At 43.4% G+C, this 60,808-nt stretch overlaps 5 protein-coding genes and 2 long non-coding RNA genes across 10 annotated transcripts; 4 read left to right on the plus strand and 3 right to left on the minus strand.

Moving 5' to 3' along the window:
* The first annotated feature begins 2,487 nt into the window (after window positions 1-2,487).
* On the plus strand, window positions 2,488-26,605 carry dennd4a (DENN/MADD domain containing 4A). Of its 2 annotated transcripts, XM_052061388.1 has the most exons (30): window positions 2,488-2,729; window positions 6,628-6,959; window positions 7,884-8,130; window positions 8,221-8,290; window positions 8,391-8,560; window positions 9,654-9,892; window positions 9,965-10,031; window positions 10,118-10,176; window positions 10,540-10,684; window positions 10,784-10,959; window positions 11,225-11,325; window positions 12,026-12,244; window positions 12,465-12,610; window positions 12,832-12,849; window positions 14,107-14,240; window positions 15,554-15,686; window positions 15,767-15,973; window positions 16,089-16,217; window positions 16,301-16,439; window positions 18,018-18,140; window positions 18,696-18,776; window positions 20,115-20,872; window positions 20,950-21,163; window positions 22,100-22,191; window positions 22,263-22,438; window positions 22,516-22,846; window positions 23,526-23,643; window positions 23,886-24,048; window positions 24,132-24,196; window positions 25,139-26,605. In XM_052061388.1, exons 2-30 carry the CDS (start codon window positions 6,649-6,651, stop codon window positions 25,273-25,275), a joined length of 4,968 nt encoding a protein of 1,655 aa, XP_051917348.1. In that variant the 5' UTR covers window positions 2,488-2,729; window positions 6,628-6,648; the 3' UTR covers window positions 25,276-26,605. The 2 variants fall into 2 exon arrangements, with proteins under 2 accessions (XP_051917348.1, XP_051917349.1); XM_052061389.1 differs by lacking the exon at window positions 12,832-12,849.
* Window positions 26,095-34,407, minus strand: slc24a1 (solute carrier family 24 member 1). Its single transcript, XM_052061394.1, has 9 exons — window positions 33,463-34,407; window positions 31,947-32,012; window positions 31,663-31,771; window positions 30,081-30,161; window positions 29,596-29,684; window positions 29,283-29,531; window positions 29,106-29,195; window positions 28,266-28,432; window positions 26,095-28,045 (listed from the first exon to the last, which is right to left on the minus strand). Exons 1-9 carry the CDS (start codon window positions 34,405-34,407, stop codon window positions 27,796-27,798), a joined length of 2,046 nt encoding a protein of 681 aa, XP_051917354.1. The 3' UTR covers window positions 26,095-27,795.
* Window positions 28,439-30,719, plus strand: LOC127597977 (uncharacterized). Its single transcript, XR_007961821.1, has 3 exons — window positions 28,439-29,019; window positions 29,098-29,169; window positions 29,266-30,719. It is a non-coding gene; the product is annotated as an uncharacterized LOC127597977 (long non-coding RNA).
* A 2-nt stretch (window positions 34,408-34,409) lies between the features above and the next one.
* LOC127597975 (uncharacterized) lies at window positions 34,410-35,687 on the minus strand. The gene is made up of 3 exons (XR_007961818.1): window positions 35,543-35,687; window positions 34,658-34,741; window positions 34,410-34,560 (listed from the first exon to the last, which is right to left on the minus strand). It is a non-coding gene; the product is annotated as an uncharacterized LOC127597975 (long non-coding RNA).
* A 1,308-nt stretch (window positions 35,688-36,995) lies between these two features.
* ints14 (integrator complex subunit 14) lies at window positions 36,996-44,134 on the plus strand. Its single transcript, XM_052061401.1, has 11 exons — window positions 36,996-37,829; window positions 37,898-38,005; window positions 38,083-38,238; window positions 38,926-39,044; window positions 39,126-39,268; window positions 39,497-39,589; window positions 40,676-40,820; window positions 41,324-41,457; window positions 41,701-41,819; window positions 42,953-43,018; window positions 43,107-44,134. The coding sequence occupies exons 1-11, from the start codon at window positions 37,608-37,610 to the stop codon at window positions 43,338-43,340; spliced, it is 1,539 nt and encodes a 512-aa protein (XP_051917361.1). The 5' UTR covers window positions 36,996-37,607; the 3' UTR covers window positions 43,341-44,134.
* Window positions 44,135-45,807: 1,673 nt separating this feature from the next.
* hacd3 (3-hydroxyacyl-CoA dehydratase 3) lies at window positions 45,808-51,347 on the minus strand. Its single transcript, XM_052061403.1, has 11 exons — window positions 51,139-51,347; window positions 50,839-50,881; window positions 50,635-50,717; window positions 50,401-50,565; window positions 49,778-49,823; window positions 49,570-49,680; window positions 49,366-49,493; window positions 49,177-49,289; window positions 46,447-46,553; window positions 46,241-46,372; window positions 45,808-46,164 (listed from the first exon to the last, which is right to left on the minus strand). Exons 1-11 carry the CDS (start codon window positions 51,214-51,216, stop codon window positions 46,088-46,090), a joined length of 1,083 nt encoding a protein of 360 aa, XP_051917363.1. The 5' UTR covers window positions 51,217-51,347; the 3' UTR covers window positions 45,808-46,087.
* A 50-nt stretch (window positions 51,348-51,397) lies between these two features.
* ppcdc (phosphopantothenoylcysteine decarboxylase) lies at window positions 51,398-58,444 on the plus strand. Of its 3 annotated transcripts, none has more exons than XM_052061404.1 (5): window positions 51,398-51,686; window positions 51,923-52,033; window positions 56,303-56,431; window positions 56,528-56,696; window positions 57,350-58,444. In XM_052061404.1, the coding sequence occupies exons 1-5, from the start codon at window positions 51,543-51,545 to the stop codon at window positions 57,436-57,438; spliced, it is 642 nt and encodes a 213-aa protein (XP_051917364.1). In that variant the 5' UTR covers window positions 51,398-51,542; the 3' UTR covers window positions 57,439-58,444. The 3 variants fall into 3 exon arrangements, with proteins under 3 accessions (XP_051917364.1, XP_051917365.1, XP_051917366.1); XM_052061405.1 differs by having other exon boundaries at window positions 51,938-52,033; XM_052061406.1 differs by lacking the exon at window positions 51,923-52,033.
* Window positions 58,445-60,808: the final 2,364 nt, after the last annotated feature.

Raw genomic sequence — 60,808 nt, forward strand, 5'->3', positions numbered from 1 at the left:
CATTGATTGAAAACGAAATAAAATATTGGGAAGAAACTGTTTCATGATTTCCACTCTGTTTATGTAATTGTCTTTTCTGTACGTTTTTTTTAAAATCAGGTACAATATCATAGACAGATTTACAGACTACAAAATACATCGCAAAATGCGATGTATATGCTTCAAGAGCATTTCCATTCATTTCAAATGGGAAAGATGATTTGGGATAGAAGTATTTTGAGTTAAGAAAATGGTCACAGAACAAATTAATCTAGCATATTAAATTATGAATGTACTTAACATTTACGAGTACAAAGGCAGTTCGGTATAAATCACCATCTATTGCAAGAGTGTTTTTAATCACTAGACTTTCTAATTCACTCAATAGAACAAAGTGCAGTCGAAACTAAAGGTGAATGGAGTATTAATTAAATCCTGCAGTCATTATCCGTTGTCCCGTTTATTAGGTTTCAACTCTTCGTTGTATTCGGTGATGTTTATTTGGCAAATCCCATAATTAAAACAATTTCCCTTAAACCACTCCCAGAAATTGCTCATTGAATTAGCGACAAATATTGTAACTGCGCATATTGGCCGCAAAGTGACAATCAAGCAGTCACCGACAAACAATTCAGTGCATTTCCCCAAATCAAAAATAGAAATGGTCAACATATACCAGTCTACATGCAGTGAAAGTATTAGTTTCCACCCCAGTAGTACTATTACAACAAATTGCTAATTTGTGTGATCTTAATGCTATCATAACTACGTATTTAAGTATTGTCGTCATTAGTAAAAAAAATATATATATATATATGGCTACCGTTAGCATACCTGTCAACTTTTCGATGCGCCTACCTGTATAAACTACCAAAACAATCCTTATAAAGAACAAAAAATCCTTATAACATACCAAAGCATTTTATATGTCAAAATAGCGTCAGAAAAAAAACCCCACGAAACTTTCAATGATATTTATTGTAGATCTCCACAATACAATGTCTGGTTTATGTCTAATCATCATTCTACTTAGTGGCATTACTGTGTTCATAGTTGTATTCCTGCGTTACTTTTTTCACCAACTCCAAATGATTTGGAGTTGGTGAAAAAACAACGGAAATTTTCAGAATCCGTGTGATTTGTGCGATACGGTCATATACATAAAATTCACCACAAAATCCGTATGAACTATGGCTAAAACGTATGAGTTGACAGGTATGCGTTAGGGAAGGTGGAACATAAATCTGTAATTGCACCATCAATCCAAAAGATGGCGCCCCAATAAAGAAAGCTGCAATCATACTGTGAAATATCCTGCAAAGTTAAGTTATCCGGCCTTTTGACAGTTTGTGATTATGCAGTGATACTACATGAAGACATTACACGTACAGGAAGAGGACAAAAAGAGTTTTGTGGGGTGAGATGTGGAAGACCTCTGAGAGAGGGTCTGCCTCACGACCTCTATTTAGGTCCATACCAAAGGTGTTTTGCAAGTTTGAGGTCAAGACTCTCAACTTCTTCCCACCAAATAAGTGGTAGAGCCGAATCCCAATTTTCCGATGAACAGGAAGATCTAAAGAGCTATTGCCTGTACGTGTAGTAAATTTGAAAAATAACCGATCAGGTAAAATTCGTTATTCTTCAAACAAACATGAAATAGAATAGCAAATTACTGTATATACCCCCGCCCCCCACAAAAAAATTGGTGGGGGGGCGCGAATGAAAGGATGATGTTTGCGTATGCATGATTTTATAGTGTCAAGAATAACTACAGAATGCAAGGTATTTTCATTCATCTTTGTGTACTGTGGGCATATGTAGTCCTTTGAGACTTTAAATTTGACTTGACTGTAGGAACTCCCAGTGAAAGAAAAATTGAAATGCCGTAAAAATACTTGAATTGCTGAGATTTCGAATGTGAGATCTGAAGTTGGAATGCTTTGAATTTAATCGGTAAAGAAATGTGGGCGGAAGTAAATATGTAAATGTTTACTTCCGCCCACAATGTTCACACATTAACATACATTTACATTGGGGAATGATAATTTGGAGCGTGTGATAGATATTTCGTGAATGAGCTGAGTAATTGAAGTTGAAATGGTTTGAATCATTTAATATCTCTTCAGTATGCGGATTTAATAGAGAAACATTCAGAATATGAGAACTCTTGTAATTTGGAATGTAGCTCTCAGAATGCTCCAAATTACCTTAACTATTTTAATTTGGAACACTGTAGGAAAAATAGGGGGACGTTTTGACTTTCTGAGTTTTTGTGTGGAATTGTTTGAATCAATTGAGAAATGTGAAAAGCAAAAGGCGTCCAAAATATATATGCCGGATATGCTTTGAGGGTTGAGTAGAATATCGTGTGAATCACAATAATAACCTCTTTTCGATGGGTTTTCTATTAGTTTTTGATTATTGTATCAACATCCGCGCTTTCGTCACATTTGGACGCAATAACACTTCCTGGTTGCCTAAAACATCACGCGTGACGTCATTTAGTTTGTAATAAATCACGTGTCACGCTTAGGTCTGGATAAAGCGCCGCTCACAAATACGTACACGGAGACCAGGCGTTCATTCACCGACTGTGAAACACAGATTTTTTTTTTCTCACGATTTTCACTTTCACGTTTGGACATTTGGAGAAGGGAAGAGCGAAATAAAGAAGAGAGCATCATTTGGCGTCGACAGACATTACAGGGGAGGATTTCTAGACCCGTTATCGCGCCCACTGGTCTTGAGACGTGAGTACATTACGAACATGCATTGATTAGTTGAAGCCAACATGACTGGCTCTGTTTTGACGGTGATATTTTTGTGTTCAAGCGGGGTTTTTGTTTGTTTGTTGGGTGCCTGCGTAACAATGCCGATTATAAGAACAACGATGGAATCGAAGATGTTAATAAAGGCCCGTGTTATTGTACCATTGTGCGCACATCAGTGTTACGGTATGTTATCGTTGTTCACTTGAGAACCGAGCACCCTTTGGTCCTGATGGAGGCAAGGGAGGGCTCGTTCCATCTCATCCAGTGTAGAGACGCTGCCTAAAATGGACTCTTGCGTGTGGAAACCAGCCCCGTGCGCTGTTTTGCTTGCCTCCTCCTTAACATCTGAGGTTTTTAATCCAAGTCGTTTTGTCTATAATTCCGTTCAGAGCGGTTTTACTATTCACCTGGTTGTGTGCGCAGTTAAGGGTCATAAAACATAAGGAGGAGGTGGATGATGATGATGATGATGACGACGAAGAGGATATGGGTTGTGTTGGTGGTTTAAGAACAGATGCCTAGTGAGATGCGATGCTTTCCTCCCCCTCCTCCGTCTCTCCTCTCTTGGTGCCAACGGCCCCTTTAGTCCCAAGCAGTCCTCCCAACACATCACAACAACACTGGGATGCCGGGCGTGAAAGGCTTTAGAATGCCATAATCAGATCATATTGGCATTATGGGTACAGGAGTTCTTGTTGTGTTCACAGGACATAATTATCGCTTCTTTTTCTGATTTTCCTGCTTTTTTGAATGGATGAGAGAGAGAGAGAAAATTCCTTTTATGTAATCAAGAAAAGGTTCAATGACAAACCAATCCATAATCTGTACCAAAATAACAAATCTGAGTTATACACTCACTGCCCTGCACAATGATATGACATGAGCAAATAAAGTGCTGAATAAATCAAATAATCCATCCATCTTTTCTGTAATAAATGATGGGATACTACAAAATAATTTAGAGCCTTCACTACACTGAGGTGATAATTGAGAATTATGCAAATTATGACACTACATAACCTTTGGAGTGTGTTGGACCTTTATTGCAGCTGTACCTAATGTCCTGTTGTGAGTTTTGGTTTCCTTTGCGGACAGAGTTGAACTTTTGGGAACAAGATGTTTCAAGTGGTATTACTAACTCTGATTCTTTGACATGACTCCTTGTCAAAAACAATAACGGAAGTGATTCAGGAAGTTGGCTTCTTTAGGGAAATCCGCTCCATTGCAAGAAAAATTGCTGAATGAAAAATGAGGACTGAGTTGTTTGTTCTGGCGATGCATGCACATGGCAAGAAAACTGACTTTGCTTAATTCTACAAAACAGATGAGCGCAGACTGGTAATGGTATCAGCTAGGCTAAATTGCATAAACCCACTCATTTACGTCCACACTTAAAAATGTACGTTCCCTCCCTCGGATACTTTATGCAGACTTTATTTTGGCTAATGTTCCCATCAAGCTATGTTAGGGTTTGTTTTTAGAGTTCTAGGGGTTGCTATCGCCGACCATAAAGTCCGTGTCATTCAATTTTGTTGAGCAAATGGACACTCAGAAGGATGTCATGCCAGTTGGAACCGGATCTATAAAATGTAACGTACATGTTATATAATCGGTGTAATTAGTTGTGTGGCGACAATGCCCATTCGGAGGGAGTGCTTGACTTTGTGTGTAATTTGTTCGTCAGAGTTTGAACGCAAGTGGACTCCTAAGACATCATAGGTTATACTTCAACAGCCTTTGTGCGAGGCATGCTGTTGATGCAGCAACCTCCTAAGTTAATTTTTTGACTGGCTTTCCTCTCCCCCCCCACCCCCCAGGCCGTCACTCTCTCAACATCTTCCTTCTAAATCAAGTTTCTCGCAGTCTTCCATTTAATCCTGCTGCGTTAATGCATGGCAGAGTGGTTGCCGAGTGGTGAGATAAGATAAGATAAGATATCCTTTATTCGTCCCACACTGGGGAAATTTACAGCCTCCAGCAGCAAGAATGTATGTTAAATGAAGAAAGGAGAAAGAGAAAAAAACAACAACAAACATCTTTCAATTAAATACAATATGAACACAAATGCATAAATCGCAGTACTATTTACAATTTTCCTTCACATCATTTAATTATTATTATAATTATGATTGCATGTCAGGGTTTCACTCTTGGCTGTGGCCTTCCCCGTTCTGAGTTTCAATGTTTTCACTGCATATTCTGGCTACCTTCCACATTCCCAAAACGTTCATGTTAGATTTATTGAAGACTCTAAAGTGTCCTTATGTTCAAATGCTTGTTTGTCTTTACGCAGCATGCCTTGTGATTGAGCTGTCGACCGGCCCAAGGGTGCACAAGAATGAACGGGAGGATCATTCCCACATGATTGAAACCAGTCATAACCACTTGCAAAATTACTTTTCTTGTTACCATCGCAAACCCTATAAGACTTTATTTTCTCAAGGTGCACAAAAACACGGAGCAAAATGCAAATGAATGGCAAGGACGCCGTATTTCTTGCTTGCCGAGTCACGACGGTCCCCCCGCTGAGACTCAACACTGTCGAGAACAAATGAGCCACCTGCAATAACAGAGAACATTTCAACGTTATGTCATAAGTAGTCCTCTAAATTTGCCAGACGTTGGCGTCACTGTCTCTCCTACTCGTATACAATTTGTGTCAGTCAGTACAGCATTTCCCACCCTTCGTTGAGCTGAGGGACATATTTTCCATCCGAAAAATCACACGGCAGCACCAAACAAAAATGTCACCTAAAGTCATGAAATGGTCCATACGCTCGCAATACACATGTGCTCAGTGCGAAATCTGGGCTTGTTTAGTTCAACCAAAAGCTATGACAGTATTCTGTTGTAAGTATGCCAACAGGTGGCTTCCACGGGTTAGTTGAACCTTCTGCTGTCAGGTGGAACAGCATTGAATCGTTCTGCCTACCACTGCCAATTCAACGAAATGTGATCATTTACCGCAGCGCACCCAATTGACGATCTCTCGCGGCGATAGGGAATCATTCAATCGGAAGGTATGATCATGATTGTTAAGAACGTATTCGACCGTGTGCTGACCGTGAATCATCGCATCTTGAAGCAAATGTGACCAAATATCGCGTGCAACTTGGCTGAACCCAGAAGAGCTTGTTTATTGAGTAGCAACTCATTTTTAGTCTAAACAGCAACATGACGTTGGCAATGGAATGTTGAACTGCATCCACGCTTGATTAGTTGTAAAGTGCAAGGCAAAGATGTCCGGACGCTCACACCGAACAGTTTGGACGATATCAGCTCATCAGTCCACTCGCGAGGGTGATGAAAGTGCCGAGAGAAATAAAACAGGCACTTAGCGCCGCAGGCTGCCAAAGCTTCATGCTTTGTGATAACCTAACAGGCTCCCTCTCATTCACACAACACGGTCGACCGTGTCCAAATGTTTCCTCCTTAAAAGCTCCCCAAAATATAGTGTATCTGTCTTATCTGCCTGAAGTTATGTTGCATTGCCTTATCCGTTTTGTATTCTGTACAAAAGCACATGTTTGGTATTTCACGGAATGGAGTAAGGTCAGTCGTCTCAAGGTTTTCCCATATTAAAATATTGAGAGATTTTGCAGACAAGAGTGAAAGTGTTTCCAGATGCTCTCATTATAGTTGTGCCCCCCCCCTACCCCGCCCAAGTAAGCTTTGAATTTGTTATATAGGTGACGTCTGTTCTAAATTTCTCATACTGCCGCAGCAACCATGTTTAATGCATCCATTGAACTTCGACATTATGCTCAGCGACACACTAAAATGTGATTTAACTTTCCTGGTGCTTTTATGCTGCGCTCAGCCAAGTGATTAAAATTCATAAAGGCTCTCTTCCTTCCCTCTCTTCTCCGCATTCCAGACCTCACTTTGGGAATGGGAAATGATGGAGGATAAAGCGCCCCGTGTCGCCGACTACTTTGTGGTTGCAGGCCTCACTGATTCCTCCAAGCTTTTGGAGGAGGAGCTGCATTTTGATGACACCGCACCGAAATCCGTCAAGCCCAAAGCGCCCATCACAGATGTGGCCATAGTGATCCGCTCCCTGGGCGAAGAGGTACCCCCTGGCTTCACCTGTGTCGAAAGCACCCCCTCGGGCCTGTCTGCGGAGCTCAATGGAGCCAGCCTCAGGGGGCCGCAGATTTTCCTGTGCTTCAAGCGAGGCAGAGATAAGCCTCCGCTGACAGATCTTGGGTAAGCGCTAATCCTCAGTCACTGACCCTTTACTCACCAGCGTCACTAATCACCGCTGTCTTGGGTCCTATTAATCTGCTCTTAAACACTTCTGAAATGCGCTCCATGGACAAATGGACATGCAGGAAGTGAAATGGACGAAAATATCGGTTTCTCTTTGCGGGACGAGCGCAAGTTCCGTGCGGTGAGCAGCATAAATCTACGCAGACGCCATTAAAAAGAGAAAAAAAAGGCCAGTTTGCGCCGTTGTGGGTGTGACCACAGCCAACTTGATTTGCTGCCAATCAAAGCGGCTCCTCTAATTCCCTGTAAATGTGGCGCTCTGACATCTCTGTGCGGAAATGGCCGCTGTGATTCAATAGATGGCCGGAGCATTGTCAGTGATCTTGGCCGGTGTGCCAACAGACAACGTGAGCCAGTTACCTTCATTCAGGACAGAATGAGCTGGTGATAAACATGTCAATGGATCTCATGTACCTATCCCCACCCCCAATCATTCAAGATTCATTCAAATATTCGGAATTTGCAGAAGCTTGCCTTAAGATGATTAATTGCACAGAAACCTCAGTATGACAGTGACAAATGCTTTCAACACAAAAGGGCATGGCAGGTGAGTCTTGGAGATTCCATAGTTGTTACGCCAGCAAATTCACATGTTGACCTCAAAACCCACATCCCGCATTCTTAAATTATACAAAGGCCCTTGAACTAATTAAAAGCAAATGAAGAATTCCTGGTTAACTTGATAGTCAAGATTTTGGTAATAGGCTAGCCCGACCGCTTATTTAAGAGGACTGTCCCAATCCTTTGTCCATGGAGTGCAAACTATACAGGATACATGGCAGTAAATTGGCTCTACAGTTTTTTTGTTTTTTGTTTTTTGTTGATTTGGCACCATCACACCAACAATAATTCATTCATCAGGGTTTTGTTTGAGTGGAAAGAAAAGCTGAAGCCCGGGTGTCACATCGTCCAGACCACACCCTCAGGTCGTCCGGCCAACATCAGCAGCTCATCCTCTCAACGCATCTACATCACTTACCGCCGCGCTCCTAAAAGCCAGCCCCACACCTCGCTGGCCGTCACCGATGTCTGCGTCATCGTGCCCGGCAAGGGGGAGACGCCCCCTCACACCTTCTGTAAGGTGGACAAGAACCTCAACAGCAGCATGGTGGGCAAAGACGACTTGGAAATGGATTAGACACACACACAAAAAAACAATCACAATTTTATTGACCAGTGGTGTCTTGTCATCTTGTAGTGGGGATCATCTGTCTACTTGTGTTACAAGAAGTCTCTTGCAAAAGCCAACACGATTGCGTGCAAAGCAGGTAAAGTGAAGCCACCTTGCTTTGAAAATGTGGAAACGTATTCAATTCCAATACCGATGCACTAAAGGTCTCAATGTTAAATCGTATGCATTTGTTTCAGGTCTGCTGTGCAGGTACCCCGAAGAGGACTATGAGTCCTTTCCATTGCCTGAGTCAGTGCCTATGTTCTGTCTGCCAATGGGGGCGACGATCGAGTGCTGGCCCGTGCACACCAAACACGCCCTTCCTGTTTTTTCCACATTTGTTCTAACGGGAGCGTCGGGAGAAAAGGTAAAGCATTACATGACTTGAGACTGACATGACTTTAAAGGGGACTTGGATGTCATGAAGCATTACAGCAATGGCTATTTGAACACAAATTGTACATCAAGACATGTAAATGGGAGGACAAAAATAGTCACAGGGATGCTTTTTATATTCTCTTTAAAAAATGGCTTATATTGATGTCGTTTACGCAGTCATTGACAGTACTTGTGACAGTCCTCCTCGTTGGATCTCTAAAATGTCTGCCCACTCAAGTTTGAAATGGAAAAAAACACGTGCTGTGTTTCCGCCCCATTGTTACATAGCCATGTAACGTATGACCATGCCCACACAGAAGGTCTCCACACGTGACTTGGCAGCTCGGCGACAGAGCTGCATTGAGTTTTGTTGGATGCGCAAATTGGCATTAGCTGATGGCATTAGCTTGTGATAAGTGGCTCGGGTCAGCACTGGCTCACTTGCAAGATTCAGTGCTCTCAACAGCCTAATTTCACCAAGACAAAAATAAAGTCTTTATTCTGTAATTCCTGATCGAGGACATTTTTTTTATATCACAGACATGTTATTTGACACCCGGGAACTGTTTTAAATTGTGAGAAACTGCCCAATGTCTCCTTTAATCACACATCCAACACTTGCCGTATCCCGCGGGGATGAGTTTGTTTGTGAACTGTAATACAGTTTCCAAGAAAAACACCCCATACTGGCGATGTCTCAGAGAAATTTGACTGGATTCCAAATGGTCGAAAGGTTGTTTGCATTACTAAAAGACTGTTTTGACTTGGTGCGCAGTGCGGCAAAAAACGGGAATTTGCAGCTCATCTTGTCAATAATGGATACCTCATTGCTAGACGCCTCAATGCTCACAGCTCGTCTGGTACTATCACACTGCGGGGACCCCGCAGGTACTTCATGCCTGCAATCATTTCTAATTTATTTGTGAGGTAGAACAAAAGAGCTGGTGTCATAGCAGTTGTTTGAAGTGATCCTTGAAAAGTTTTTTGTTGAGCAGTCGACCTACTTTGGTGTCGTGCGAACATGAGCTTTTGTGGCTTTGTGAAGCATGGCTGTAAATATGGTGGCCGATTTTGATTTGCAGGTGTACGGAGCAGCGATCCAGTTCTATGAGCCTTACTCGTTGGAGAACCTGTCCGAGCACCAACTGTCGCAGCTCGGCCTTCTCAGCTCTGATCTGGGACCGGGCGGGACCTGGAGTGTTTACAGCAACAAGAGCATCTGTCTCCTCTCCCACTGGCCCTTCTTCCAGTCCTTCAGGAGCTTCCTCACATTCCTCTATCGATACTCCATCTCGGGACCGCACGCGCTGCCCATTGAAAAGTGAGCCATGTTTGCACGTTTATCGTGTGAGAAAATGTGTTTCTTGTTTCTAATGCTGATTTATGTGTATAGGCACATCTCGCACTTCATGCAAAATGTGCCGTTCCCGTCCACCCAGAGGCCGCGTATCCTTGTACAGGTATGACTGAGCGTGAATATTGAGTTGAAATTGGATTTCAAGATGATCGAACATGACGTTCACTGTCCGTTCACTGTTTCCCGAAGCTCTCGCCACATGACAGCCTGATTCTGAGCCAGCCCGTGTCCTCCCCACTGCCTCTCAGGTGCGCCAAATACTCACGACAACTGACTACAGTAATCCCTCGTTTATCACGGTTAATGTGGCCCAAAACCACCCGCGATAAACGGAATCCGCAAAGTAACGACCAAATAACATATATATTTTTTAAAAATTGCCCCATGTGGGCCTTTGCGCTTGAGCAGAGTGCGCACACACTAGCACGCATAGTAAACAACACTTAGACACTGATTTTTGCGGACTTAAAAAAAAATATAATAATAATACATTTATAATGTTTGAAAAAATCCGCGATACGCCGAAGCCGCGATAAACGAACTGCGAAATAACGAGGGATCACTGTATATCTTTGTGCGCCCGCTGTTCTAATTTTCTTTTTCCCCTACAGTGGCGGAAGCCTCTCCACGTTACTCCTAAATCTGGGCCCGAAAAATGCCGCCACACTGCTCGTGTTGGCGGTCACAGAGCACAAGATCCTTGTTCACTCCCTGCGGCCCGCCGTCCTCACCAGTGTTACCGAGGCACTTGTGTCTGTAAGGCTTTGTCTTTTCTCGTGCCGAGCAAACCTTGATGCTTATGTAATAATCAATGCTTGATGTCAATCGTGTTCGATGAAAATGTCTTCCTTTCAGATGATATTCCCCTTCCATTGGCCATGCCCATACATCCCTCTGTGCCCACTGGCACTGGCGGGTGTACTCAGTGCCCCATGTCCCTTCATTGTGGGTGTGGATTCCCGATACTTTGACCTGTATGTGCCCCCGGCCGACATCAGCTGTATCGATTTGGATACCAACACCATTTCCCAGTGAGTGACTGCAGTAATGACTTTTCTAGTTTTAAATGATGAACGTTTCATTCCAAGGTTATCAGTGAAAACTTCCCTTACGTAATAGCCGAAATGTAAAATATCTGGATGCTAAATCACCTTAATGCATCTGCTGATCTTCAAAGGTTGTCTCTCCTTGTGTGATTAAATTGTCAGTCCTGATACGAAAGTGTCTGCCTCCCTCTTAAGTTCTTTTGGCAACTTGTCCTACCGGCGTAATGGAAACCATGCTATGTGCTTGCAGGAAAGAAGACAAGAAGGCTTTGACTTGGAAAATGTTGCCTGGGAGAGCCTGCAAACATCTTTTGAATTCACTGAATAAGCTCCATCAGCAGCTCACGGAGGGTGAGTCAAGGCTATCTGGTTTCATGAATAATTTAGTTGCTGAGTCAGCTTGTCCAGTGATTTTTACAGGAAGTCACCCAATATTTAATACTGCCATCTCAAACAACGGATAATTTGTGAGCCTCCTTTGAGGATACTTTGAGTGTGCCCACTCCTGTTATCCCTGCCCTATTAATTACATCCCGCAACTCCCACACGAACTTTTGTGTCTTACTTAACTTGAACACCTCGCACGTCTCTTTTGCAATGTCTGCAAAATTGGCTGTGAAAAGGGGAAATACTTTCTACTCCGAGTAAGATGCAGTGGTTGAATCTTCCAAATATTGTTGTCAAGTTGTTATGGATAAGATTCTAGTAAAAAAAATAATTTAGAAAAGACATTTTGAAGACATAGCAGTCACCGATTGACGAATGTTTGTTTTCCCCTTGCGCATTCCCTTTTCCAAACAGATTTTTCTTCCCCACATCTGTGAATGAAAACATCTGGCAAGTCACATTACATAAACAGTCGCTTTAACCCTATCAGGGATAGCGGTTACTGTAGCGGACAGCTTTTTATGTTATTAGGTTACACGGTGCGCAAAAGGGTTATGAACTTCATCTCATCTGGAGTACACACGTAAAATTAAGAGTACCGTAGTAACAATGTTCAGGTAAAAAGACTGTGGCATCACAAAAATGAACTGTTGTTTCCTGTCAGGGGGTTACTCAAGCCACGAAGATGTGCAGATGGAGCACGCGGTGGCTGACGGCGAGCTCAACGGTGGGAAGAGTCTCCAAACTCTGGAGCTGGAGATCCAGGAAGCCTTCTTGCGCTTTATGGCAGCCATCCTCCGAGGTTACCGCACGTACTTGCAGCCCATAACGCAGGCCCCCTCGGAGAAGACCACTGATGTCAGCTCCCTTTTTGACATTCAAGGTTTGTATCGATGACATTTTCATTTGGCTTTGGCTTCAGTGAATGAAAGAAATGTCCGTACACGGTGAGACAATGAGATCTCTTCAGCTTGTTGCAACACCACTTTGGGAAAAAAAAAGACTTGTTTCATCATGATGAATGAGGGCCAGTTGAATAAATCGCTTTATGTAATACGTGTCCTTACAAAGTATCACCCTTTTTTTTCGTTTTTCTTTTTTAGGCTTCTTGAAAAGCAGAGACCGCTCCCATCAGAGGTTCTACTCACTCATGACCAAGACCCAAATGTTCAGCCGCTTCATTGAGGAATGCTCCTTTGTCAGTGACAAAGATGCAAGTCTGGCTTTCTTTGACGAGTGCGCTGATAAGGTGACGGTTGCAACCGATCTTCTTCATCTCAGAAATAATGAATCCTTTGGATGAGAAGGAACAAATAGCCCTCTATTGTAATACATCATCTGGCGCCACACCCATACGCTGCGTTCTTTTCTTTGAGCAATCTGTATTTCTTCTTGTGTAACATGGTTTTATTCCCTCCCCCCCACCCCCTTTCTCTTTGCTGCTTTGTCATTGTCGTCACTGCTTGGTAGCTCTCCGCAGTTGCCAAGGTAAACACACAAGAGCTTTTGTTGTGAAAACACATCAGTGAGTTAAAGCTATACCGCACTAATAGCTTCATGTGTGGTCTCCTCTGTTGACCTGAAAGTGTGTGTGTGTGTGTGTATGTGTGTGCGTGCGTGTGCGCGCGTGCGCGCAATCAAGAGTGCAAAACAATTTGTGCATTAGCTGCTTGTTTGTGTCAGCAATCTGCATTATTGACCGAGCACCATTAGAGTCAATCTCAACCATTAGGTTGAGATTCTCACTGAGATCCTTCCTGAGTCACTTTCGAAAGATGATAGAGAAGAATGCATGATTTTAAAAAATGCAGTTTGTTTATTTTCTATTTACCGTGCATGATGAGTTCCTTAACCCTTTCGGGCACAGCGGTTACTACAGTGGACAGCTTATCATGTTATCAGGTTGCAGGGTGCATGAAAGGGTTAATCATGGAAAACAATCATCACCAATTCTGATTACCGTTTTTTTTTAAATTGGTCATCTTTGCCATCAAATGAATAAATGTTGCAGTCATCTTTATATACACGAATCGACTAATTATTGTGGAAGAATATTTGTCTCATATATTATATCATGTGTCTGAGCACTAAAACCTGGGCCACATATTTTTTGAAATGGAGAAACAAAACATCCTCATTTCTTGGGGTGGGGGGGGGGGGCGATTGCACTTGCAAAAGTTGTCCATGAGGAAGTCACACGTATGTCCTGCGTGGGCCACTCTATGAATGGTCACTGTGGTTAGTATTGAGAAATGGAAGCATTGATTCATTCATCGTCAACCGCTCTCTTGCCGAAGGCTGACGACGCAAACCCGGTTGAGAAAGAGCTCCGGGGTGTAAGAGGAAGGCCACCGAGCGGAAGAAATAAAAGAGCAGAAATGAAACAAGGCTCCGAGCGGGTCAAAGAAAGTCGCCATTCTGAATCATCCGCTCGATGGAGTGTAAAAAAAGCATTTAACACAGTACCACCCGGGAGCTACTCAGCTGCCGTCATATTCATGTTTTGGTGAAGCCCAACTTCGGGATTAGTTGCTAAGATACCCAAATACATCAAGTGGCTGCAATTTTATGAACACCCATGCACTACACAAAGGCAGTTTACAGATACAAAAGGAGCGGGGAGTTCGAATCTAATCTTGAGGGCCCATACCATTTATGTCAAGAGCACAATAAATCCTCTGCGAGCACACATGGCTGTAGATGCGTGTTTGGTCATGCTTTTGCATCTTATCTGTTACAAAACAGATTGACAGTGAAAAGCCAGATGACGCCAGACTCATCGAACTGGACGATTCCCATCGCAGCGAGCACACTGTTTACATCAACCCGCCAGAGCTGCCTCTGCTGGCAGAAGGAGAGGAGCATCCTCTGTGCTACAGGTATTATTTTACACGTGATCAACCGTGTTCTCATTGTGGTTGGAGTTTGCTGTTGTTTTGCCGTTTTCACATCTCAGACACTCTATGCATATGAAATCACTGTCTAGTAAATGCTAGAAGCTGTGGTCTGCGTTCAGAAGCCCTGACTTGGAGCCATTTTATTTCGTCACGCGGAAAACAGGTTTTGTTGAATTTGCTTGATTTTATTTTGGCAAGTGGTTGCACAAACTAAAATAATGTGGGTCCAGATATTTTTAATATGGCTCTACATCTACTTTAAAAAAAAAAACATACCGTGATCCAGATGGTTTTATTTTATGCAGTCACTTGACGCAAAAGAATTGAGTGCATTTAACACACCATTTTTTTCAGTGCAGAAGCTTGAAGTTATTTTCTGAAAAGGTGCGATAACAATGGCATTAACATTAAAAGTGTCTGTCTGAGATGAGAAATTCGTTTCAGAAATAACCTCTATTCGTCAAACTCATTTCACATTGTGGGCCACATACGACCTCGGTAGATGTCAAGTGGGCCGGACCATTAAAATGATACCATACTCCGCTATAATTAACCAAAATATGTCTTTCCTTTGTTTTGCTCTAAGGAAGCACAAGAACATTTGGAAAACGTTGAAATGTAATGAACACATCTTTTCCAAAACATTTCATGAAGCACCTTAGATTTCCTTCGACAAATGTGCAATTTACTTTAATCATTCACATATATGCATTGCAACTGATGCCACTGATTGTACAAAGGCACAACATTTTATGTAATTGGTATCGAAAAATACAGTAATGCACTTTAAGATGAGATTTATAAAGAAAGTAATTTTTCAACCATTTACACATGTGCATATAAATTCTAAACACACCTTACAAACTAAGGAGAGGGCTATTGAATGTGTAAAGAATAAAGTATTCACATGTCCTTGATAGTGTCTGCTGCCTTGGGTCTGTCTCAGTTCTCTGTCCTCTTCTCTGATCAAATCAATGTTGTCTTCGACTGTGATCAAAACAGTGTGTCCCCTAGTGGATACTCCATAAATTGCACCTTATTAAAATATTAATTCCGTGTCTTTTCTGCGTTTTTTTACTTTTAAATTATCCCGCGAGCCTGATGGAACCTCCTTGAGGGCCGGTTCAGGCCCGTGGGCAGTATGTTTGACACCACTGTGTTATTGTAAAGTACCTCTATTGTCCTTATTTTGAGTAAAGTGTCAGTGCTCGAGCTTTCACGTTCGACAGGGCCAAAGTACAATATTGCGCTCTGTACCGATTCCATTGACATGACGTGCCACTGTATTTCTCCAGCTACTCGGGGTTCCCGGTGCTAAACTCTGAACTTCTCCAACCACCCGAGGGACCGAATCCTCCATCAGCAGGCACGGCTTCACGCCACTGCAGCCCGGCCAGCCCTACAGCCATCTTTAGACGCTCCAAACAGGTCCGTTACTTTTGAAGCCAATCATGAAAACAGAATTAAAGGCAAGTTCTCCTCTTTCAATAATTGTTTTTCTATTTCAGGAGATCAAATCCGCTCAAAGGATGGCACAAACGTATTCGTCTGTGCCTCAGATGTGGTCCAAGTGTTTGCTGCGTCACTGCTACGGACTCTGGTTCATCTGCCTGCCTGGTTTTGTCAATACGTCTCCCTCCAAAGTGCGGGCACTGCGCACAGCATACGATGTGCTGCGGAGGATGCAGGACAAGAAGCTTCAGGCGCCAGATGAGGTACCAAACACCCACACTCTTCTCTGCAGACAGCGTAATTGTTGAACATTTTTAAAGGGTTGGGCTTTGAGTTCATATTTAGTAAAAAAAGTGATTTTTTTTTATTTTGTCGAAGGTGTGTTACCGTGTATTGCTGCAACTGTGTGGTCAGTACAGCCAGCCAGTTCTGGCAGTGAAGGTGTTGTTCGAGATGAAAAAGGCTGGAATTCAGCCCAATGCTATCACCTATGGCTACTACAACAAGGTGCGTGAGTCCGAGAGCTGGTTCGATCACGCCTCGCAAAGTTGATTTTGGGGCTTATAGTGCTCATGACATTGTTGTTGCAGGCGGTGTTGGAGAGCACGTGGCCGTCCACCACCAGAGGAGGCTTCTTTTTGTGGGGGAAGCTGAGAAATGTGATCCTAGGTGTCGGCCAGTTCAAGCAAGCAGGGAAGAAACACCCGCACCGAGAAACTCAATTGTCAGGTAGGATTTGGCTTTGGAAGTTTGAACATTTGTACGTAAAGTTCAAGAGGTGGCATATCTGTTCAGCATGGCCTAAAAAATGTTATTGGAGACAACATTGTGCACACCTGCGCTTATTGTTAGAGATGTATACATTTAATTTTCTTTATTATGGTGGCACCGTAGCATAAATATCGCACTGAAACATATTGTGAGGTTGAAAGAAAATTTGAAAACGGCAAGTATTCCAGCTCAGCTTCGTTCTTTGAGATTATTGTCCTCTATAGTCCTGCTATTTACGCCGACAGAAAGCGATGGCTATCAAGTACATGTTTGTGTGTGATTATTGCTCTATCTTGTGAGATGTGAACTTCAGTATTCAATCGGGGCTACGTCACTACAAAGTGCAATATGAAAACCTGATGGTGGTCCGGTGTACCTAATGTTACGGTCAGCAGGTTAGCGGCACTAAATCCTTTAGTTACGAACTTCTTGTGACTTATGGCATGCTCAGAGCTTTCAAAATGAAAACTGATTTTATTTACATTCTGCAGTATAGTTCACTATTGCTCAATAACAGCAATCGAAGCAATCAGACTCCCCACTCAGTTGCAAGGCAGCTTTGATAAATGATGTTATGAAGCGTCTGACTTCCCATCATTCCTGTTTGCTAATGAAAAAGAAAGAGCTCATTGATCATGCGGGACCAATGTGCTGTTCTGATCTTACAACTTGCTTGAGTTTAATACATGTTGTTCCCAACCAATAAGTCCATCTCTAATTCCTTCAGCAGTCCGGTGAGCCATGTATTTTTTATGATCGCACATTGTGAGAGACCCACTAAAAACAATCCGCACACCATAAATCAGTCACTGGTTCATGGGAGTACAAAGTGGTAAATCTTCTGCGGAACAACAATAATCTCTCCCACCACAACACCAATAATGTTGAATTGTTTAGAGAGACTTGGTGATTTACTTCAAGACTTGTTTTTATGGGCGGTAATTCGTGGTCCGGTTCAATAAAAGTTTAGCGCGGGGACATTGTTTAGTCCCCAATTCAAATGAATAGAATGGTGACATCATTAGGACCGGGCGTCTCAATCTGAATTTAATGAAATATTTAAATAAGTTAAACTGCGGCACCTTAACCAGAATTGAAATTTGAGAATGGCAGCTTTTCCCTAATATGGAGTGATGGTTATTTATTACAGCCAAAAAAAAAAGGACCCCTTAATCCAACCTCAGATATAATGAAGAGTTAATGATAAATCAGTCTAAAACAAAATTGTGACATTTTGCCAAAGTTGAATTGTGTATCCTTCCGTTGAAGGAGCTCTTTTCCCCAAATGTGATAGAAGGCAAACTTAAAAAAAAAAACAGTCATGCGTTATCTTTTGTTGAGTCCATTCAGACCAACAGGCTTTTTGAACAGGAGGAAGTTTAAGTCAGGTCATGGTAAATTATGGCCACTTTTCTCTGAATAGTTCATATGGATGCAGAGCATTTTAATTTGTTTTTATGGGCAAGAATCATTTCTTGCAGTTTAAGCGATGAGCACCGATTGACGCTTGGCTTTTTGCGTGTCGTGTCCCTCCAGACGGCAGTGATCTCGACACAGTCAGTCATGGCAGTTTGGACAGCGCGAACGATTCTGCTGAGCGCACCTCCATCGATACCGATTTTAATAAGATGGACTCTAGCGATGATGGATTTAGCACAGGTAGGCAGACCCTCTTTGTCTACTGCCTGACTGTTCTCACTGCAGTGGGGGTTTTTTTTCTTTTCCGAGGATAGAACACGATTGATTTGAGAATGAGCTGCAAGATGAAAAGACATGTTGATCTGCCGGAAGTTAGTGAATACAAATTCACTAACTTCCTTTTTTTATGTACCACCACAGCATACTTTGTCCTTACCTTGCAAAAAAAAAATATATATATATATATATATATATATATATATATATATATATATATATATATAATATATATATATATATATATTTTTTTTTTTTTTTTTTTTTTTTACAGTACCTTCTCTTCCTATTCCAGAAATTGTGATCAAATCTCAAGCACAAAATGACCTATGATGATGAAGAAGTAGCACATGAGTCATGAACCCCCAGTCCCTTCATTCTTGCAGATTTTACATTCATGGCGTTGTCCCCATTGCTTGAAAAAAAAAAAATACAGAAACCGCTCAGAAGCGTAAATACAGCAGCGCAACAGTGTGCCTAAAACTGATATTCAAAATAAGCATGTAAACTCCATTTCAGGTGGCCAGTCAGACCAAGGCTATGATTCCTTATCCAAGGAGGAGATGTGCTCCAGAGAGGGTGAAAACATTCCACTGCACAGTGAGTTATGGATGAACTGCTATTTATTTATTTATTTTTTTAATCTCACACTCACTGACCATTACATCTGAATTCATCACGAAAAAAAAAACAATTGTTCCGGTGTGGGTGTATTGCAAAAATCTTCTTTATGAAAAACCGCACCGTGTTGATGAATGACTGTCGTGTTATGTAATCAAATCGTTGTTTGTGATTGGATTTGTCTTGCATCGCTGCTACAAATATCATTAGGGGTCAGCTGCGGCATTTGTCGCGTGCTTTGTCATCCTGATATTCATGCGCCGACTTACAACATGCATTTTAGTCCTCCACTTGTTTGAACGGTTCTATCACTGCACTTTTGTTGTGATTGTTATGTAATCATACATCCGATCATATCATGCTGTGAATCAGAGCTAAGCGGTTAATTGAATTCCAACCGACATCACAAAAGCATTTTTCAAAACGCAAAGGCTATAATTTACGGGGGGCGGGAAACTGCTTATTTCAGTCGCTCAGCAGGCTAAATACTCTGTGTGTGTGTGTGTGTGTGTATAGTTCAGGATTGTTAAACTATTTTTTTTGTTGCGGGCCACTATTATGTTTCCCGAGGCGGGCCGTTATGACTGTGAGCCCAAATAAATGCATGATCACCTTATTTTAAATGATCACTTACTGCATGCACAAATTGATGGGGCGATAATTTTGAAATCTTAGGCCAATAAATAACGTCACACTTACTTTTAAGGAGGAAAAAAAATCTCATTGTTGTCAAAGGTGAAGAGGATTTGCAGGAAACATGAAGTCGACCCACTGTTTGCCTTGATGGCCCACAAAAAAATAAAATGCTGCCTGAACTGGGCCACGGGCCTTGAGTTTGACACCTGTAATGTTTCAAGTTCAAAGTTCAGTCTACAAGTTTACATTTCATTGTTTCACAATGTATCAAAAGCTGATGTGGTCAAAGCCACACATTTGTTTGCAACATTGACGTCCTTATATTTACGCCACTCTTTTTCAATTTTCATGAAGTTGATGTCGTGAACGCTTAAAAGACTGCAAGTCAGTGTGTACAGCTGTAATGAAGTAGATAAATGCTTTCGATATTCTTGGGGATCATTTGCTTTTATTTTAGCAGAGGCGTAGCCGATTAGAACAAAATATTTATATAAATAAAATATGGTATTGTTTGTTGTGTTATATATGATTTTATGTTTGTGAAAACAAATGCATGGGAAGAGGACCTTTAAAAAAATTGCATATTAAATCACTGTCACAATATTGAGGGGAAAAAATGTTTTTCAAAATAGTCGAGTAGAATATCTCAACGAGAACGTAACAGAAGTGTTTCTGTTCCAGGCAATGCTGGCAGCCTAGTTTCCAGTCCGTCATTAAGCGACACCATGCTTGGTGGATCTCTTACTCAAGCAGAGCGGCCAAAGTCCCTGGACTTGCCGGTCGGGTCGGGAGCTCCAAAACTCGCCGTCCCTCATCTCGCCTCCAACAAGCAGCACCACTTTGCTGCCGACAAACTGAGTGGGCTTGAGGAGGCCACCGAGCCTGAACAGAACTCGAACAGAAGAAGCATCGCCTGTAGCGGCAGGACATCCAGCCGTTCTGACATTGAGGCAGGCTTTGATCCTTTGTCTCGGATGGCCACAGCGCGAGAATGCGGCCAAGGCAGCGTTACCACGCCCACTGCCCGCCGTGAGCTGGCCGAGGAGATCGAAATGTACATGAACAATACCAACAGCCCGCTGAGGAGTTGCAGTCCCAACACGGACCCGCGCAAGCCATCGAGTCCTTCCTCACAGCCCAACCGAACCCACACGCTGCTCCGCTCCAACACCCACCTCCTGTTACCTGTCAAATCTCGGGAGCGGCTCCGGACGTCGCCGTCGCTCCCTCTCGGCGTTGGTAACAAGAGCAGAGAGAGGCCTTCGTCCTTGGTGTTACCCTCGTCCCCGACTCCCTCCGCCTCCTCGTTTTCCGTGGATTCCCTCTTCACCCCCAGCCTGGACAGCTTCAAAAGCAGCGTCCTCTTAGCGGGCAAGGGCGTCGCCGAAAAGGCCAGCCGCCTCTACTCCCGCCTGTCCTCACAAACCTCATTAACACAGGTCAGCGCCGCCGAAAAGCGCATCACTCCTCGCAATTGTTTTCACCCTGACCACATTTTGTCTCATTACGCCGGCAGGACTCAAACTGTGATCGTATCAGCGTGTCTTCGCTCACCTCGGGAGACGCCGACTGCTCCTCACTTATGGATAACGACTCCTGTCTCGACACGGACGCCTTCGTGTCCCCGCAGCACGGCGCCACGGCCCGACTGAGGAGGAGCCCCGTGGCGGGTCACGCCCACATGAGCCCCAGCACCCCCGACAGGGTCTTCCGACACAACTCATTCTCTGGTTAGTTTCACCTCCGGTAAACCAGTCTGGAGAAATCATCCCCTCAATGTCAAAAGCTCTGCTGCAAAATATTTTAGTCACGCATGATTGTAGTATTGTGCGTGCGCGCTTGCTCCAAGCACACCACTGACTGACTCAAATTGGTCATTTTCTCTTAAAGTGCGCCTGCTGGTGTGCTGTGGGAAATTTGGGCAGCAGGCTTGAAAGCTATGAGTAAGCATGTGGGCTCTTCTTAAGTAACACGCATATGCTCACATGAGGCACACGCACACAAACACATACAAAAAAAAAATGCTGGGTTATTTTCCCAACCCACGCTCAGACTAGCTGTGGATTCAGAACAGATTGGGGTACCGGTACTTTTATCCGAGGTTGGGTTCATTTCTTTGACGCGGAAGGTTTAAATTGGGCGCGCTCAAGAGCAGAAGCTGTTCTTGCAGGTTTGTGTACTAAGTTGAAGTGAATTTAACGTCACATTTTTGGTAAGCATTGTTGGTAGCTGATAAACACTGCTGACCTTGCACATAAATTGGCATCAAATCCCATCCCAGTCAGGGTGGACGGGTTTGTTTTCAGGAAGGCTGTCTGGTTTCAAAACTGTGCTGAATATAGCAACTGACTTACCTGTGGTGACCCCCAAACAGGGAAAGTGGTTTCTCCATAGAAAAGGTTGGAAATAAAATGAGCATTATTTTTAACCACAGCTGTACTGATAACTTGCAATGCCATTTCCCCCTTTTTGGATTATGTTCTTGACCCAACGTGCTGGCAATTCCATTCATTTATCTCTTTCATGCACCCTGTAACCTGATAACAGAACAGCTGACCACTGTAGTAACCACTGTCCCTGAAAGGGTTTATTTAAAGAAAAATGTTTTGACATGTTTACTGGATAGAATTTGTCGAGCTCCATCTAACTTGCGTATACATTCACAGGTGGTTTGACAGTTCCTTCTAGAAGTCCTCACACTCCAGATTCTTCACCCGACATAAACCGTTTCAGGCCTTCGCCCTCTTATACCGTTGAGGTGAGTTCATTGACATATATTCCATCTTGCCAAGTGGTCTCATGCCCGGTCCTGATACCTCTTGGATGCAGGTGATGATGTCCAGCTGCTCGCTTTGCAAGACCTGCGACTCTCTGGTGTACGATGAGGAAATCATGGCAGGATGGACAGCTAATGACTCCAACCTCAACAGCACGTGTCCCTTCTGCGGCTCAGCCTTCCTGCCTTTCCTCAATGTGGAGGTCAAAGATCTGAGGCCTCCCTGCGGGTAAGTTCTTTAATTCAAACACACATTTCCGTTTCGCCTGTGGCCTGTTTAAGCTGATCCACCGTGTCTTCTCTCAGATCTCCCCTGGAGTCGATTCCGCTGACCAAAGAAGGCACATCTGAGTCACTCAACCCCGCAGCCAAAATGTCGGAGGAGGACGGTACTATGCCAAGGAATCCTGGGACGTTAGAACCAGTGACGGTGCCGTATCTGAGCCCTCTGGTTCTTTGGAAGGAACTGGAGAGCCTCCTTGTGAACGAAGGCGAGGAGGCCATCTACTCCCCAGGGGTTGTGGACCACCACCCCATTGTCTTCTGGAACCTCGTGTGGTTCTTTAGGAGGCTGGAGGTGCCCAGTAATCTGCCAACGCTTATCCTGGCCTCGCAACACTGTCGCTATGGCGATCGAGTAAGTGAAACATTTGCTGTTTGTGGAATAAAAAGTTGATATATTCCTAATTGCGCAAAGTAGGGCCTGACCGATAGATTTTTTTTTTTTAAGACGATGCCAACTCTGAAATTTGGCAGAAAAAAATTCCACTAACTTACTCATCGGCCAAATGTGTTGTTATTTGAACAATTACATGATGGACAAAATGTCTTATTTTTTGGTCCTTGAACACATATAGCAAAGATAATCCGGCAGCCCATTAATCGCTCAAGTCCCAATTCAAATAATCATTACCGCATTTGCCGCACTATAAGGCGCTTCGGAGTATGAGGCGCACCTTCAATGAATGGCCTCTTTAAAAACTGTGTTCATATATAAGGCGCACCACATTATAAGGCGCATAAAATAGAAGCTACAACAGGGGCTGAGGTTGCATTATGCATCCACTGAATGGAGCCACACTAAAGGGAATACAATACAATACAGCTTTATTTATGTAGCGCTTTCACAAGCGCTGCAGCTGTAACAAAGCACTGTACAGAACATTTAAAATACTACGTCCAAGAAGTCTTAATATCGATCCACGTATAAGGCGCATCGGATTATGGCACGCTGTCGGCTTTTGAGAAAATGGAATGCTTTATAATGCGGACAATACGGTATGTGGAATACTGACGACTTTTCATGGCATCTGCAGACTCTTTCTAGTGTTTCTTCTGAGGACAGCAAGCAGGTTCTGGTGAGGATCATGTGGGACAACCTCAAGTTGCACCAAGACAAAGTCCACCCTTGTTATGTCCTCTGGAACGCACATTGTAAGTTGTGGGGACCATTTATTTTCATTTACTGTATTACATAAGATTCAATGAGCCCCTGAGATTCTGTTAGTGATACTCACAAGTCAATGACATCATGCATGAAAGTAATGGCGCAGTTGCGCATAATTGAATTTTGCGCTGCCTGTCCTTATCAGCGCTTTACTTGGAGTCGCAGATTTGCAGTTATAGAGACAAATGAGCCTTTGATTAGGTGGAATCTGATCTCCGTTTGGTTGCAGGCGCCAACTCTCTGGTTCGCTCGGGCCTGTGCGAGGAAGGCCAGCTCTTCACAGTGGAGCTCCTACAGAGTCTGGTGAGGAGCATCAAGAAGAGTGATATCTATCATCCCATGAGCCAAATCATCCAGCTGCTGGGGCCCGAGCTGGGTTTTAAAAGACAGAGGTGAGGAGGTGCAAATTGACTTTGCAATCGGGCACCTGTGTGAAATCAACTCAAGTGGGGTGTTGTGTGTGTCTCCCACATAGGAGCTTGTACAGAGATTTATTATTCCTCACTCTGGTGTCTTTGGGCAAGAACAACATCAATATCAGTAAGTTCCAAAATATCACCTGACAGCGATGTGAGACGACTTGCCATTCTTCTATGCGTTGATCCGTAAATTACTGGACTTTTAGCAGTCGTGTAGAAATAATGAAAACCAAGGACAAATGAACACAATATGGCTACCAAGATCAAACATACAACTGTTTTTTGTACACAAAAGAAAATGACCGTGTTGTGTCTATCAAGGGAGCTAATCCAAGATTCAAGATGACTAGCTTTCTGCCTTTGACTTTGTGTGGCTTTTTTCCATCTTGGGATCCAAAACTGCCGTTTCCCTCGACTAACCTTGCAACCTAATGCTACGTAAAACAGCTTTGCTAATCAATCATTATGACGTAGTGATGACTGCCTCAATGTCATGTAAAAAACGTGACGTCCTGACATGAAATAACCTGGATGTCACTGACATGTCATGAAGTTTTTGAGATTTTCTTTCTTTCTCTTTCAAGAAATTCCGTTTGAAGTACAACGCAAAGGCTGAAATCAAACGTAATCATGGAGGCTCGAGTAGCTTTATTGCTCATTGGTTTTACTTTTGCTTGATTATTTGTGTTCAGAAGGATTAATATTTTTACTCTATTTCATCAGGCTACAATCCGCTTGCTACTTTTATTTGATTATCTCTTATGATTAGTTGCTTGTCAGAGACTTCTGTCTGAACCCTCAATCCAGCTCAAATTGAGTCGGGCAGTCCCATGACTGCCCACAAGTTCACCACAGCATGTTATTTTAAAAGATTTTTTTTGTGCTAATTTTGTTGTATAGATTTTTTTTGCTGGGCAATATATGAATTTGCACATTTAAGTATGGTTTTGTCTTCGACATTCGTGCGCTGATTTAAAAAAAGGATAGATAGGTCGATAGATAGCTCATTTGCTTTGAGGTGAAAGAAAGTGAATAATCTTCAGTAACTCTTGTTTCCTTGCAGATGCATTTGACCGTGAGTACAAGTTGGCTTATGACCGCCTCACCCCGAGTCAGGTCAAACTGACACACAACTGTGACCGCCCCCCTGGAGCAGGGGTCATGGAGTGCAGGAAGACCTTTGGGGAGCCCACTCTGTGAACCAGATGTCATATGCGCACACACATGCACACACACACACACACACACACACACACACACACACTCACAAGAAAAACACCCGCATGTGTTTTGGTCTTCTGACTCAGGACCAGCTCACCTGAGCTCTTTTTAAGAAGCACAATGGGATTATGATTCTTAAATGCAAAAGCAACTGCCATGATGACATCTCTTCACTGTTGAGCGCTGGGACGTGCGGAGCAGTGAGTCTTGACTAAATATTGAGGAAATTCCATTGTATTTTACCAGTCAATTATTTGTACAGTTGTTACACTTTTTTATGACTTTTTTGTGTTTTAAAAGTATGTCAAAGATCATGTTTTGACTTTGTGGTCCTGGCGACCCGTGTTGAGACTGTTGTTGAGTGTAAAGAACAAATTGCTTTTTGACAGTAGGTTTTTGTTGTTGTTGTTGATTTTTAAAGCACTTTGACAAGATGAACTCTGCATTGGCCTGTCAACCAAAGAATTGATGGCTTGGACTGGGCCACATAACAAAATGTATTTTTTTTTTTAATGTCTTAACACATACAGCTTTACCAAAAGCAAAATAACATTCCTTCCCATCCTCCCCAAGTCCACACTTTAATGCCTGAAGACACTAAATGACATGGTAATCAACAAATAAATAAATAAATAATTTTTAGAACCAATTCTAAGAAGGGAGCAGTAAATTAATTTATATGCACAATGTTTATTCGTGTATTGTTTTTTTTTTCTACAGTGTACCAAAATAACCCAGATGGAAAATACTAATGTGATTTATTGACAGTTTTTAAAGCAATATATTTTTAAAGTGATATTTGTTGTGTAAGTTTGTTGTATGGGACCACTAAGTATACATTCCCTCAGTACAGTACAATCAAAGAGTGGGTTAACGGGAAAATGACTGAATACTTCAGTTGGATTCATTACAACGTTATGTTGATCTTGTCACAGTAAATGAAGAAACGCGTGTACAGAATTGGATGTAGTGAAGTTAAAACAGGTTCACGGTTTGAAACGACAGCTGTGCCCTGCCATGACCTCACATCATTTCTTCGAGTCACTGTGCCCCTAAAGACGCTGACAAAGCAACTTCTCTTTGTACTGTGATGTCCTTGCTTGGAATCAGACCCGTTTCATCGTGTGTGCATTAGCCTTATCCAAACAGAAAACTCACCACTTGATGTCTATATCGTGTGTCACGGTTAACTACTGTATGTTTGTTATTCACCATTTGTAAGGTGGACAACTAATTTATATGAAACTGCGTTCAAAAGAAGTGAATCTGTTATTTGCGTTTATTTCGTAATAAAAGCGCACCAACATTATTGAATATGTGATTCTTTAAATTGCTGATGGGCGTAAAGTGATTTAAACTGTGATGAAGCAAAATGGTCTACAATGAAATGTAAACAAAAACGGTCATACTTGTATAAGGGGCCATCTGAAACAACTGAAACATTATTCTCTCACAACTGGAACGCTCTCACACCTATTTTAGTTTATGTTAACTGTTTTGTTACAGCTGCTGCTGTTGTGAAAGCGCTATATAAATCAGCATGTATTGTATTGTATTAATGGGAAACTAGGTCACACCCATGCTACTTAAAAATTATTCACTCAGACACACTACGGAAATGATCTCACACTATTGAAATTAACTGACACTACTGAACCATTTAGATTCTTGCATACAGACATCACTGAGGCCTTCTCAATTCATTATAATTATCGCACATCATCGTAAAATGTTCATACAAAAAAATCTTCACACGCAACAGAAATGCTCTCACACATAAAAACGCTCACACTCTAAATCACACATCTGAAATGCTCTCACAGGTCACGCTAAACGCTCACGTCAATAACATGCATCATATATAAATGCTCACGCTTTAAACTAACAGGCACTCAAATGTCTCAACCACTCTCACACATTATATTAAAACAGTTCTGAAATATTCTCAAATACATTCTGAAATACTCTCACATTATATTCCAACGCTCATAAAATATGCTCAAATACGCAAATACTCTCACACCCAACTGAAATACTATCACGCATCATAACAAAATCTTGCACACAAACAGCTGAAGCACTCATACTCAAATCCTCTCACATGTGGAAATGCCATCATGTAAAATAGTAAAATAAGTGTCGAAGTAGAGTGTGTGTGTGGGGGGGGGGGTGTCTGGGAGAGAGTCATCTTCCTGGATTCATGTCAGTGGTGTGTGTGAGAGCATTTTAGTAGTCAGCGTGATAGGTAGTATTTTTAATTAACTAATTATGTTCCTGATGGCGCCTTGTAATGAGATTACATTTACCGGTAGTTGAAAACAAGTCTTTTCAGTTTTACTGAAAAGCTTGAGGTTAGAACTGAAATCCTCTCACGCATATCACTGAAATGCTTTCAAATAATATACTCAACTGAGAGTGAATCCTGCATGAATTCTCAATGTTCTGCAATACTTGCAACATACTGAGGACGCTGAGAGACCGCATGGTGTTGTGTAAGCTTCAGACGGAGACGGGACAGACGATGATGCGATCTTCCAACATGACGCTGAGCACCAGGAAGATAAAGTAGAGCAGGAACATGGTGAAGCCCAGAGTCTTGTTCATCTTCCACTTGCACGACGCGATGGAGATGATGACAAAGAGCAGCATGAGGAAGAGCAAGACAATGGCGCAAAAGAGCCCGTTGCTGCTGACGGCCACGGGGACCAAACCGTGGATGAACGAGTAGATCAGCCACGGCAGTGGCAGACTGAAACATAGACAGCGAGAGAAACAGTGAAGAATTAAGTGGCTGTTGTGTCATTGTGCTTCTTCGATGTGGTTTGAATGAATGAGCCATCGATAGGCGATATGTAAAATGGCGTTGGGAGTCTGTATCAATTGATCACTTTGCCTGGCTGTTAGTGAGCAAATTAGTACGTTAAAAAGAAGAAGAAGAAAAAGGAAGAGCCCAGAAGGTTAAAACTCACCCCACAGTGATATCAAAGATATTGCTGCCCACCGAGCTGGACACGGCCATGTCTCCAAGTCCTTTCCGGGCCACAATCACGCTGGTGATGAGGTCAGGGATGGACGTGCCAGCGGCCAGGATAGTCAGGCCCATTATCTCCTCAGAGATTCCGATTGTCTCCCCCACCTGTATGGTTAAAACAGAGTTCGTCTACAAGTATTGTATTGCTGATTTGTTGCACTTTATTTCGGGGTCAGCCTTCAAGTGTCTCCAGTTGGTCCAAAACGCTGCTGCTTGCCTCCTAGCTGGAGCTTGTATACGGAAGCACATAACTCCACTTCTGGCCTACCTTGACTGGCTCCCTGTATGTACACTTTACAGTAGATTATTTTTTTGGTCTTGAAATCGTTAATTCACAGGTGTCAAACGCAAGGCCCGGGGGCCAGATATGGCCCACCACATCATTTAATCTGGCCCGAGAAAGCAAATCAAACATGTCAACTTCTATGATGATTGCTAAAATCTGTACCAAAATTTCTAATTCTCATATGTAATAAATAAGCGAGATATTGTAAGATGTTCTTGTTACCAAAACCCTCATTACAGTAGTTGACTTCTTTGTATGGTTTCACAGTCATTATGGCCCTCCAAGGGAAACTGTCACTAAATGTGGCCTGCGACAAAAATGAATTTGACACCCCTCCTTGAATTGGTCTCACCCCACCTTCCCTCTCTGAGCCTGTCTACCTCTACACACCTCCCCAGTGCCTCAGGTCAGCGAACCAGCGGATGTTTACATGTGATCATCAACGTTTGGTTGTAAAATTTGAACTTGTCCTAAGTGTCCGCAGTCGCTAACCTGATGAGCCCACCACACCATAAGATAAGAGAAGATGGCGATCCACAAAATGGAGCCCAGGAAGGTGAGCACAAAAAATTTCCTGGAATTCTGTCAGAAAAAGCAAAAGTCACATTTTACGTTGAGCTTGTCGTCAGTTTACGTCTTGTTTTGATTGCAGTATTCGACTGCGGTGACCTGTTTGCGGACATCAGGGATGGTGAGCCACAAAGGAAAGACGATGGGCAGCAAGAAGAGGTAAGTGACTTGTTTCCGCCGCGTGTCGGGCCATTCTAAAGACAGAGGCTCCTCCTCGTTCTCCTCATCTTCGCCGGAGTCATTGTCGCTGTCATCTTCATCACTGTCATCTTCATCACTGTCCTCCTCGCCGCTGCTTGACTCGTCTGACCCGTCTCCCCCTGAGGGCTGGTCTTCCTGCATGTTCACCTTACATAGAAAGGTATCAAAGATTGACTTCTGGGCTTTTTGACATGCTTGATGGTGAGTGTACCTTGTCATCGTCAGGTGGCTCCTTCTTCTCAGTTTCGCCTGTCGTAGCGGCTTGGTCCTCTTCGGCCTGCTCCTTCCCACTGTCTCCATCTAACAAGTACCTCATACGTTTCTACTGCTCAGCTCTTTGTGAGAGGCAGTGTGATACATTGAAAAGAGTATGATTCACGTCCTATTAATCTTGCATTATTCCACCGTGTAGTCCGCAAGGCACCAATTATATCTCCTTATTTATTTGAAAGGGACGGCACAATTTAACCCTTTCACGCACCCTCTAACCTGATAACATCAGCTGTCCACTGTCGTAACCGCTGTCCCTGAAAGGGTTAAAATCATGACCATGATACCCAACAGGTGAGCTTCAAACTGACATATCAATGTTGAATTTAACGAAGGTTTGGGAGGTGCTCGTCCTCTTGCTGACTTACATTGAAAGTGCCCTTGAGCAAAGCTGCGTGTACAATAGAATGTGTATTTGCGAGTTACCTTCACTCTTTGCTGCAACGTCACCTTCAGCCTTCCGTCTCACCACATTATTCAGATTCTCAGCCTTGTCCTTGAATTTGCCTGCAAGCGTTCACACCAGCACAAAGAAACAGCCGACAGCGTTCATCGGTGTATCGACATTGTCGAACAGTCAATTGCAGAGTGATGGAGGAACAGTAGGCCGTTCAACACAACTCAACAACTTTCAAAATAAAGGAGGGCATAGACAAGACCAGGGGTGGGTAAAAACTAAGACCCACGGGCCTTTTTAATCCGGCCCGCCAAAGATTGGTGCACAATTAAGGTTTGATTGCATTCATTTCCTTTGGACTTGTAATGACAGGTATTTCAACACCAGGTGGCGCAGTTACTTCAAGTTGCAGAGCACAGGGAGGGAGGGGAAGACGAAGAAGGAGGGAGAGAGTAATGACCATAGAAGGGAAAGTGATATGTATCTGATTAAACGAAGCGGGTAACAAAGTACGAAACATTCAGGAGACGCCTGGAGTCGGAAAGACTCAAATCTACGAGACTTTGAAAAACAAGGAAGCGATTCTTACTCAGTCCGATTCTGGCAATTTCCACGCTCAGAGTGAATTGCTTGTGGCTCGAGTAAATGAACATTTCCTAGAATGGTTTTTGATTGTTATCATGTTAAAAACTTTCCGCAAACTGGACCGCTAATAAGAGTCGGAGAGCAGTCAAATGTGTAGAGCATGAACAACAGGGGGCTCAGTACACATCCTTGAGGAGAACCGATGCTGAGTGTGATGGTGGAGGAGAATGTTACATTATTACTGGCATACAAAAACATTGTGCTATCGTCTTTATTTTCTATTTCTATTTCTAATTTTTGGCCCGGCCCTCCACAATATTTTCTGCTTCTCATTTAGCCCCCCCGGGAAAAAAATTGCCCACCCCTGGACAAGACGATGACTTTCTCAAAGTACTTGTTGTATTATCAAATGGACTTGCACTGTGTACTGGCCACAACATTATTTCACGGTGCAGTTGTACCTAAAACTGCACCGTGAAATAAGAGGAAACTTCACATCATTAATTAGCTTTGTTGTTCTCATCCTGTCATAAGATGGTCACATATACATGACACAAAATAGAGTATGAAGATCGCCACTCAAAGATGTAAATATAAATAAAAGTGAAAAGAAAAAAACAGATAGGGCTCATTTTCATAACTAACTTAAAGCCGCGCGGCACATGCGTATCTCTGTGATGTTGCTCATTTCACAGAGTAGCGCGGGATGGTGGATCTGCAAGAGGGAGCACTGCGCCACTCTGAAAGTGGTCAAAACCAATTTCAATCATGGCCAATCAAAGCAGCTCAGTTTATTCCCATTAAATATGGCGCAGTAGAGTCTCACATGGAATAAGCACATCTGCACCATGCAATGCCAATAATACCAAAGTGACTAACACATTAAGAAAATATATTACATTCTTATCCGCTGTTTTGCATTTCTCTATTCGACATCCAGTACTTCTCAATTAAGTAAACCAAGAATGGCCAAACATAATGATGATGACAGTGCAGTTGATGTGTGTTTGTCATCGGGGAGCTCACCTTCTCCCAGGGGGTCTAATGTGTGTATCATGAGTTGGAAAATGGTGTTCCTCATGGTGCTGTTGTGCAAAGACGCTGAACTTCCACCGCGTTGAAGGGATGGCTTCAACTAGGGCGAAACAATACGAATGGTGCTGCTGGTGAAACGCGAGCAAAAATGCATCGTATCAGCTGCAAGACATTTGTTGTTGCCATGGCAGCGCCATGCAAATGAACAGCACGGAGGTCAATTAAGTATGAAGAGAAATGAGTGAAAATGATCAAAAACTGTTTTTCGCTTTTACCTTTAACCGATTCCTGTCGTCTGGTGGAGGAGGACCGTTATCTTGACTACCCCCATTGGCTTTGGTCTGTGCATAATGAATTTTTAAGCAAAAAAAAAAAAATCTAACAAAAGCATACATTTCATTCAGTTGGTGCTTTTGTATCAGTCCTTGTATATTCATTCATTCATTCATTCATCTTCCGTACCGCTTGATCCTCACTAGGGTCGCGGGGGGTGCTGGAGCCTATCCCAGCTGTCTCCGGGCAGTAGGCGGGGGACACCCTGAATCGGTTGCCAGCCAATCGCAGGGCACACAGAGACAAACAACCATCCACGCTCACACTCACACCTAGGGACAATTCAGAGTGTTCAATCAGCCTGCCATGCATATTTTTGGAATGTGGGAGGAAACCGGAGCACCCGGAGAAAACCCACGCAGGCCCGGGGAGAACATGCAAACTCCACACAGGGAGGCCGGAGCTGGAATCGAACCCGGTACCTCTGCACTGTGAAGCCGACGTGCTAACCACTGGACTACCGGGCCGCCCGTCCTTGTATATAGCATTGTCATTTTTTTGTTTTGCGCATGGGAGTTGAAACGTTTCGGGCATGATGAACATTTTTACAGTTGATGTGCATAAACAATTTCCCAGCAGATTGGAACTGTGAATGTGAATCTGCATTTTGTCACGTGAGTGTGTGAGCTTGAATAAAGACACTTGATGTGGGCGCCACTCTGGGCGCAGCTCAGCATTCCCTTGAGGGATTATGTCACTCAGTTTTGCTTTCAGGCATTTCAGTGTGTCACTTCACTCTTATGACACATTCATAAACATGTCAGTAAACATATCAGGATTGAAAGGGTGATCCTTTTAAGGAATAAAACCAGACGATGACAAAATCATGGCCCCCCCGTGATTGGATTAGCGGTGTCGTGGATGGACAAATATTTTGGGACAATATAGCGAATGAAAAGTCAAGAATACAAAGATCAGTTATGGGCATGGTTATAATAGTTTTTGATTTATCACAATGGTGACATTTTATTTTATATTTACATTTTTTTGTTTTGTTTTTGCTTTTAGTTTTAATGTTTTTAGACCTGGTTTGTTAGATTTTATCTTTGAAAAATGTTTTCTTTTGGTATAGTATTTTATTGGTTTGAGTTTTATAAAATATATTAAATGTGTGTGTGTGTGTGTATAAATATAAATAAATAAATATAAATACTATATATATATATATAATATTATATATACAAGTATATACATATTATTAAAAATATATAATATATTTTATAAAACTCAAATAAAAACGACATAAATACATATTTTTATACACACACACCCACACACCATTGACCCTAATGAGGACAAGCACTCTAAATAATGGATGAATGGATACATGGCTTTTGACGCGTACCAAAAAGTCTGTGTTATATAGGGACTGCCTTGTCAGAATTTCAGTACAGTATTTCACTTCCTCAGATGTGTTGTTCTGTTCTAAGAAGTGTTTGATAAAACAAATGTTCTTACCACTTCTGGCTCCTCATCAGTGATGATTCGGACAATGCTCTTGTGTTTGTAAAGCTGCGTTTTGAACATGTATTCTATTTGGGCGTTAAACTTCATGAAGATGACATAGAGTGTGTAGCTGGCCACCAGCATCATACTCTCCCACCACATGATGACATTGTCCAGGAAGAAGATGATGAGCAAGATGAGGTCCACAATGTAGAAGGAAATATCTCGGAAAAGAGGCCACCAGGTGAGACGAAGAACCTCCCGGGAAAACAAAGCGCACATCCCGATCACAAAGAGGATGTTGAAAACTGCGGAACCGACGATCGTCCCGATGCCAACGTTACTATGAGCTATGAAGACCCCGATCAAGGAGGTGAAAAGTTCAGGGGCAGATCCTCCGGCCGCCATGAAAGTAGCCCCCGCCACGTCATCGGATATCTCTAATTTGTCTATGATGACCCCGAGTGCGGGTACGAAGAATTCGTCACACACAATAGCAAGTGACACAAACATGTACATCATGCCGGAAATATGCAAGACCACCCAGCCTCGTCTGCGCTCCTCCACTGAGAAAATATCTTCGGGGTACTCTCCCTTCATGTGAGGAGCTTCATCAGGAGAAGATGGAGTGGGGGCCTCCTCCTTGGGATCAGGCGGTACATAGATGCAATGCACAATAGTCCGGTTGGTGGTTGCTGGCGGTGGAGTTCTCGAGGCAGTCGAGTTGGAAGGGGTCGCCTGTGTCGTTTGGTTTCTTGGCTTTTCCCAACCCTCGGTCGTGACATCCTCGACCCATCCAGCCGAGCCCTCAGTGAAAGTGTCTCCGATCTGAGGCAAAGGCGGCACTTCATCGTGTTCGGCGCTGATGGTCAGCTGGTACACGATGCAGATGAAGACCCCGGCCAGGAGGAATAAGACTCGCCTCAAACGAAGTCGCTTCCTTCCTGGACAATACATACTGAATATTCAGATTCTGTGTTCGATTGTGGATTTCGATGCATTAATGACAGTCCAGCTCTCAGTCCAATAGTCCAGATCACCCCGTGTCTGATTAGGGCTCATAGGATACCACACCTCTTTGGCGTGTTTCATTTCGCATGCTTGGGCCACCTATAGTGCAAAAATAAAAACTGATTATTATGAGGGCCTGAGTGACAGGTGTTTGAATGCCTGCTTAGTACTGTCATTGTTCTTCTTCTGACCTCACCAATATTGGCAAATATCCTGCTGAAAATGTGGGTATTATAGGGGTCTTGAAACGACTCCCCCAATCACCCCTCTGTTGCACACCCTGGAAAATTAGAAGATAAGGCAACATTAGTTTCAAAGCTCTGAAGGACTCATGCCTGAAACTGAAGAGCAAAACGGCCATTTTGGGCCAATTCTAGCACTCTGACTTTGACATTCCCGGACTCTGGAATTAAAATGAGCCCCAATCAGAAGCGGGTATTCTAGATAAATGGGTGATGCTTCAAGTTATAATTATTAAAGGCGAAGTCAACCCCCAAATTGTCTTTACAATAATATGTTCTCTCCAGCCTCACTAGTCCGAACACGTCATTCTGATGAATATTACATTTGTGGAATGTGGGTTAAGCAGTAAAATCCACCCCTTTTTGCCCATCTCAGGGGGCGCCCATTTTGCTACTTGCTGTCGACTGAAAATGACATCACAGTTGCTCAGGGCTCAGGAAACAACCGTTCAGCTTTAGAAAACAGGTGAGCCGTAATTGGTTGTTACCTGAGAATGAGCAATTGTGATGTCATTTTCAGTTGACAGAAAGTGGCAAAATGGCCACGCCCCTGAGATGGATAAAGGCCGGTAGATTTTGCATATTCACTCATACAGTATTCCACAAAGGCATTATTAATCAGGAAACTAGTAGGGCTCCATCGAACATAATATTCTAAAGTATTTTGGGGGCTTGATTTCCCCTTTATCAATATTATTGTTATTGCTTACTAGATCTCAATGAACAAGGATTGTTTTAAGCTCAACACAACCACAGAAATGACATCAAATATAAATATTTGCTGGGTTTTACAAATATGAAAACAACACTGCATTTTAAATAAAAAGATGCAAACTTACCAAAATTCTGCTGGGTCAGAGAAGGCAGGAAAACGTCTGACAATCACAGTGAAGCTGAGCCGGTGGAACGGCACACACACACAAGCGAGCGAGCAAACAGTTTATGTAGGACGCAGGACGCGTCTTCAGAATGGATCAGCACAATAGCTAATACCTGCAAGCGTTAAGAAGATTAGCTACTGAATACGGTATTGTCTCACTCTCACTTCATCGTGGCCCACCTCACGAATATTTTCACATTCGTACCAAATACTTCCCGTCATTTATTTATTTATTTTGTAATTACAAGCAAATCTTGCTACATTTTAATTAAACAAAATTGTATGATTTGGCCAAATAACAGAATAATGGTCTGTCTTTTTGGCTTACATTTGTGTCTTATATTTGAATGTTCCTTGTTGGAAGGTATCTTGCATTTTGTAATATTTCAACTAGCAGTTCCATTTCAATTGAAAAGCACATTTATTTTATGACCACCTCCATCTTGGCATTGCAATTGAACTTGAATGCAAGATTCACTACACATTGTAAATTCCTGACGTCAAAGTAATTCCAAAATGCAATGTAAAAATACAACATTTTATACTAAGCACATCCTGGATTCGGGAGGAGCAATTCGGTTTTGGTCCTGGCCGTGCTGCCTCCATGACCTGATCTAAGTAGTAGGAAATGGTACGGTATGTTATGGTATTAAGCACAAAAATATAACATTTTGAGCTTAAACTATACAAAACCATCGATTTAATTTATATAGCACTTTTCACTACAGCTGATTACATTTGACATTAAACAACAATAATAGAACAGAACACGTCACAAAGATTCTCGTTGTGTAGATGAACGGCAAAACAGGCCATATGATGAGCAAATAATTTTTAATACAGTGCGTCAAAACATGTACGATGCACTACACTCCCTAACGGAAAACAGATCTTTCGGGTACTCCCCCTGTATGTGAGGTGCATCACCAGGAGGTAAATATGATGTGATGGTTGCTCCAAAAGCGAGGGACTGATTGATGTGACGCAGACATGTAGTTGGTAGTGATGGGCTCGTGATTTCCATTTCGGTCTGTGGTGATGTTATGGCCTCTGTTATGTTGAATCTAAAGGTGCATTTTTCATGCTCCCTGTTGAGTGTTTCACAACATTCTATGTTGGTGTATACAATCTGATGAATAGAACACGGAGAATTACAACTAGCTGCAAATGCCTTCTGTGTGAAAAGTATAATTTGTCTCTCAAAAGAAACTATGTCAAGCGTGTGTAGTGGTTGACTCTGCTCTCTTCTGTGTAGACAATGCGGGTTCAGTTCTTACGCAGTGAGTGTGAAAGGTTTTCTATCATTTGTAAGGACTTGTGCTTTGGAACCAGAGAGTCATGGTTTGAGTCCAGCTGTGGACAAAAGAAAACATTTAAACATTGAAGAGATACTGGGTTGTTTAAAGGACAGAGCGATTTTGAAAAATAATGTAATTGCATTTTTCACTTTTTGTGAGTGCGATTAAAATGTGATGTTTTCATATGTGTGTATTACGATTGACACGGTCGTGGATTTTCCCACTCCCCCAGAAAAATCCCGCACAAGTCCCGGACCCTAGTGGGGGAAAAACATGAAAATTGCTCTTCAAAAAAAACAAACCAAAAAAACAAGATAAAATACTATTACTAATAATGATAATAATAATTATTATATAGAGCGGAACCTTGTATTCTTGTTTGTTGCTCACTCGGACGGGAAAAGAAATGCGCATTCAAGACATAAAGCACTCGATAGCTCCCAAGGGCTAAGCGCGAGCTTCGGCTTAGCAACTCGACAACTTTATAAGAATCACAACAGTTCAACACGAAGCGTTCGATTCACCCGACTTGTTAAATGGTTAACTCACAACATCCCCATTTAATGACTCCTAGTTTCGAGCTTCCTGCATTGTAAAATTAGCTTTAAAAATGATGGACGTTGCCGTTAGCACATCTTCCCCAGACCGAAGCTAGCGTCTACGTAGCTAATATCTCGCGTTCCCCCTCAATTCCTCTTCGGGTCCTCAACACTGGAGCAGTAAATCATGCCTACAGTGGTGTTGATGGACGCGTCCCTGTCTATGACGAGGCCGGTGTCACAGGACAGCAGCGAGGAGTTCCAGAGGAAGAACTTGGCCGTCCATGGGCTCAATATGTTATTCGAGCACATGGCCTCCAACTACCGCTTGGAGTTCACCGCACTCATGGCCTTCTCATCCCTGTGGGAATTAGTGGTGCCGTTTACCAGGGATTATAACGCTTTACAGGTACACGCAAAGTGGTTTCCGTTCAAGACCGGGAGCTTCAGTGATTATTAATAGTAGTTCCTGTGCAGGACGCCCTCAGCAACCTGGAAGACTATGACAAGACGTGCGTGGAATCAGCTCTGAATGGTGTCAGCAACGTCGTGCAGCAAGAGTGGGGAAGTGCTTGTCCCTGTCAGGTATTGGAATTAAAAATCTCCACATGTATTTGCGCCATCGCCTTTTTCTTGATATTGTTCCCCGTTGTGTCCATAAGGTGGTGCTAGTGACTGACGGATCTCTCGGTATTGGAAAAGGTTCCCTGCGTCACTCCCTGCAATCGCTCAGGCATCGCGGTGACGACAAGAAATTCCCTCTGCCCTTCCCCTTCCCGACCAAAATGTACATCATGTGTGTTGCCAACACAGAGGAGGTACGCTAGTCATCTTCGAATTTGATTGTCTTGATTTCCGTTTTGACTCTCTTTGCTGTGAGCAAACCCAGAAAACAGGTGATTGGCATCAGTTTCCTTTGACGGTCAGGGCACTGCATAAAATTTCAGCCTCCTTGGTCGGCTGAAAACGTGTGCATAATTCTGCTCAATTCTATTTCCACAAACGCAATATAAACCAGAATGCCATGTCTCGTCTGCTGCAGGCACATAGAGTATATTATTGCAATTTTTGTCTAAAGACAATACGCTTAATCAGTTTATTTTAGATCTGATTGACCGCAAGTTGCAAAATGGGCGCCCCCTGAGATGTCTAAACTGATTATTAGATTATTAATCAGTTTAGACATCACAACTATTGAGTTGAGTCAATTACGGGTATACTTTGAAGACTAGGCTAAATTAAGACAATAAAAATATGACACAAATTTGTACAACACAGTAAAGTTTCATATCCCCATTTGGCATCTCAATGATTTAAAATATTGTGGTTACCGGTTTGATGCTTTTAAAAGTGTAGGTTTCAATAACTTCTCAAACTGTCCGTCACTGAAGCAAGGAACAATGTGATTGGTTGTTTGCAGATTATTTTTATTTATTTGTAAAGAACTGATCACTTTTACTCACATCTCAAGACCATAACGAGCATCTGTTGTGGTTGTATTCCAGTTAAAGATGACAGGTGCTTTGGACAAATGGGAGGAGCTTCTTTGTCTAGGTGGAGGTGACGGACAGGTCTTCACTGTGGAGGGCCCACTGTGCATGCAAGGCGTACAGGCCATGTTTGGGTACGGCTGTCGTTGTTCAAGGATTCACTAGTAATGTCATATGTGTCCAAAATGTGTCGCATTTTCTTTGTGTGTCTCCAGGAGATTAATTGACAGAGCCTACTGCCCCTTCCATGCTGTCCTGCACTGCGGGAACTTGTCCGCAGACGTTCAGGTGTTCCCTCGACCTGAGCCGGTGGTGGTGGATGAGGAGGTGGAACCTTCAGCCCGAACTGTCAATCCAGGTACGTTTGCTGCCAATGCTCTATAAAGTGATCAAATGTTTCATCTGCTGATAACTTGGACAGCGTAACAGCTGAGCAATCAACTCCAACCAGTTCAACAAGTCTACAATGTATTAAGCATACCACGAGCAGGCAATCCGGTTTTTAACATTTGTAGGAAATGTAATTTGAAAATTGCAAATGGCTCATGCTGAGCTGCACATCAGCATTGCGCCCTATTTGTTGCAGATCTGGAAATCGTAGGCTTCATTGAAATCGCGGACATCTCCAGTCCTCCTGTCATATCTCGACACTTGGTGCTGCCTATCGCTGTCAACAAAGGTGGGTGTGCGCAATTCTGTGTCTTATCTGCAGTCCCCGAATGTGTTTTGTTGGAATAATTTTCCCTGAAAAAGAACGCGGTGTAAACCTTCCAAATTATTTAATTGACATCGTGGCCTTTGTGTTTTGCGGTTTCGTGACCTTCAGTGTCATTTGTCACCGTTGAATTGTTCAGTGAGATGGGCTCTCGGGTTTGCTCTTCTCAATCTGCGCACGGGAATGTCAAACAATCCTTATCCAAGACAGGTTTTTTCTCTTTTATTTGTATCTTACCTCAACACAGAACACAGTAGATTAAAAATGAAGACAAAAAGGTTTAATAGTAACTGCAGGAAAGAATAAGAGGGGCTCCTTATCAACCAAAGAAGACTTCTAGTCTGACTGGCCAGAACGCAAGTCTAAGCCAAGATGGAGGATTCTAATGCTTACAGTAGAGCTCTGGGTCATCATGTACGTCAAGCTTAGCTATAGTGGAATGTATGCAGAACGACCCCGTACCTTCTGACCTAAAGCTCTTTTTTTCCGTTGTGAGTTATGTGACCACGGTATCGACATCTTCTGGTTGGTGAAGAGTTAATTGCCATCATGGTCGACGGGCCAAAGATGTGTGGATTCCAACCGTAGGTGTCGAGGTGTCTGTCGTCAGGCGACGACAGTGTCTGCTTTGTGGTTGGTTGTCTCCATCCTCGAAAAACTCGAAGCGGTCTTGCGGTCACCAGTTCACGTTATTTACAGCAACGTCTCTCAAAAGGTGTTGCTTGCCTTTCACACTCTCCCAACACTCAGACTGTACACAAAAAAAACTTCCCGTTCTTCATCTTAATTTTATAAGTGTCAGCCAAGCCGCTAACAAAATTATTTTATTTTACTTATCTGCGCTTCAACAGTTTATGCATCCCTCATTGATCCTCCTTTTGGTCTCTGCTAATTAAGAGATCATGGTCTTACAAATAACAGAAAAGAAAACCTAACTTGGCGCGGATAAGAGGTTCTTCCTTCCCTCCATCCCTGGACCTCGGGCACCTTATCCATTGTGCCGCATCGCAGCTTGATGGTTTTTAACGATGAACTTTGACTTTGTCTCAGATGTTGACGACGTTGGCACAGGCGGCACAGATGAGCCGGAAGAGGAAGTGTCCGCCAGTCAAATGGCAGGGAAAAGTCCAAATTTCTGCGTGCTCCTCCATGGCAGCCTAAAAGTGGAGGGCATGGTGGCACTTGTCCAGTTGGGGTGAGACAAACGTGAAAAATCTGGTCGTGTCCAGAGTTGACTATAGTAAGCATTGATTCTCAATCATCGAGCTGTGACAAATTAAGGTGTTGTGGGAAATTACCCAATTTCACTTGGCTTATTCAAAAACGGCTCATTTTCAGAGATGACTTCATGAGTCCTAAAAGGTTTTTGTCGCTGATTTAAAAAAAAAAAGAAATTCTCGCATCTCAGGTTTTTTTTCCCCCTCAAAAGGGTTGCGAGATACGGATTTTACCATGATTTGTAATCTATAGTAATGAGGTTTATGAAAAAAAATCCATTAGCTGCTTCACCAAACCGTTACTTCATAAATATGACAAACTATATTACCGCATCAAGTCAGTGTCACATTTGATTTACTATGGGAATTTTCTACTGTAAAGTTGTGTGCCTTGGGTCATATAAAGTTGGGAAACACTGATGTTGAGATCTTAAGGTGACGTTAAGTAGTGAGTGATCTCAAGCTGGTCTATTTGTAACAGGCCCGAGTGGTTCGGCATGCTGTATTCGCAAGCTGACAGCAAGAAGAAGTCCAATCTGATGATGTCACTGTTTGAACCCAGTACTGAACCTCTGCCTTGGCTGGGGAAGATTTCCCATTTGGGACCAATCTCAGGTAACACCCCTCCTACCCTCCCTGTTTCCATTCACGCCGGCCTCTTGAAGCTTTGTAAAAGCTTCACTTGTGACATGCTTACCCTTCCCACACATTTTCGCTTCAAAGACAAAAGTCTTCCAGTATGTGAACATAATCAGGTTGTGTTAATCATTAAACGTGATCAATGTCAAATCATGGCTGCCATATATACTCTGTGTCTTACACCACAACTGAACCTCGCACTTTCTTCCTGCCTTTCAGAGGCGGCGGAAAATCCCTACGGAGAGGACGACAGTAAAAGTCCTTTCCCTGTGCAGCCGCCCGTCAAACGAAGCTACGCTCAGAATGTCACCGTGTGGATTAAAGCAAGCGGACTGCAGGTGAAGGTCTCCTGCTTGATGGCCAGGCTCATTAAAAGTGTCCCGAGAGGGGGAATTTAAACCATCATTCCCAAAAGGCATTTATGCTTTGAAGATCCGTCTCATACGCCAAAACGGTGCTTCGGAAGGAGAAAACTGTGTGGTGAATAAAACGGTTAACTGCACAAAAATACATGTCAGGTCAAGGCACAGGGCTTTGATTTAAATCATGACTAATCGCCCAAACTCCCAAACCAGAGGTGTCCAAAGTCGGTCCTCAAGGGCCGCTGTCCTGCCTGTTTTCCAGCTCTCCCAGGAGCAACACACCTGATTCAAATCATCAGTATCGTTATAATGCTGCTTCAGAGCTGGCTGATGAGCTGATCATCTGAATCAGGTGTGTTGCAGGCGGGAGGGCTGGAAAACAGGCAGGACAGTGGGCTTGCAGGCCCGGAGCTGGACATGTCTGGCCCAAACCCCAATCGCCCAAACACCAAACGCCCTAATCCCAATCGCCCAAACCCCAATGGGGCTTCCACTAAAGACCTAACAGGAGGTTCAGTAAGACCTTATAAAAACACACATCTCTCCATTTTTAAATATAAAGAAAAAAACTCTTAGAGTTTTGGACAAAACAAAAAAGAAACACTTAAAGATCATTGATTCTTATCGGGCAGTTAGCACCAATTTGAGATTGTTTTCAACCCCTTAAAGGAGAAGTCAGGTCAAAAAATGTTCTTGAGAATAATAATTTCTACCTGGTACCACTAGCCTAAAAATTGAGTTCTGATTAATAGTCGGTTTGTGGAATATGAATGAAGCAGTGAAATCTATCTCTGGGGGGGCGGCTATTTTATCACCTGCTGTCGACTGAACATGACATCACCTCGCCTCAGGGCTCAGTTTACGAATATCACATGACCAAATCCAAAAAATAGATGAGCTGTGATTGGTTGTTTTCTGAGCTAGCTGCAGGACAAAATAAAGTGGCCGAGGTGGAATATGCTGAATTCATATTCCACAGGCGGAATATTAATCAGAGCGCTGTACTGTATTTACCGTAGTGGGGAGCATCGACCATACTGTTGTTCAGAACATTGTTTATTTCCTCTGGAATAGAACATTTTACGGTCATTATTTGACATTCGTTTCAGACTGATGTCCAAAAGATTCTGAGGAATGCAAGAAAACTACCTGATAAAACACAGACCTTCTACAAGGTAAAATTGCACCGCATGTTTTTTGTGTTGTTTTTTTTTGGGGTGGGGGGGCGGTTAACTATTAACCAGTTTTAAAAAAATTTCCCAGGAGCTGAACCGTCTGCGCAAAGCTGCTTTGGCTTTTGGATTCTGGGACCTCCTCAAAGGAGTGGCTGAACTGCTGGAGCGGGAGTGCACGATGCTGCCCGACTCGGCTCACCCTGATGCCGCTTTCCAGCTCTCGCACGCCGCCCAGCAGCTCAAGTTGGCCAGCACCGGCGATTCCCAATATGCTGCTTTTGAGCACAACATTGTCCCCATGCACACTGACTTCTCAAGCTGAGCCACGTTAGACTTTGTGGGGAAAAAAATGTACTCAAACATGGACGACTGTGTGGACCGAGAGTGATGTGGTGAACACCTTGTCACTTACAGGGACATCGGCTCCCAGAACCTTGTATGTGGAACAGCCAGTGTTGTGTCCAAGGACCGGCAACCCGAGGCCAAGGCCAAATCCAAGGACTTGACTCCGAGGCCAAGGCCAAGGACTTGGAAAATTTTCCGAAGCAAGGCCAAGGATTTGAGAAATTTTCCGAGGCCAAGGACCAAAGACTTCCCTCCGAGCCCAAGGCCAAGGACCAAGGACTGATTTTGAAGCTGAGGACATATATAAAATAATGATATCATACCACTTGGCGGGTCTTCATGATTTGCAACACCCCTCCGTCATAACCCCCTTGCACTCCCTAACGCTTGAATGAAGTGTTTTTATTCAAAGAGTAGAACAGTCAGGGTACGTGTTATTTATACTGAGAAAAACTAAAATAAAAGCATATGATATACATTTATGAATGAATGTTTTAGTGCAGTAGTTTCTCAATATGAAGTAAATCAACACTCAACAGAAATGACATGAAATGACTTCGCATAGAAGTCAATCACTGAGTGCAGAAAAAGCGGTAATCTCTGCAGTGATAATTTTAAAGTTTACCGGCAGCGAGTCCCAGGGACTCGCTGATCAGAAAAGTATGAGTGCCATTATGGATTGAGAGAGTCCCAAATTTCGAATTCTGAAATGGTCTACTTATTCAATTGCATATGATAATAACGCAAACATCAACATTTATATTAAGGCATTTTTAGCCGAAAAAAAACGACCATGCATAGTAAGGCATTTTTGGCCGACAAGAAAGACCATGTATAGTAAGGGATTTTTAGCCCCCCCAAAAATGACCATGTATCATCAGGCATTTTTAGCCCCAAAAAACGACCATGTATATAGTAAGGCGTTTTTAGCCCCCCCAAAAAGGACAATGTACAGTATATTAAGGCGTTTTTAGCTGAAAAAACAGACCATGTATAGCAAGGCGTTTTTAGCCCCAAAAAAATGACCATATATAGTAAGGCGTTTTTATGCGAAAAAAATGACCATAAGGCGTTTTTAGCCGGAAAAAAAGCCATGTATATATAGTAAGGCGTTTTTAGACTAAAAAAACGACCATGTATAGCACGCCGTTTTTAGCCGAAAAAAAAATGACCAGGTATAGTCAGGCGTTTTTAGTAGAAAAAAACGACCATAAGGCGTTTTTAACCGAAAAAATTTGACCATGTATATAGTAAGGCGTTTTTAGCCGAAAAAAAACCAACCATGTATAGTAAGGCATTTTTGGCCGAAAAAAAACAAGGAATAGTCAGGCGTTTTTAGCCGAAAAAAAACGAAGAAGTATATACTATATACAGTACTACTATATAATACTGGCTCGTTCGCGACCGACACATCACTTGTGAAAATGTAGGTGATTGAACAGTCACAGGTGCTGCCAAAACGAACCCTTTCTGCACTGAAATACAATATTGATTTTGATTCATTAGTTGCAATACAAACCGGATACTGTACTTCATACTTGACCATAAAGTTAATTTAAAACTTAGTACCTCAATTCACAACAAAATCTGACGCTGAAAAACCGTCGTTTTGTATTTGTAAGACTGAATGTGAAAATAAACAGAATTTAATTTTGAGTGAGGATCAATAGTTTCAAAGGAAAAAAGTTTATCGTTTCAAATTCAGATTGTACAATTCAGATTAAATTGTTCAATATGATTCAGAGTAAAATTTCCAAATCCATCCATTAACCGAGCCAGTGACCTTCAATTCACGTAATTCAAATTCAGTATAAACTATTTTCAAGTTATTCACGTTTAGTTTGTGGTGGCAAATATTCCGCCCCAAAGCGTCACACCTACTTTAGTTTTGGTTGTAAAGTGTCCTAGAGTGTCTTGAAAGATGCGTATAATGAAATGTTTTATTATTAATATTATTATTAAAAGAAATTTCAGGGGTTACTCATTGTTCATGACATGTACAAATGTTTGTTTTCTTAACACACTGTCCATTCTTGTTTTCTTACAGTTCTTACAGCCGCTGTGAGACCTAACAGCCTCTTGGGCCTCAGACCAGGAAATTGACATCACAATCAAAAGATGGCTACATCTGGCTCCTGATCGGGGCGGTGACAGGAAGGAGAGCATGAGAGCGCAACAATTTGATGGACAGAAAAATACCGTTCAAGAGTAAGCTGCATCCCAATTTGGACTTTGTGTTCGCTGTTAAATAAAGAAAAGTGCATTTTCCAGTGTATGTGGAGTTATATGTGAGGTTCACAAATTATGACAATGAACATATTTTTGTAACAGCCGTTTTGAGACTTTTTTTTTTAATATGGGTTAAATATGGCTCATGAAAGATGTGGCTCAGTTGAGGTTGAATTCAGGCTGATATCGGGAACCTGTTCTGGCCCAGCGTCGGGCCGGAGTAGGGCCAGATATGGTTTTACAATGCGGCTCAGATCTGGGCCGCATGCGGCCCACATCATGGATGCCAGACGTGGGCCACTGCAGGACCGTCATTCATTGAGGAATGTGGGCCGAGTGTCCTGCCTTGTCTGCCCCAGAGCTGGGCCAGACCAATTTTGATGACTGGGTGCAAATAAACCATCAAGGGAGGAAGTTAAGAACACACAGTAAGGCGCCTGTAAAAATGAGACCATCTCAAACAAACGGCCGCACAGGTGCATGAGGGGCGACGCATCAATGAGCCTTTCTCTTCGTGACGCGGAAGCGCCTCTGCCTTTGCTTGTAGAGATGACGAAAGTTGAAAAAAAGTCCTGCAAAAAGGGATGAACAAGATACTTCAGATTGCTCTTCAGAGATGTCATATTTTGTTTCAAAGTGCACGCTTACCTAGAAACATGAGCACGAGGTGCACACGCAGGACATTGGAGAAGCTCAGTGATGTGCCGAGAGCCCTTGGCAGAGGAATGCTGAACAGGTTGGTTTTGTCAAAGATGGGAATGGACTGGGCCACGGCGACAGCTGATTGGGGAGGGACACTTGTGTTTGGATTTCGTCTTTGAGTTCAACTTTCAGACGGGTGAATGCAAACGTACCCTCGGCAAGAGCACCTAACGGGTAAAGGGGCATCCAGAGGGAATAGCGCAACCATGTGAGGATTTTCCACTCGGTGTTGAAGCATCCCAGCATGTAGAATGGATACCTGCGGCAAAGCCTCATTAGCATTTGCATTATTTCGACATTACGCGGCTGATACAGTAGAAAGCGATATGACCTCACTGGTAAAACATAAGTTGACCTTTTTGAGGACAGGTGCTCAGATGTGGGTAGCAACATTTTACATTTACTTGTCAGTAACACTTTTCACTTTGGAGTATTTTAGTCGAGAAAAGCAGTGGAAAATGTGGATGGATGGGCGAGAAAAATGCAAACTTTAGTCTGTTAACTTCATTCTGCGACTTTCGTTTGTATCTGTTACCTTTCGGCTATTTGTTTTACTGTAATTTGTTGAGGAGACTTGCGCCTCAAGCGCTGTCATGCGGCCGCTTCACCAACTCGACTCCCAACATTGACTCTTGTTTCCACAATCAAACCCAGCCAGGCGGTCACATGAACGCAGACAGGCGGTTGCACCCAGAAGCAAATGCAAAGCATGCGACAAAAGAAACAATGACGTGAGATTCGCAGTCAGCCAATTGAAGTTTACCTTACACGATGCAAAAAAAGCACAGCTATCAACAACTATCACGTGTGCCTGCCCTAAGATGTTCACATTTCAGCCAGGAACTCCCGACTCAAAGCTGTGCTGTTTCAAAAGTTACGACCGTTTCTCATAGCTAAATTTGATTGCGATTTTTCAGAAATGAGATTTCAAGATCATATTTTTTCCTACTTGATATTCATGCCCTTATTAAAAAATGTGAAAAATCCAAAGTTATCTACCAGTTAATGTTAAGAGACCATTGATAAGGTCTCTACAGCTAGGACTCCAGTCTCAAATACCGCATCTGACCCCTTTGTCCATGTTCCATGTTCAGCTGTACTAAATTCTTTTGAAACTGTCTCCTTGGCACTTTTGGAGGATGTAGTTTGCCAGATGAAGCCATCTGGCTCCCCTTGCGACTCTCTTCCCCCGCACTTCTTTCAGGAGGTTCTCCCGAGTGTTGGCGCATCGGTCTTGGATATCATCAACAGCAGACTCTCTTCTGGTGTAGTTCCAACAGTTTAAACATGCTGTGGTCCAACCCTTGATCAAGAAACCTGGTCTTGATCCAGATGTGTTGTCAAGATTCAGGCCCATGTCCAAACTGCCTTTCATTTCCAAAATTCTGGAAAAAGTGGTGCACATGCAGTTCAAACTTTTCTTGGATGAACATAACATCTTGGAGGTCTTCCAGTCAGGTTTCAAGATGATGCATAGCACGTAGTCAGCCCTGTTATGCGTTTCTAATGACATCCTCCTGGCAATTGACTATGGAGACCATGTGTGTCTAGTTTTATTGGACTTAACTGTAGCATTTGATACAGTGGATCACAGTATTCTGCTGACTCGTTTGCAGCACTTGATGGGCATTGGCGGCAGTGCTCTTGAGTGGTTTTGGTCCTATCTAGCCGACAGAACCTTTTGTGTCAGCCTTGGCTGCTCTGAGTCACGCACTGCTCCCCTGTCATGTGGTGTTCCACAGGGCTCAATTCTGGGGCCTCTGCTATTCTCGCTGTATCTTCTCCCATTGGGTTCCATCTTAAGGAAACATGGTATTCCCTTCCACTGCTATGCAGATGACTGCCAGATCTATGTCCCACTGAGCAAGAAAGACGCCTTCTCATTAAGGCCACTCCTATCCTGTCTGGAAGAAATCAAAACCTGGATGGCACAATAACGTAAAGACAGAGGTGATGTTGTTTGGTCCCAGTGGCCCTTGTACATTCCATCCTGTAGACTTGGCCCCCCTGTCTCCTTATCGTAAGTCAACAGTCTCAAACTTGGGCCTTAAACTGGACAGTGATTTCAAACTCGATCGATAAATTGGTGCCGTTGTTAAATCCAGCTTCTTTCATCTTAGACAGCTGGCCAAAATAAAACCTCTCCTCTCACATGAACACTTTGAGACAGTAATTCATGCCTTTGTCATGTCTCGGCTCGATTACTGCAATGCCCTTTACTTTGGAGTCAGCCAGTCCTCCATTAAGCGCCTTCAGCTGGTCCAGAATGCCGCTGCTCGCCTCTTGACTGGTACTCGTAAGAGAGAGCACATAACTCCTACTCTGGCATCCCTTCACTGGCTCCCCATTCATTTTAGATTTATTTTCTCCTCGCTGCCCATCTTCAAAGCCCTCCTCAAAACTCACTTGTATTCTTTGGCATTCGACTCAGCATGACTTAGTTTTGTTCTTGGTTTTACTGTTTGGTGCTTTCTACCGCCTTTATTACCGATTTGTCTTACTGTTTATTGTGCATGTTAAATTGCTCCATGTACAGCACTTTGTATGCAGCGATGGCTGTTTGAAAGTGCTCTATAAATACTGTTGACTTGACTTAATATTTCTAGTAGTTTTTTTCACTGACCATCTACTTAATATTTAAAATTGTAATATTAAATGGGTAATTTAAGTCATATTCTAGAGAAACGGTACTTGAGTAGTGTTTTTAGTTGGTCTGCACGCCTCTGCAACTGCAAGCGCTTCAAGAAAATAAATGGATGGTCAGATTAAATGAATTTTTTGGGGGTGGAATAACGCTCCTGCATTGACAACAGATGTGTATGCTTACCCTTTTAAATGCACAGTGAGAAGTAAAAATAAGCAGTGTTCAGAAAATGACCTACCTAAATATTTCAATGGCACTCCACAGATAGAAAACAAAGAAGACCACCGGCTTATTCTGCATTTCTTCCAAGCAACCAAAAATGACAAAGAGGACGAAATTCCTCCCAAACAACTATTAAAGAGAGCAAGGATTATGTTGAGACAAATGTTCGTATTATTTCCAAAAGATATCACGTCGTCAGACAGACTTGTATAAGATTTGGGGTCACACTTGTCCTGACCAGCCCAAAAGCAGCGTTGAGGACCTCGACGGCTGCCAGGATCTGGCAGAAGAACATGACGCTGGAAATGGTATGAAATGTGTCGTAGAAGGAATCTGAAATATGATGCGAGCAGCGTTAGTGTGGCTATCATGCGAGAAGGGGGAGTGGGGCATGCACACGTAGTCTCACCTAGACCAAACTTTAGGAGGCGAATGGTCATGTTGACAAAGATCCACGAAAAGCCAAGAAACTGCACCAAGTTGTATGTAAACAAAAATCCTGTTTTCAGACTGATGGACCCTAAAAGGCAAAAAAAAAAAAAAGCATCGATCCATGACTATTTGCCACGGTCAAACTTTAGCTAGCTGCAGATGGAGAAACTTTTGTCCACGCTCACCTTTCTCATCAGGCCGCGAAGCTTTTCGTCTGATTTTTCTCTCCTCCTTAACAAAGTACAAGGCAATTTATTCACAGCTAATCGTTTCTCTTTTTCTGTCTTCACAAACTACACTGGAACCCTTACAAATTTAATTTGTTCCGTGGCCAAGCTCGTAACATAATTTACTAGCATCACAAAATATCGTTTCAAAAATGTTGACATTTGCTAAGTGTGTTATGATGACTGTGTCCATGGCTGACAAAACATTATTCCCTGCGAACTATATCTCCAGCCTCTTATCCACCAGTTAAACTTATTCAGTACCAGCCAATTCTAGACCTTTTTTTACCCTAAATCTTGGAAAAATTGAAGAAAAAAAAGTATCTGGGTTTCAACGTGACATATAATTTTTGGTGTAAAAAATTGCCGCTGTTTCATTTGAACACTCTCAAGATCTTCTGTACTTTAAATGCAACTCTGTAAAAGACAAAGTATTGTAAAACAGTGAAAGGTTATGCCTGTAATTCATTTCATTATTCTTTTTTTTCTACCAAATATCGGAAATGGCATTGGCCTACAAAAAAATATATATACTGTATATATATATATCAAGGTATCCATTGTGGCAGCTCATTGCTCACCTTCTCCTTGATCTCCATCTCGGCGTCCGACTCGTCGAGCCAGCAGTCGAAATCAGGAGCCAAGAAGGGCGGCTTGCGTTCCTGTTTGGTCAACCTTTCCCACCATCCGCAATGTTCTTTCTTCACGCTGATGTTCACCTGACGCTGAGTGGACTGGTAAGCCACCTGTACACATCCCACAAAGTCAGTTAGGAGGCAAGGACATGAACATGAACCTGGACATGGAAGGAGTACCTCAGATGCCTGTGCTTTTACAGGTAAAAGAAACTCCAGGGTGAAGTCGTACAGGTGCTGACCTTTCGCACCATGGCTCTGGGCTACACACACAAAATATGAAATATGCCCCCCCCCCCCCAAAAAAAAAGAGGCCCCGCAACCCAACAAGCATCAGCAACGTAAACACCACACGTAAACACCACAGACGCACAGAAACGTCACCTTGAAAGTGAAGGATGTTTTCATGCACGTGGACGTCAATGTTCTGCAATGAGAAAAAGCAAGTTTAGGCCCATTCATACGAAGATATAATAATACATTTTATTAGTGGGCGCATTTCTAATAACTCAAGGACACCTTACAACAAGCAGTTAAAAAACAGATATGAGCAACTTGAGCCATCTACCTGTGACGTAATGGTTACGTTTACGGACTCCCTCAAGTCCGTACTGCTGTAGTAACTATTTATCCCCGGCTTCAGTTTTCTGACTCGAAAAACATCAATGGCGGTTATAAGTTTACCTGAGCGTCAGTCAGCTCCACGCGAAGGAAGATTTCCTCGTAGCGTTGAGCCCAGTAAACAAGAGGCGTCAATGTCATTATTGTTTTCTATTAGTCAAATTGTTCTAAATCAAACAAAAGACAAGACGATGTCTCCGTTCCAAGTTTAGCAAGCGGCCAGAACATACCACAAACGGGCGCGTTCTCGCGCTGTCGTCTCGGCGACGTGCGTGAACGCGAGAGAGCAACGCTACATCCTCCTCCACTGTGATTGGCTGGCTCGTTCTACTAGATTCCCGATTGGCCGTGGTGGTTTATTTGCGGAAGTTGAAACGATGGGAAAGGATCTATAAACGTAGCCTACAAACCGTTTTGGAAAACATAAAGAAGGGTAAGGAGTGTTTCACCTTCGTTAGTCTGTCAATATGCAGACGGATGAAGATGATTCTCAGCCTCCAAGCGACTTGGTGAAGACAACCGGGACATTTTGTGTGCTCGTTGGAGTGACCGGGAGTGTAGCTGCCCTCAAACTTCCTGTTTTGGTCTCTGAACTTCTTCATTTCCCCGGGGTGAGTTTTTTTTAACTAGTAAAGTTCTTTGAGTTCTTTGGGTACGGACAGAGTCTAATCACCATAGCAACATGAACAAAGTCACGTATGAAAGCAGGAGACTTTTTTTCAACCGTCACTGATAATCTACCCACACAAAAATCCATCCATTTTTTTATAACTCCATTCTTCAGTTTACTGTACTGGGGTTTATGTTGTCTATTGAGAAATAAGTCAGCGGCCAACATCGGAAACAGTATTTTCTTGTTCAGGTGGATGTAAGAGTGGTCACAACTCAGCATGCCCAGCACTTTTATAACCCTGAAGACGTGTCAGTAAAGGTCTACAGTGACAAAGATGAATGGGAGGTAAGTTTTTTCTTGCACGCAAAATAATGAAAACTGTCGGCATTATTTTAATTAGTTTATAACGCGGCATTATAATATAGTATAATGGAGTGTGGGAGGTGGAATTTGGCCGGGGTGCAAATCTAGCCATGTCGACCTCTGATCAAAGTTGTGGTGACTTTATAACTAGGGATGTGGCTGTGTTCCGAAATGACCTATCATTCTCAAATTCTTATTAACTCATTCACTGGCAGCCCAGTAAAAATGGATTCCCACTTAACACGCTTACTTGCTTGCTTACTGCTTATTCCAGTCCTTCGTAGCCGAAGACGACGTTGCGTTCCCCCATCCTTCGATCCCCGTGCTGTTGACGCCGCTGATGCGCACGTTGGTGCGCCCTCAGACCCGCCAGAGTAGCGCAGCCGCGCCCGCAAAGGTCGCAGCGATAGTGGCCGTCCATAACCGGTCCGGCATGTCGCTTCTCCCTGCGCTGCAGGGCCGCCAGGTTGTATGAGGCGTCGTGATGCGCTGCGCCCTCCAGGGTGCGTCGTCGCCACTCCACCCGATCCGATGCCGCTTCCTCCATGTTGGTCGGATCGATGGCGAACTTCTTGAGAGTGACCTTTATGCTGTCTTTAAAACGCTTCAGCTGCCCGCCGCTGCTCCTCTCCCCAGTACTTAATTCACCGTACAGCACCTTCTTCGGGAGTCTGTCCGGTGGCATGCGAACAATGTGGCCGAGCCATCTCAATTGACGCTGGAGGAGGAGAGTCGTTAGCGGTGGGACTTGCAGTCTGCTTCTGACGTCCGTGTGCGGAATTCTGTCCCACCAGTGAATGCCCAGGATCTTCATTAGGCAGTTCATGTAGAAGCGCTCCAGTTGCTTAAGATGTTTAGCCTAGGGCACCCATGCTTCTGAACCATAGAGTAGGATAGACACACACACAGCGTTAAAGACCTTAGTTTTTGTGGTAAGAGTTAAGTTCTTGTTGAGGAAGCATCGCTTGGACAGCCGTCCAAATGCTGCAGCTGACGACCCGATCCGCCTTTGGATCTCGGGCGTGAGGTCGAGCTTCATGTTGACAGATGAGCCAAGGTAGACGAAGTCGCCAGTGTTCTTCAGAGCATTTTCCCCAGAGTGGAAGATAAAGGGGTCAGCGTCGGTGGTCTGCTGCAAAATCTCTGTCTTTGTTGCATTTAGGACGAGGCCAGCGCGGGTATACGTGTCCGTGAGGACGTCAAGGGACAGCTGCAGTCCTGGTGGCGTGTGACTCAGCATTGCAGCGTCATCGGCATACTGCAAGTCCAGCACAGACGTGTTACTGATCTTCGTTCTGGCTTTCAATCTTCTTAGGTTAAAAAGGCTGCCATCGAGACGGTAATTGATCGAGATACCGTCTCGTATTGGGTCGGTATTGTTGTAAACATGTTTCATCATGACAGCAAGGTAGATGTTGAACAGGATGGGTGCAAGGACACATCCCTGTTTGACCCCCACAGCCACTGGGAAAGGATCGGACTTTTCACTTCCACACACCACCCGGCCTTGCATACCATGGTGAAGGGCCTTTAACACCGCAACAAATTTTGGGGGGCAACCAATGCGTCCCAGCACACCCCATAGGAGCTCCCTGCAGATTGTATCGAAAGCCTTAGCTAGATCTATGAAGGCGATGTAGAGGTTCCGATGTTGTTCTCTACATTTTTCTTGTAGCTGGCGCAAGACGAAGATCATGTCTGCAGTGCAGCGGTCTCTGCGAAAGCCGCACTGTGATTCGGGGAGCACGTCATCGACTATGGTGGAAAGAAGTCTGAAGAGCATAATGCGGGCAAGGACTTTCCCTGCCGTTGCCAGTAGAGAGATGCCCCTGCTATTTCCGCATGCTGCTTTGTCGCCTTTCCGCTTGTATATATAGATGATGTTAGAATCTTTCCAAGCTTGTGGCACGTCTTCCCCCTCCCAACATTCCCGCAGGAAACCGTGGATATCGTCCAGGAGGGCTTGCCCGCCAAACTTCAATAGCTTGGCAGGAATCCCGTCTGGACCAGAGGCTTTGTTGTTCTTCAGGCCATGGAGAGCAGATTTTGTTTCTTCCAGCGTTGGTGGTGTGCTTAGTTCTTCTCTCTGCGGGAGGGGAGGGATATCGTCGAGAATCGTGGGATCAGATGGGTTGATCCTGTTTAAGAGTTCCCGAGAGTACTCAGGCCACCTTGCGAGTATAGAAGGGCGGTCAGTGAGTAGTTGATCACCGTTGGCTGATCGCACGGGGCTTACAGAACCCTTTATTGGGCCGCAGACAGCTTTCAGACCGTCATAGAATAGGTGAAGCTGATTTTGGTCGGCGTGCTGTTGTAGCTGATTTGCGTAGGAGGTCCGCCAGGTGTTCTCCAGCGTTCTTAATTGCCGCTGGGCCTCTGCGCGTTGCGTGCGGAAATTATTCCATGCCTGCAGGGAACCCGAACGCAATGCATGGTCGTGTGCTTCGTTTTTCTTCTTTAAGAGATTCTTGATGGAAGTGTTGTTCTCGCAGAACCAGTCGCGATGTTTGCGACTAGTTACGCCAAGAACCTCTCGTGCTGTTGTGAGGATCCCTTTGCTGGTGTTCTCCCATCTTTCGGAGAGGCTCTGGTCTTCGTTTGATGCTGGGTCACTGCTGTCGTCTCGTTGTTGGAGCCATTGAGCAATAGCTCCCTGATACTTGTTTCTGTACCCTGGGTCGAAGATCTTGTTGATGTTTATTGTTGGTACAGCTGGAGTTCTTCTTGCCGGTGGACGGACGCGGATGCGTAGTGAGCTCACAACCAGCCGATGGTCAGTGGATGCTTCCGCTCCACGCATGACACGCGTGAGGGAGACAAATTTCCGGTCCACTTGACGGACGATGACATAGTCAAGCAGATGCCAGTGACGGGAACGAGGATGCATCCAGGTGGTCTTGTGCATGTCACGGAGCTGGAACATGGTGTTTGTTATTGCTAGCTCATGCTCCGTGCATAAAGTTAGTAGGCGTTCTCCGTTTGGGTTGCATGAACCGATACCGTGTTTGCCGATGACTCTGTTCCAGGTCATCCAGTCTCTGCCAACTCTGGCGTTGAAATCCCCGAGTAGGAGGATGGAGTCCCTCGAGTCGATGTTACTCAGCTGTTGGCTCAGCAGTAGATAAAAAGCGTCCTTGGAAGCCTCGTCGGATGTGAGGGTCGGGGCGTATACACTAAGGAGGGTGACAAAGCGTCCGTGGGCCAGTGGAATTCGCCATCTCATAAGGCGTTCGGAGACACCGATTGGAGACGTTGGGATTGATCTTAGTAGGCTCTGCTTCACAGCAAAGCCGACCCCATATAGTCTTCTGTTGTCATTGGGGAGACCCTTCCAGAAGAAGGTGTAGCCGCCTCCAGGCTCCGACAGAGAGCCCTCCTCATGGAAGCGGGTCTCACTCAGAGCCGCGATGTCAATGTTATACCGGCGCAGTTCTTCTGCTACCAGTGCGGTTTTTCTGGAGGGTCGATCTTCGTTGTCCAGGAGCGTACGTACGTTCCAGGTTGCTACCTTGAGAGAGGTATGTGAACTTTTCCTGTTGTTGCGGCCGCTAAAAAGGGGACTCCCGACGGGTGCGGCTACCCGTCCCGGGTTTAGTCTTGGGGCAGACATTTTTCTAGGTCACATTTTCTAGACCCTTCCTCGGAGTGAGGGAGGCAGTGCGGACCCTGAAAAGGGCTGCCTCGTCACTCGGATGCTCACCGGAGAGCGCCGCTACCCCATTTTTCCAGCAACTCAACGACGCCGACCCGAGCCGCCCACGTGCAGGGGGTGTGCTGAAGGCTTCCAGTCTAGTCATAACCTGCCCCCGTCGCCCACCTTCCCCGTCGCCGCAGGACTTTGTCAATGTTGTGATGAAGCGGGGTGAAGGGGAGGGGTGCAAATGGTGTTCGATGATGTTTTACGTGGAAGGGGCCTGAACAATGCCCAGTCCACGACTTAACCTCACTACCCCTGAGTCAGCGGCAAGGAAGAGTCCAAGACGGCTGAGGGCTGTGTGGCTGCAGTTAACACGAAACTGAATGTGAACGTGTCATATCACAGTTATGAGGTGAACACATTTGTGCAGCCACATTCTTCAGTTGTTAATTTTTATTTGCGCTCTTTTTTCTTTTTACCGGTAATTGAATTGTACAGGTTATAGGGTCACATTCATGCCCAAATCTTTTTTGAAATTATTTGTCTTTTATCTTAGAGACTTTAGTTGTCTCCTTCACCGGGAGTCATGTCGATGAATTGTGTTTTTGTTCTAGTTGTGGAGTCAGCGGTCTGACCCGGTACTTCACATTGAGCTCAGACGCTGGGCAGACCTTCTCGTCATCGCCCCCTTAGATGCAAACACGCTCGGAAAGATCGCGAGCGGCATTTGTGACAACCTACTGGTGAGAGGTGTGAATGTTGGAACCATTTTGTATTCTTTTTTTATTTTTATTTTTTTAAACATGAATTTCAGATGACTTAGCATTTATCATTGGCAGACATGTGTGGTGAGAGCCTGGGATACCAGTCGCCCTCTCCTCTTCTGCCCTGCGATGAACACCGCTATGTGGCAGCATCCCATTACAGCCCAGCAAATACACAAGCTGAAAGAGTTTGGCTATGTGGAAATCCCATGCATTGCAAAGAAGCTGGTGTGTGGAGACAAAGGTGTGTGTACAATCATGCCCCCCCCCAAAAAAAATAAAAACAAAAGATATGAGAGGGGACAACCATCCATCCATTTTCTAATCCACTTAATCCTCACGAGAGTCACAGGCGTGCCGGAGCCTGCGGTATTGTATCTCTTTTTACGACTTCCCCTATCATTTGCTCGGGGGATGACATGTCCAAAAAGAATATTGATGAGGCGTTCGCGTCCTCCTAAATGAAGAAGCTTAAAGGATGCCCCACCGAAAACAAAGAAGAGTCTGATACTTGGGATTTTTACGACGGCACCTGTTTTTGATCGAAAGCAAGACACAGTCGTCGTTTTGTACTTAGTTTTGTTTTCGTAAGTTTACACTCAAACTACAGCTATCCTAACTGGCCTACAAGTCCATGCGTGACCCGATGACAGCCACAACAGTGCAATTGTGATTGATTCAATCCCATGAGAATACAATGAACACGGATGGATGGTAATATCGCGTCTTTTAAGCATACCGGAAAATGTGCGACCTCAACGGATCCTCCAAAATGTAACGTACAAATGCAAATAAATTTGCACTGGGCCCACAGGCAAAGTTAAAATGTAAAAAGTTGAATAATGATGAGCGCACGTTCCTTCTCAGTCTTATTTGTTCTTGTTGAATTTATTGCAGGCAAAGGCGCCATGGCAGAGGTGTCGACTATCATCTCTGTTATCAAGCAATACCTTCAGCAAACCAGTGAGCCATCTCCCCAAACATGAACGGCAGGCAACACTTTGACCTTTGAACTTGGATCACTTCACCAAGTGTGGCCTCTTTGGCACCCCGGACTCGAACCGGCAACCTCAGAACTGTGACCCAGATGTCCAAACCACTCAGCCGCCACGCCACTGAGATTTAATACGTGATTAACTTCTTGAATTGAATTGAGTGGCTGCCTTTCCAGCAGCTCCTATAGTTTGTTGTTCTACTTCTTCCTTTCATAACTTTGCTGCTGTCAATCGTGAATTTCTCCATTGCGAGACTAATAAAGGTTTTCTTATCTTATCTTGAAACTCTTTGAACGTGCTCAAGACAGATGGAATCAACGTATGCAAATGCATTCCAAGAAAATATTAGGACATGCAATTGTGTTTGTTATGTTGTCTATGTCAATATTTGTGCACCATCAGGTGCATGTGTGTGTGTTGTGTTGTGTGTCGTCTGATGCAACTTCTTCACGCGATGAGGTGATCTATTCATGGGGGGGATGATGCAGGATGGTTTCATCAGACACGATATCCTGAGAGAGTGCTTGCTCTTCTGCAGTGTGTCACACATGAGTCTCTCGATACACGTTCTAAATCTGTTGTGTACGATATTTATTTCATATACCCACTGTAGTTCAATTTTAAAACTCTTTAAAAAGGGCCAGAGAGCCAAATAAGGGGCCGTGATTTGCTGGAGTCCTAAAACTGAATAGATTTAGACTTTCAGACTGATGAATTCATTTTTGGTCTGTTCTTGAATTTCTTTCGAGTCATGTCATTTTGTTGTCGCATTTTGAGATCTTTTGGCTGACTTCCATTTTGTCAGACAGGTTCCATTTGATTCTGGATGTAATCAAGCTTGGGCGCGGTTAGTAAATATTTTTCCAAAAATGTGATTAGCCAGTTACTTCAGGATTGAACAGAAGGGGGTGGCAGGGGGTTTTTTTTGTTTTATTTTTTTGCTCAGGGCCACATAGCTTTTGTTTTTTGTCTTAATAAAATCACCTTTTAAAAACTGCATTCATGTTTGCTTGGGATTGTGCGTTTAATATTGACAATGTTTGATTTTCAACAGGGGAAATAGTGCGGGGGCGAGGGGGGGGGGACGTTGATAGAAGTTGTGGGCGTGCACTACTTTGGATCATTTTCAATGCAAACCAAAATCAAATATCCTCACGCCGTTCAATGATTGACTCGTATTGATGGGAATGAGGTAATTTGATCCTTTTCCCAGATATTTTTGTCCTCGGCTGTGAAGCTCCAAGGCTCAAATATTGAACAACTAAATGTGTTAAAAGAAATGTTGCCCCATGATGCCTTGTGTTGCTTGGCCTCGGGCACTGTCGCCATCGTAACGGGAAGTGCGGAACTGCTCTGATGGGAAAAGCCCGTCCTCTCCTCCTTGGTATAATCCCTCCCCCCCCCCTTGACGAGCGTCTCTTCACCTGTGAGGCCGCAATGACTGAGGGGACCCAGGGACGAGTCTAGACCGACCTGTGGCAGTCCTTTGGGGCTCGAGCGTCAATGAAAATCCCAACTAAGAGATGAGATGAGGAGGTAGTATGATGCAAGTAGAGCCTTGTATGAAGTCATTCGGGCATTAAATAAACAAGTGGTAGGATTTAAGATTATTATTTTTTTTAATCTTGAAATGGTCTGGCCCCGCCTTTCCCTGTCTGAATTCCTCCACCTCTAAACGGACTACTCGACCCTCAGAGGGCCTCATGGGTATTTTATTGTCAGCCCCCGCTTTGGAATGAACTTCTGTCAAACATTAGGCAAGCCCCCCCCCCCTCTTTGTCCATCTTTAACCCTTTCAGGGACAGCAGTTACTACAGTGGACATCTTATCATTTTATCAGGTTACCGGGTGCATCAAAGGGTTAAAACTAGAGCTGTCAAACGATTAAAATATTTAATCTAATTAAAAATGCAACTGTCATAATTAACTCAAATGAACTAAAAAATTAATCGTGATTATTCACACATTTTTTATCGTTTCTGAATTTCCTTTTACATTTCTTGTCCTATTTTTCCCCATTTTAATGCTCTCATCAACTTGGAATCATGAATCAGTTTTCTATGTGCCAAATGAAAATATTTACTGAAATAACAATTTCGATTTTCAATTTTACATGAACATTTTTCTCATGGTGCACTTATTCACACATAATCTCTCACACAATATTACTGGTCATCAATAACGGTGAAAAAAATATTTTGTCACACAACAGCTGCTTTAACAGCTTTTTTAATGAAATCAAAACAGAGCAATATAACATTGTAAAGTGCACATCTAAGGTACACTAGTACTCAGCCTATAGTGGATTTAAACCATGGTTGCATACTTCGTTTTTCTCAAGTTTGCTTTCAACACAGCAGTCTGTTTCTGTATGTTTGTTGAAGAATAACGAGACACCGGACACCAGTGTTCATTATGTGCCGCTGTATTGGAAACTGCCGGCCGTACAAACAATCACACGCACTTCCCCCGTGCTGCTGGGGCAAACCATTCTGAAAGAGGGGGGTTTCACTCCCCCTAGCAAAGACAGGCTATGTTGATTATGTTGGTACTTCTTGCGCGGAAGTCTCTCTACGGTTTTTGTGTCTACCTCATTTCGGATGACTACACTTGGTTCGATGACAACACTGGAGACGTTAAACTGACTCATCTTAAAACACATTTTTATTCTTTGGCTTTCGACACAGCGTGAGATCCACTAGGGGCACTACGGAGAAGTGTATCTAGATGGGGAGGGGCACATAGATAAGATAGAAAGAAGAAACAATACATGTTATCTTACAACTGTGAACTCCTCGCAAATAAAGCAAAGAAAGAGGAACAAGCGCGATTCTAGGAAGACAACAAATGCACTATATGTTGCATAATTGGATGAACTCAAACAGCACAAATCACCAATCAACTTGTGTTCATTTTTGTTCCTGTTTGAGGCCGACGACTTTCACTGAATGGAACCAGCCAAGGATTGCAACAGTGTCGACACGAGCTACTGATAGCGAGCCACAAGCACTCCTCCAAAAGATCATCAATTATGATTTTCATCAACGGGCCAAAAATGCCGCTCCACATTTCCTTTCTTAGGTGTAGCGATAGCACACTAGCAGATGAGGCAAAGATACTTTGAAAGCAACATTGTGCAGAAAAAAAGCTTACTGTGTATGAAAATACTTGGCTTATTTGGTCCTGGCGTTATTTTTATACTTTTTATTAGGTTTATTGTGGACAAAACAATTTGGAAGCTAATAAGGCAGATAGCAAGCACCATTGCATTTGCATTCCATTGCAAATCCCCCAACTCATTCACTGCTGTTTATCAATAGTACAAAACTGAAGGCTTGTGAATTGGTTCATGTCATGGGCA

The sequence above is a fragment of the Hippocampus zosterae genome, chromosome 3 (assembly GCF_025434085.1).
Source record: "Hippocampus zosterae strain Florida chromosome 3, ASM2543408v3, whole genome shotgun sequence".
Taxonomy (NCBI): Eukaryota; Metazoa; Chordata; class Actinopteri; order Syngnathiformes; family Syngnathidae; genus Hippocampus; species Hippocampus zosterae.

Excerpts from the sequence above, each read along its gene's own strand:
- dennd4a (XM_052061388.1), top strand. The coding sequence starts at position 6,649 with ATGATGGAGGATAAAGCGCCCCGTGTCGCCGACTACTTTGTGGTTGCA. Across the intron at positions 11,326-12,025 it reads CCATCAGCAGCTCACGGAGG|GGGGTTACTCAAGCCACGAA; the intron begins GTGAGTCAAGGC and ends GTTTCCTGTCAG. Across the intron at positions 14,241-15,553 it reads GAGCATCCTCTGTGCTACAG|CTACTCGGGGTTCCCGGTGC; the intron begins GTATTATTTTAC and ends GTATTTCTCCAG.
- slc24a1 (XM_052061394.1), bottom strand. The coding sequence starts at position 34,407 with ATGTATTGTCCAGGAAGGAAGCGACTTCGTTTGAGGCGAGTCTTATTC. Across the intron at positions 30,162-31,662 it reads ATTAGACCCCCTGGGAGAAG|GCAAATTCAAGGACAAGGCT; the intron begins GTGAGCTCCCCG and ends GAACGCTTGCAG. Across the intron at positions 29,532-29,595 it reads AGCCACCTGACGATGACAAG|GTGAACATGCAGGAAGACCA; the intron begins GTACACTCACCA and ends TTTCTATGTAAG.
- ints14 (XM_052061401.1), top strand. The coding sequence starts at position 37,608 with ATGCCTACAGTGGTGTTGATGGACGCGTCCCTGTCTATGACGAGGCCG. Across the intron at positions 37,830-37,897 it reads GGGATTATAACGCTTTACAG|GACGCCCTCAGCAACCTGGA; the intron begins GTACACGCAAAG and ends GTTCCTGTGCAG. Across the intron at positions 38,239-38,925 it reads GTGTTGCCAACACAGAGGAG|TTAAAGATGACAGGTGCTTT; the intron begins GTACGCTAGTCA and ends GTTGTATTCCAG.
- hacd3 (XM_052061403.1), bottom strand. The coding sequence starts at position 51,216 with ATGACATTGACGCCTCTTGTTTACTGGGCTCAACGCTACGAGGAAATC. Across the intron at positions 46,373-46,446 it reads GTTAGGTGCTCTTGCCGAGG|CTGTCGCCGTGGCCCAGTCC; the intron begins GTACGTTTGCAT and ends CTCCCCAATCAG. Across the intron at positions 46,165-46,240 it reads CCTCGTGCTCATGTTTCTAG|GACTTTTTTTCAACTTTCGT; the intron begins GTAAGCGTGCAC and ends CCCTTTTTGCAG.
- ppcdc (XM_052061404.1), top strand. The coding sequence starts at position 51,543 with ATGCAGACGGATGAAGATGATTCTCAGCCTCCAAGCGACTTGGTGAAG. Across the intron at positions 52,034-56,302 it reads GTGACAAAGATGAATGGGAG|TTGTGGAGTCAGCGGTCTGA; the intron begins GTAAGTTTTTTC and ends TTTTTGTTCTAG. Across the intron at positions 56,432-56,527 it reads GCATTTGTGACAACCTACTG|ACATGTGTGGTGAGAGCCTG; the intron begins GTGAGAGGTGTG and ends TATCATTGGCAG.